The 70533-nt window shown below is 43.6% G+C and overlaps 2 protein-coding genes and 1 long non-coding RNA gene across 3 annotated transcripts; all 3 read right to left on the reverse strand.

The window, feature by feature from the left end:
* Window positions 1–3835: 3835 nt before the first annotated feature.
* Window positions 3836–14155, reverse strand: LOC137335652 (uncharacterized). The gene is made up of 4 exons (XR_010966469.1): window positions 14104–14155; window positions 12298–12411; window positions 5094–5253; window positions 3836–4428 (listed from the first exon to the last, which is right to left on the reverse strand). It is a non-coding gene; the product is annotated as an uncharacterized lncRNA (long non-coding RNA).
* LOC137335962 (scavenger receptor cysteine-rich type 1 protein M130-like) lies at window positions 14156–23769 on the reverse strand (the record flags this gene model as incomplete). Its single annotated transcript, XM_068001468.1, has 4 exons — window positions 23502–23769; window positions 19576–19692; window positions 15079–15186; window positions 14156–14214 (listed from the first exon to the last, which is right to left on the reverse strand). Coding segments are annotated over exons 1-4 (495 nt in total), but the record flags the coding sequence as incomplete, so codon positions are not given.
* An 84-nt stretch (window positions 23770–23853) lies between these two features.
* LOC137335963 (deleted in malignant brain tumors 1 protein-like) lies at window positions 23854–24856 on the reverse strand. Its single transcript, XM_068001469.1, has 2 exons — window positions 24541–24856; window positions 23854–24380 (listed from the first exon to the last, which is right to left on the reverse strand). Exons 1-2 carry the CDS (start codon window positions 24854–24856, stop codon window positions 23854–23856), a joined length of 843 nt encoding a protein of 280 aa, XP_067857570.1.
* Between the last annotated feature and the right edge of the window lie 45677 nt (window positions 24857–70533).

The following is a 70533-nucleotide window of genomic DNA, read 5'->3' on the forward strand; positions in this document are numbered from 1 at the left end:
CTTCACTGTCCCTCTGTCTCTGTCGCTGTCTGTCTGTCTGTCTCTTTCAATTACTTCTTGCTGAGTAACTGGAGAAGCTGCGGTTGTTCTCCTTAGAGCAGAGAAGGTTAAGGGGAGAATTAATAGAAGTGTTTTCAATTATGAATGGTTTTGATCAAGTGAATAAAGCGAAACCGCTTCCAATAGCCGAATGGTCGGTAAGCAGAGGATACAGATTGAAGGTAATTGGCAAAAGAACCAGAGGTGAGATGAGAAGAATTGTTTTGATGCAATGCGTTGTCATGATCTGGATTGAACTGCCTGAAAGCGTGGTGGAAGCAGATTCAGTCATAACTTTCAAAAGGTAAATGGTTAGCTACTTGAAGGGAAAACTTTCAGGGCGATGGGGAAAGAGCAGGGCTGTGGGACTAATTGGTTAGCTCTTTCAAGGAGCCGACACATGCATGATGGGCTGAATGGCCTCCTTCTGTGCTGTATGATGCCATGATTCCAAGACTCCAAAATCTCTGCTCCTCTACAGTTATTACTTTCGCACTATTTAGGAAATACAAGGATTTATATTTCTGGGTTGAAAGTGGATAATCTCATATTTCCTGCCAATCAGACCAAATTCCTTTTATCCCTGTTCTTTGTCTCCTCACCTCACCCTGATTCATTTGCCAATAATCTCAAACCATCGACCAATTGCCAAATATATTGTTCAAGTTCCAGTACACAAATCATTAAAAGCTACTAAACAGGTACAACACGGAATAGAGATGGCGACTTGAATGTTGGCCTTTATTTCGAGGGTGCTGGAATACAGAGGGGACGGAGTGATGCTTCCGCTGTACAGAGTGTTAGTCAGACCCCATCTGGAGTGTTGTGTTCGGTTTTAGACAGCGCTACTCAGGACGGATATATTGTCCTTGAAGTGAGTGCAACGTAGATTGATCAGAATGATACCGGGGCTAAAAGGGTTCAATTGTGAGGATAGGTTACATAAACTTCGCTTGCATCCCTTTGATTACAGAAGACTGATAGGTGACCTGATCTAGGTGTTTGAATTTTAAAGATTTGGGGTTGGAATATTACAATTTAGGGCCTAGGCAGGTGAGGGCACGGCCGCCAATGGTGGGGGGATGGAAATTGGGCATGAGCAAAAGCATGAGCAAAATTGGAGGAGCGCAGAAATCTCAGAGGTTTGTCGGGCTGGAGGGGGTTACAGAGATAGGGAGGGGTGAGGCCGTGGAGGAATTTGAAAGCAAGGATGAGAATTTTAATTTCGAGGCGTTGCTGGACCAGTAGCCAATGTAAGTCAGCGAACACGGGGGTGATAGGAGAAGGGAGTTGGTGAGAGTTAGGTTACAGGCAGCAGAATTTTGAATGAGCTGAAGATTACGGAATGTGGAAGGTGGGAGGGCAGCCAGGAGAGCATTGGAATAGTCAAGTCCATAGGTAATAAAGGCAAGGATATGTGTTTGAACAGCCAATTGGCTGAGGTATGGGCGGAGACGAGTAATGTTATAGAGGTGGAAGTAGGCGGTCTTTATGTAGGGGAGGATATGGGGTCAGAAGCTCAGCTCAGTTCAACTAGAACACCAAGGATATAAAGAGTCTGATCCAGCCTCAGACACTCGCCACACAGAGGGATGGAGTTGATGGCCAGGGAACGGAGTTTGTATCGGGGACAGAAGACAAATACTGCTGGAAAATTGGAGCACGAAATTACAAAAGTGCAAAGAGAGTTTAAGTGAGTGGTTTTAACTGTTGCAGATGGAGTTCAATGGAAGTGTGAAGTAGCACACTATGGATCTGAGAAAGTCAAACCGGAATAATCTGTAAATGGTGAGAGACTAGAAACTGTGGAGGAGCAAAGGAATTTTGGTATCCAGGTTGACAAAAAACGAAAGGCCAGTGCACAGGTGCAGAAAGTAATTTTAAAAGGCTATTGGACAGTTGGCCTTTATCTCGAGGGTGATGGAATACAAAGGGGAGGAAGTGATGCTTCAATTGTTTAGACCCTTGATCACACCCCATCTGGTGAACGGTGTTCAGTTTTGGGAACGAAACCTCAGGAAGAATATATTGGCCTAAGGAGGGGTACAGTGAAAAGTGACCAAAATGATACCGTGGCTGAAAGGGCTAAATTATTTGGACAGGTTGCCAAACATCAGTTGCATTGCCTTGAGTTTAGAAAGTGGACGGGTGATCTGATTGAGGTGTTTAAACTGATAATAGCATTCGATAGAGTGGAAAGGGAGAGTATATTTCTTTTGGTGGGGAATTCCCTAACAATAGGGCAGAACCATAGAATTGGAGCGAGGACATTCAGGAGTGAAATCAGGAAGCACGTTTTCACCAAAATCTAGAACTCTCTCCCCAAAAAGCAGTAGAAGTTGGGTTAACTGACATTTTCAAAAATGATATCGATAGATTTTTAGGGGTAAGGGTCTCAAAGATTATGGATCAAACGGTTCTAAATCTAGTTGAGTTACAGATCCGTCATGATCCAATAAAATTGCCGAACAGGCACGAAGGGCTGAAAGCCCTCCTCCTGTTCCCATGTTCCCTCTGCTGGTGTATAGTGGACAGTGCAACAGTTATCCTGAAAGTGTAATGGACGCCCTCTGCTGGAGATTAACTGCAGTATTTAACTTTTAGAATTAAATTGAAAAACATTGACTCTGAAATTCTGATCAGATTCTCCTGATTTCCCGCCATATTCCGGAATCCCCAGGGATAGGTACAGGGCAGTGAAACAACATTTTCGTGTGTCTGTGAAGCGGTTGTTTTTCAGACAGTAGGGAAGTATACAGTGGTGTTCCCCAGGGGTCAGTACAATGACCACTGTTACTTAAAATATATTAATGACTCGAAACTCGGAAATGTAGTAAACAATGTGCAGGATAGTAAAAGACATCAGGAGGAAATGGACAGACTGGTGAAATGAGCAGACACGTGGCAAATTACATTTAACGCAGAGAAATCTGAAGTGGTACATTTTTCTAGGGACAACGAGGAGAAGCAATATAAATTTTAAAGGGAGTACAGGAACAGGGAGACCTGGGGGTGTATGAGCACCAATCTTTGAAGGTGGCAGCAAAAGGCAATGAAAAAAACACATGGGATCTTTGGCTTTATTAACAGAGGCATAGAGTACAAAATCATGGAAGTTATGCTAAACCTTTATAAAACTTAACCTGGTGAGGCCTCAGCTGGAGTATTCTGTTAAATTCTGGGCACCACACTTTAGGACGGATGTCAAGGCCTCAGAGGGAGATAGAGTTAGGGTTATGGAAGAGTTTACTAGAATGGTCACAGGGATCAGAGACTTCAGTTACTTGGGGAGACTGGAGAAGCTGGGGTTGTTCTCCTTAGAACAGAGAAGGTTAAGTGGAGATTTGATAGTGGTGTTCAAAATCATGAACGGTTTTGACAGAGTAATTAAGGAGAAACTGTTTCCAGTGGCAGAAGGGGCGGTGACCAGAGGACACAGGTTTAAGGTGATTGGCAAAAGAACCAGAGGCGACATGAGGAAATATCTTTTTACGCAGCGAGTTATGCTCTTGAATGCAGTGCCTGAATGGGTGTAGAAACAGATTCAATAGTTACTTTCAGAAGGGAATTCAAAAGTAAAAATATATAAGGCTATCGGTAAACAGCAGAGGAGTAGGGCTAATTGGATTGCTCTGTTAAAGAGCCGGCACCAGTAAGATGGGCCGAATAACCTCTTACTGTGCTGTACCATATCATGATACTATGCTAACGTGTTTAATATATTCATAGAAAAAACGATAAAGACACAAATTCCAACTAAAATATGTAATAAATGCATTTTATTATTGAATGCTATTTACATTGTACATCACCACTTACATTATGAGACTGCAGCAGTCTCTGTACATCGAGTATAAGGTGGGAAAACATCTGTTGTTTCAGTTTTTGTGTTGGTGGACGGACAGTTACAATAAATGGATATAAAACAGACAGACCATTCATTGGACCCCCTGCGGGTTCTAAACCTCCTTTAATGATGAAATATGAAAAAGTGAAGCGATCACAAAATGAAAATCATATAAATCCATCATTAATAAACACAGCTTCTTAATCTCTATTACAGAGTTGGTCCATCCATGTGGATCAGCGTATATACAGTATTAACAGACTGAGAAACGATCCGAAATACATTCTTTCTGTTTCACATTTGTTAATTACACAGAACACAGACAGAATATACCGAAAAGCCAAATCCAGTTATTTCAACACAAAGTGACATGGTGATCGATTAAAATAAAGTGATATTTATATTGTGATGAAATGCACATTCAGAATGTTCACGCTGTTGGAAAAGTTAATGGACATTCTCTCAGATTTAACACAGAATATTTCCCGCCAGTCTCTGACACGTCTCGGGACATCACATCCTGGATTTAACGTTGACTTTACCTGGAAGGAAAAAAAAAACACCTTGAGAGAGAGGGAAAGAGAGCGGTGAAAACAATTCCCACCAACACACCACAGAATCAAATATAGTCTTTCTTCACTAGTAAATACTCAGAATATTCTCTCTGATATGTCACGTCAACGAGCTGCACGAAACACATTCGCCACTATCACACGACAGATAGAATACCGTTAGCACAAAGGGAACTTTCATTTCAATAATAACGATTCAGCTTGTTCTCGTTTATAATTTTAGAATTATAAAGTGTAGAAAACACATTCCCCACAATCAGAAAATATAATTAAATACAGTCTTATTAAAAGGGGCTTTTATTTAAAGAGTAAAGACACGGCATGAAAATCCTGTAAATCCATCATTAATAAACACAGCTTCTTAATCTCTATTACAGAGTTGGTCCATCCATGTGGATCAACTTATAGACAGTATTAACATACTGATGCTTTCCAATACAAGCCGGCGAAAGCACTCTCCATTATAACAGCATGGATATCACCCGGGACTGGACCCTCTCCCAGCACTGGGATATCAGGGAGAGAAACAACTGCAATCCTTGCTTAATGTGTAACAATCAATACCACCCGGGACTGGACTCTCTCCCAGCACTGGGACACAAACAATTGAACAGACAATAAAACGTTGCTCTTACCAATTTGATGTAAAACTTATAATATTTTAAGCCACAATCTCGCTGCCTATCGGTGGCCAAACGTCCGGGACTGTGTTCGAGTCATCGAAACCATCGTCAATGTTTCCGTGAGTGGAAGGGACAGGGAAAGGAGGCTCACTGCAGATCCGAGAGCTGCATACTGTGGGGAGAGAGAGATTATGGATTAATGATGGGATTGAAACCGGGATCAGTGCGGGTCTGAGAGCTGTATACTGTGGGGAGAGATTATAGATTAATGATGGGATTGAAACCGGGTTCAGTGCGGGTCTGAGAGCTGTATACCGTGGGGAGAGAGAGATTATGGATTAATGATGGGATTGAAACCGGGCTCAGTGCGGGTCTGAGAGCTGTATACTGTGGGGAGAGAGAGATTATGGATTAATGATGGGATTGAAACCGGGATCAGTGCGGGTCTGAGAGCTGGATACTGTGGGCAGAGAGAGATTATGGATTAATGATGGGATTGAAACCGGGCACATTGCGGGTCTGAAAGCTGGATACTGTGGGCAGAGAGAGGTTATGGATTAATGATGGGATTGAAACCAGGCTCAGTGCGGGTCTGAGAGCTGTATACTGTGGGGAGAGAGAGATTATGGATTAATGATGGGATTGAAACCAGGCTCAGTGCGGGTCTGAGAGTTGTATACTGTGGGGAGAGAGAGATTATGGATTAATGATGGGATTGAAACTGAGCTCAGTGCGGGTCTGAGAGCTGTATACTGTGGGGAGAGAGAGATTATGGATTAATGATGGGATTGAACCCGGGCTCAGTGCGGGTCTGAGAGCTGGATACTGTGGGCAGAGAGAGATTATGGAGAAATGATGGGATTGAAACCGGGCTAATTGCGGGTCTTAAAGCTGGATACTGTGGGGAGAGAGAGATTATGGATTAATGATGGGATTGAAACCAGGCTCAGTGCGGGTCTGAGAGCTGTATACTGTCTGGGGAGAGAGATTATGGATTAATGATCGGATTGAAACCGGGCTCAGTGCGGGTCTGAGAGCTGTGTACTGTGGGGAGAGAGAGATTATCGATTAATGATGGGATTGAAACCGGGCTCAGTGCCGGTCTGAGAGCTGTATACTGTGTGGGGAGAGAGATTATGGATTAATGATGGGATTGAAACCGGGCTCAGTGCGGATCTGAGACCTGTATACTGTGGGGAGAGAGAGATTATGGATTAATGATGGGATTGAAACCGGGCTCAGTGTGGGCCTGAGAGCTGTATACTGTGGGGAGAGAGAGATTATTGATTAATGGTGGGATTGAAACTGGGCTCAGTGCTGGCCTGAGAGCTGTATACTGTGGGGAGAGAGAGTTATAGATTAATGATGGGACTGAGACCGGGCTCAGTGCGGGTCTGAGAGCTGTATACTGTGGGGAGAGAGAGATTATCGATTAATGATGGGATTGAAACCGGGCTCAGTGTGGGTCTGAGAGCTGTATACTTTGGGGAGAGATAGATTATGGATTAATGATGGGATTGAAACCGGGCTCAGTGCGGGTCTGAGAGCTGGATACTGTGGGGAGAGAGGGATTATGGATTAATGATGGGATTGAAACCGGGCTCAGTGCGGGTCTGAGAGCTGTATACTGTGTGGGGAGAGAGAGCTTATGGATTGATGATGGGATTGAAACAGGGCTCAGTGCGGGTCTGAGAGCTGGATACTGTGCGGAGAGAGAGATTATGGATAAATGATGGGATTGAAAGCGGGCTCAGTGCGGGTCTGCGAGCTGTATACTATGGGGAGAGAGAGATTATGGATTGATGATGGGATTGAAACCGAGCTCAGTGCGGGTCTGAGAGCTGTATACTGTGGCGGGAGAGTGATTATGGATAAATGATGGGATTGAAACCGGGCTCAGTGCGGGTCTGCGAGCTGTATACGGTGGGGAGAGAGAGATTATGGATTGATGATGGGATTGAAACAGGGATCAGTGCGGGCCTGAGAGCTGTATACTGTGGGGAGAGAGAGATTATGGATTAATGATGGGATTGAAACCAGGCTCAGTGCGGGTCTGAGAGCTGTATACTGTGGCGGGAGAGAGATTATGGATTAATGATGGGATTGAAACCGGGCTCAGTGCGGGTCTGAGAGCTGTATACTGTGGGCAGAGTGAGATTATGGATAAATGATGGGATCGAAACCGGGCTCATTGCGGGTCTTAGAGCTGTATACTGTAGGGAGAGAGATCTTATGGATTAATGATGGGATTGAAACCGGGCACAGTGCGGGTCTGAGAGCTGTATACTGTGGGGAGAGAGATCCTATGGATTAATGATGGGATTGAAACCGGGCTCTGTGCGGGTCTGAGAGCTGTGTACTGTGGGCAGAGTGAGATTATGGATTGATGAGGGGATTGAAACCGGGCTCATTGCGGGTCTTAGAGCTGTACACTGTGGGCAGAGAGAGAGATAATGGATTGATGATGGGATTGAAACCGGGATCAGTGCGGGTCTTAGAGCTGTATACTGTGGGGAGAGATGGATTATGGATTAATGATGGGACTGAAACCGGGATCAGTGCGGGTCTGAGAGCGGTATACTGTGGGCAGAGAGAGAGATTATGGATTAATGATGGGATTGAAACCGGGCTCAGTGCGGGTCTGAGAGCTGTATACTGTGGGGAGAGAGAGATTATGGATTAATGATGGAATTGATACCGGGCTCAGTGCGGGTCTGAGTGCTGGATACTGTGGCGGGAGAGAGATTATGGATTAATGATGGGATTGAAACCGGGCTCAGTGCGGGTCTGAGAGCTGTATACTGTGGGGAGAGAGAGATTATGGATCAATGATGGGATTGAAACCGGGCTCATTGCGGGTCTTAGAGCTGAATACTGTGGGCAGAGTGAGATTATGGATTGATGAGGGGATTGAAACCGGGCTCATTGCAGGTCTTAGAGCTGTACACTGTGGGCAGAGAGAGAGATAATGTATTAATGATGGGATTGAAACCGGGATCAGTGCGGGTCTGAGAGCTGTTTACTGTGGGCAGAGAGAGAGATTATGGATTAATGAAGGGATTGATACCAGGCTCAGTGCGGGTCTGAGAGCTGTATACTGTGGCGGGAGAGAGATTATGGATTAATGATGGGATTGAAACCGGGCTCAGTGCGGGTCTGAGAGCTGTATACTGTGGGCAGAGTGAGATTATGGATAAATGATGGGATCGAAACCGGGCTCATTGCGGGTCTTAGAGCTGTATACTGTAGGGAGAGAGATCTTATGGATTAATGATGGGATTGAAACCGGGCACAGTGCGGGTCTGAGAGCTGTATACTGTGGGGAGAGAGAGTTTATGGATTAATGATGGGATTGAAACCGGGCACAGTGCGGGTCTGAGAGCTGTGTACTGTGGGGAGAGAGATCTTATGGATTAATGATGGGATTGAAACCGGTCTCAGTGCGGGTCTGAGAGCTGTATAAGGTGGGGAGAGACAGATTATGGATTAATGATGGGATTGATACCGGGATCAGTGCGGGTCTGAGAGCTGTATACTGTGGGGAGAGACAGATTACGGATTAATGATGGGATTGAAACCGGGATCAATGCGTGTCTGCGAGCTGAATACTTTGGGGAGAGAGAGATTATGGATTAATGATGGGATTGAAACCGGAATCAGTGCGGGTCTGAGAGCTGTCTACTATGGGAAGATAAAGATTATGGATTAATGATGGGATTGAAACCGGGCTCACTGCGGGTCTGAGAGCTGAATACTGTGGGCAGAGTGAGATTATGGATTGATGAGGGGATTGAAACGGGGCTCATTGCGGGTCTGAGAGCTGTAAACTGTGGGCAGAGAGAGAGATAATGGATTGATGATGGAATTGAAACCGGGATTAGTGCGAGTCTTAGAGCTGCATACTGTGGGGAGAGAGCGATTATGGATTAATGATGGGACTGAAACCGGGATCAGTGCGGGTCTGAGAGCGGTATACTGTGGGGAGAGAGAGATTATGGATTAATGATGGGATTGAAACCGGGATCAGTGCGGGTCTGAGAGCTGTATACTGTGGCGGGAGAGAGATTATGGATTAATGATGGGATTGAAACCGGGCTCATTGCGGGTCTTAGAGCTGTATACTGTGGGGAGAGAGATCTAATGGATTAATGATGGGATTGAAACCGGGCTCAGTGCGGGTCTGAGAGCTGTATACTGTGGGGAGAGAGATCCTATGGATTAATGATGGGATTGAAACCGGGCTCTGTGCGGGTCTGAGAGCTGTGTACTGTGGGCAGAGTGAGATTATGGATTGATGAGGGGATTGAAACCGGGCTCATTGCGGGTCTTAGAGCTGTACACTGTGGGCAGAGAGAGAGATAATGGATTGATGATGGGATTGAAACCGGGATCAGTGCGGGTCTTAGAGCTGTATACTGTGGGGAGAGATGGATTATGGATTAATGATGGGACTGAAACCGGGATCAGTGCGGGTCTGAGAGCGGTATACTGTGGGCAGAGAGAGAGATTATGGATTAATGATGGGATTGAAACCGGGCTCAGTGCGGGTCTGAGAGCTGTATACTGTGGGGAGAGAGAGATTATGGATTAATGATGGAATTGATACCGGGCTCAGTGCGGGTCTGAGTGCTGGATACTGTGGCGGGAGAGAGATTATGGATTAATGATGGGATTGAAACCGGGCTCAGTGCGGGTCTGAGAGCTGTATACTGTGGGGAGAGAGAGATTATGGATCAATGATGGGATTGAAACCGGGCTCATTGCGGGTCTTAGAGCTGAATACTGTGGGCAGAGTGAGATTATGGATTGATGAGGGGATTGAAACCGGGCTCATTGCAGGTCTTAGAGCTGTACACTGTGGGCAGAGAGAGAGATAATGTATTAATGATGGGATTGAAACCGGGATCAGTGCGGGTCTGAGAGCTGTTTACTGTGGGCAGAGAGAGAGATTATGGATTAATGAAGGGATTGAAACCGGGCTCAGTGCGGGTCTGAGTGCTTTATACTGTAGCGGGAGAGAGATTATGGATTAATGATGGGATTGCAACCGGGATCAGTGCGGGTCTGAGAGCTGTATACTGTATGGGGAGAGGGATTATGGAATAATGATGGGATTGAAACCGGGCTCAGTGCGGGTCTGAGAGCTGTATACTGTGGGCAGAGATAGATTATGGATTAATGATGGGATTGAAACCGGGCTCAGTGCGTGTCTGAGAGCTGTATACTGTGGGGAGAGAGAGATTATGGATTAATGATGGGATTGAAACCGGAATCAGTGCGGGTCTGAGTGCTGTATACTGTGGGGAGAGAGAGATTCTGGACTAATGATGTGTTTGAAACCGGGCTCAGTGATGGTCTTACAGCTGTATACTGTGGGGAGAGACTGATTATGTATTAATGCTGGGATTGAAACCTGGCTCAGTGCGGGTCTGAGAGCTGTATACTGTGGGGAGAGAGAGAGATTATGGATTAATGATGGGATTGAAACCGGGCTCACTCCGGGTCTGAGAGCTGTATACTGTGGGGAGAGAGAGATTATGGATTAATGATGGGATTGAAACCGGGCTCAGTGCCGGTCTGAGAGCTGTATACTGTGGGGAGAGAGAGATTATGGATTAATGATGCGATTGAAACCGGGATCAGTGCGGGTCTGAGAGCTGTATACTGTGGGGAGAGACAGATTATGGATTAATGATGGGATTGAAACCGGGCTCAGTGCGGGTCTGAGAGCTGTATACTGTGGGGAGGGAGAGATTATGAATTAATGATGGGACTGAAACCGTGCTCAGTGCGGGTCTGAGAGCTGTATACTGTGGGAAGAGAGAGATTATGGATTAATGGTGGGATTGAAACCGGGCTCAGTGCCGGTCCGAGAGCTCTATACTGTGGGGAGAGAGAGATTATGGATTAATGATGGAACTGAGACCGGGCTCAGTGCGGGTCTGAGAGCTGTTTCCTGTGGGGAGAGACAGATTATGGATTAATGATGGGATTGAAACCGGGATCAGTGCGGGTATTAGAGCTGTATACTGTGGGGAGAGACAGATTATGGATTAATGATGGGATTGAAACCGGGTTCAGTGCTGGTCTGCGAGCTGTCTTCTGTGGGGAGAGAGATTATGGATTAATGATGGGATTGAAACCGGGCTCAGTGCGGGTCTGAGAGCTGTATACTGTGGGGAGGGAGAGATTATGGATTAATGATGGGACTGAAACCGGGCTCAGTGCGGGTCTGAGAGCTGTATACTGTGGGAAGAGAGAGATTATGGATTAATGATGGGATTGAATCCGGGCTCAGTGCCGGTCTGAGAGCTTTATACTGTGGGGAGAGAGAGATTATAGATTAATGATGGGATTGAAACCGGGATCAGTGCGGGTCCGAGAGCTGTATACTGTGGGGAGAGAGAGATTATGGATTAATGATGGAACTGAGACCCGGCTCAGTGCGGGTCTGAGAGCTGTTTCCTGTGGGGAGAGACAGATTATGGATTAACGATGGGATTGAAACCGGGATCAGTGCGGGTCTTAGAGCTGTATACTGTGGGGAGAGACAGATTATGGATTAATGATGGGATTGAAACCGGGCTCAGTGCTGGTCTGCGAGCTGTCTTCTGTGGGGAGAGAGATTATGGATTAATGATGGGACTGAGATCGGGCTCAGTGCGGGTCTGAGAGCTGTATACTGTGGGGAGAGAGATTATGGATTAATGATGGGAATGAAACCGGGCTCAGTGCGGGTCTGAGAGCTGTATACTGTGGCGAGAGAGAGATTCTGGATTAATGATGGGATTAAAACCGGGCTCAGTGCGTTTCTGAGAGCTGTATACTGTGGGGAGAGAGAGATTATGGATTAATGATGGGATTGAAACCGGGCTTAGTGCGGGTCTGAGTGCTGTATACTGTGGGGGGAGAGAAATTATGGGATTAATGACGGGATTGAAACCGGTATCAGTGCGAGTCCGAGAGCTGCATCTATGGGGTCAGACGGATTATGGATTAATGATGGGACTCAGTGCGGGTCTCAGAGCTGTATAATGTGGAGAGAGACAGATTGAGTATTAATTTTACGCTTGAAACTGCAATGTATATCTGTATATTATATACTTGTGTCACCGCCGTTTGGAATGGAATTCAAAACAGCGCCGATACATCAATACGTCAGTACATTCCTACACAGAGGGCTGGTGCATTCAGGAATATCAGAGATTGAACTCACGGAGAGTGGAGAGATCACCGCCGAGATCATCAGGTTCACTTTCCAGCGGGAAGTGACCGTCCTGAGTGTCGATGGCGCCAGGTTCAACATCGTCATAATCGTCCGGAACCGAACCTGGGAGGAAATAGTGATTCTCACTGAAACCAAATGCTAGAACTCGGAATTTAGAATGATATTATTATCAGTCAATCTCCCTGGGACTTGCAGGGAGGGACAGTGGAGCGATTGTATTTTTCTTGTGTCGTGGGGTTAAAGGGCGGGTAATTATTGGATCATGTTGTGCAGAGGTAGTTTAGTCTCCGTTTGAAAGTCACACATCCTCTCCTGATATTTGGAATGTACATTATAAAGTCCTGTGTCCAAATTTCTAACAGAAGCTGCCCGTGTCCACCTGTCAGGTTGGAATTGCTTCTCCCGTCCAGTGAATGAACTGCAGAGCCGTTACTGGTGGGACGGTGTAATTACAGTGTGACCGATCACACCGCAAGTTTCCGCTGTCAATGTGAACATCGGAATTTGTCATTGAAGTAAATTGACAGGCCGTACGTGCAGATGTAACTTTTAAAATCTGTGATTTTAATTAAATTCAATGCCGTTATAACCAGAATGCTAATGGATTCTGAGTCATTACCTATTTATAATATCGACTACTATAAATCTAAAAATATATTGATATAATTGAGCCTGTTCATTCATGGTGTCTGGAAGAACACTCGCTCGAGTGCTGAGAAAACACTCTGCTGCAAATTTCACAACTCAACTGAAGATTGTATAATTATTTAAAATCTGCTAAATTGCTGAATTCATTTTTCACAGATCTTGAAGATGCAATTATTCTAGTGAATTACATTCAGCCCAGTTTGGAACCGCATTCCCAAGGCAATCAACGTGACAGACCCATTTTACCCCATTCCACGAATATCAGAGTGACGGATCCACTTCCCCTACACTGCCAGTAATATCAGAGTGACGGATCCACTTCCCCCACACTCCCAGTAATATCAGAGTGACGGATCCACTTCCCCTACACTGCCAGTAATATCAGAGTGACGGATCCACTTCCCCCACACTCCCAGTAATATCAGAGTGACGGATCCACTTCCCCTACACTGCCAGTAATATCAGAGTGACGGATCCATTTCCCCCACACTCCCAGTAATATCAGAGTGACGGATCCACTTCCCCTACACTGCCAGTAATATCAGAGTGACGGATCCACTTCCCCTACACTGCCAGTAATATCAGAGTGACGGATCCACTTCCCCTACACTGCCAGTAATATCAGAGTGACGGATCCTCTTTTCCCACACTCCCAGCCCTATCGTTTCACTCATCACAGACTGACCTGTACTGGAGGTATTTTGTGCTGTGACCTGTGGTCATTGACATATGGACCGAGTTTGGCTCAATTCGGTTTAACATAACGCAGCCTCAATACGCAGAGAGCGGAGACGTTAATGAGACCAAAGCGTCTGGGATTTAAACCAGAGAACGGGAGGGTCTTGTAATATCCCACTGAATCACCCACCCAACCAGCGCACACATTTCACGCTCCATAGAGAAATGTGAGGAAATACATGCAACTGAATTTTTCATTCCATGATACTACTGGGTTCAAAAGGAATACATTTGCTTCAAATCCAAAGTATGTTTGCAATCTTTTGCAACTAAAATCCTTCTCCAGGACCGCGGGTCGTTGGCAGTGTCATTTTACTTTGAATAACTTTGATGTCTTCAGTTCTTGGTTTTCGACAGTAGAGAGCGTGAAGACATCAAAGAGATCGTGGGAAGTGAAAATGTACCCACCCTGATCACTGGAGGAGGCCCCTTCATAATCTTCTGATCCCGGATCATTGACATCCAAACTACCACTGGTGTAATATTCAATATTATTGAGGGAGTCAATGGAACTGGAAACTGTGAAACACAAAACATGGATGGTTATTGGAGAGATTGATTGGAAAATCGGAACAAATAATATCAAACCTTCAACGTCCCTGTGTCAATGTCCTGGAATTTGTTCCAAGGGGAAGACCGATCACCACCTTCTCAGGAGAACGAGAGATCGACAATCAATGGGCCTAGAACACCTTCACCACACGGACTGCAGTGATTCAAACAGATGGCCCACCATCGCTATCTGAGGATAACTAGGGATGGACAATAAATAGGCCCAGAACACCTTCACCACATGGACTGCAGTGATCCAAACAGGTGGCCCACCAACACCTTCTCAGGATAACTCGGGATGGACAATAAATGCCGTCACTACCATTTATACCCACATGCCCTTAATGAATAAGAAACAAACTGGGCAGCCCGATAATACAGATTCTGTTACACAGAACAGAGCAGACACATTAATACAAATTATCGTCCGTTAGTCTCGATAATATCTCACATATCAGAGAAGAAACAATAATACACAGTACAGCCCGTTAGTACAGAGAATCTCAGATCTCAGAGCATAAACAATAAAGCCCGTTAGTAAAGAAGCTCTCAGATATCAGAACAATGGGAATCCTCCCAAAGCCAATACTGGGATCACTATACACAAGGACACAGAGACGGTCTCGCTGTGTTCGGAAATCTTCACATGGGAACAATGAAAGGCCCAGAGGGAATCTTCCCAAACTCATTCCTGGTGTCACTATACACACGGACACAGAGACTCTCTCACTGTGATAACAATACCTCACATGGGAACAGTGAACAGACTGCTGATCGTTTTCAGTCAGAACAGTTACCATTAAAATGGAAATTTAAGGAAAGCGTACAGACCTGATCCACGGAGCTGAGTGGAATCCTCGCCGCTTGGAATATTCTCAATCTCTTCATAAATTGCTTGGTACAAACCAGCAGGCGAACCCCTGCCGCGAGTGACAGCACCTGTTGGAGGGAGGGCGGGGAGATTAACATTTTGTTTCATTCCACGCACATTTCCCACTAATTTGTGTGCGAATAAATCCAAATCACAGAGAAGCTGGTAGTCAAAGAACAAAGGCAGGTAGTGTGGACAGTGAAGGGATTTTCGTGTGTGCATGCATGCGCATGTGGATTTGAGTATATGTATGTCCCTGTGTGAGTGTATGAATGTTTATGTTATGTGTGTGTTTGAGTATCAACAATTGTGCATTTGTATGAATGTGTGTGTATATATGTGTGAGTATGAACAAGTGTACGTATGTATGAATGTGTCTGTATATGGGTATATAAACGGATCTATGTGTATGGACGTGTGAGTGTATATGAACGAATGTGTGTGCATGTGTGTACATGGACGAGTGGTAGCCGTGCCTTAGGCTGGCTAGGCCAAAAGCTCTGGAGTTCCCTCCCTAAACCACTCCGCCTCTCTACTTCTCTCTCTTTCTTTAGGACGCTGCTCAAAGCCTGCCTCTTTGACCAAGCGTTTGGTCCCCAGTCCTAATATCTCCTTATGTCGCCTGGTATCACATTTTGCCTGATTACGCTCCTGTGCATCGCCTTGGGACGATTTACTACCTTAAAGGTGATATTTAATTTCAAGTTCTTTTTGTTGTCCATGTGTGTGTGTGTATAGATATGTGTGTGCGTGCATGTGTGCTTGTATATGTACATCTATATGTCTACGTGTTTGTAAATGTATAGCTGTTTGTACATGTATGTCTGCATGTATGTGTTTGTATATGTATATCTATATGTATGCATATGTCACTTGTAAATATGTTTGTATATGTCTATCTATACTATAAGAATTTGCGTGGTTATACTTGTCTGTATATGTATATCTATATGTATACGTGCTTTTATACAGGTAGCTGTTTGTATAGTTATATCTATCTGTACACATGTTTGTATAGGTATGCGTGCGTGTATACGTGTTTGTATGTGTATTTGTGCGTGTATACGTGTTTGTGTACGTTTATTTGCGTGTATAGTTGTTTGTAAACGTGTGTGTGCATGTGTGCGTGTAAACGTGCTGTGTACGTATGTGTGTGTACACATGCTGTACACTTGTGTGCGTTTACACAAGTTGTGTACGTAAACGTGCTCTATAGGTATTTGTGCATGTTTACGTGTTGCATACGTATGTTTGCGTGTATACGTGTTTGTATATGTATATCTATGCACATATGTATTTGTATATGTATATCTGCATGTACACGTGTTTTTATATGTATATCTACATGTATACGTGTTAGTACATATACATCTATAAGCATGCGTGTTTGTATATATATATATCTGTTTTTATATGTATATCTATCTGTATACGTGTTTGTTTAAGTGTGTGCGTATATGCTTATTTGAATATGTATATCTCTATGTATACGTGTTTGTATATGTATACGTTTTTGCACATATATATATAGCTGCATGTATACGTGTCTGTATATGTATATCTATGTGCATACGAGTTTGAATATGTATATCTGTTTGCATATGTGTATCTGCATGTATACGTGTTTGTATACGTATATCTATATCTATACGTGATTGTCTATGTTTATCTATATGTAATGTGTCTGTATATGTATATCTATGTGGATACGTGTTTGAATATGTATATCTGTTTGAATATGTGTTTCTGTTTGTATATGTATATCTGCATGCATACGTGTTTGTATATGTGTCTGCATGCACACGTGTCTATTTATATATCTACCTGTAGACGTGTTTGCATATGTACATCTACACGTATACGTGTTTATACCTGTATATCTGTATGCATACGTTTGTGTATTATGTATATATTTTTGTATATGTATATCTGCATGCATATCTGTTTGTATATGTGTATCTATATGTACATGTGTTTGTATATGCATATCTGTTTGTATATGTATATCTATCGGTATACATGTTTGTATACGTGTGTATATATGTATGCGTTGCCGTATATGTATATCTATATCAATGCGTGATTCTATGTGTGTCTATATGTATATGTGTTTGTATATGTAGATCTGTCTGTATATGTGCATGTATATGTGTATGTATATTTATGTCTGCATGTATACATGTTTGAATATGTATACGTGTTTGTATATGTGTGCATGTTTGTGCATGTATACGTGTTTGTGCATGTATGTCTGCATGTGTGCGTGTTTGTGCGTGCTTGTGCATGTTTACATGCTTGTGAGTGTTTGTGCATGTATGCATCTTTGTGCATCTATATATGCATTTGTGCGTGTTTGTGTGTGTTTGTGCATGTATGCTGGTTTGTGCTTGTATATCTGCATATGTGCGTGTTTGTGCATGAATACACGTTTCTGCATGCATGTCTGCATGCATGCTTTTGTGCACGTGTTTATATATGTATATCTATCTGAATGCATGCACGGGTACGCAGTCTCTCTCTCTTTCTCTTTTCGTCTATATCTCTCTCTGCGTCTCTCTCCATATATGTATATATATATGTCTATGTGTGTGCGCATGCCGACGTGTTTGCGCATGCCGACGTGTGTGCGCATGCCCCCGTGTTCACGTGTGTGTGGACAGTATCAGTATGGAAGACCGACTAAGGAGGTCATGGTGCAGACAGCATCAGTATGGATGACCGACTGAGGAGATCATGGTTTCTTGGCCTGTTCAGTCAGTATGAGAAGTGACTTGCTGTGTACAGAGAGCAGGAGTGCGGTTGGTGGGTGAGATGTGAGCGGAATAGTTGTGCTGGGATGTAGAATAATCACTGGCGAAAGCAGGAAGTCACCTCTCACAATGACGGACAGAAGCTGGTCAGAGATTTCAAGATTGGACTATCGGACCCAGAAATTGAAGGGGTGGAACGGATACTCAATGGATAAGGGAAGAATAATAGCCAAATAAATAACTGAAAGCACAGCCTAAAACAGTTCAATTAAACTTTCTGTTCCATTGTTGCAACAAGTAAATTCTTTTGGAATCTCATTTACTGGCTGACATCCTGGGACGGTGAATGTGGACACTTAAGGGAAGGTCGTGTCTGACTAACTTGATTGAATTTTTTGAGGTGGTAACAAGAAGGGTTGATGAGGGTAGCACGTTTGATGTAGTCGACATGGATTTTAGCAAGGCTTTTGACAAGGTCCCAAATGGCAGACTGGTCAAAAAAGTAAAAGCCCATGGGATCCAAGGGAAAGTGGCAAATTGGATTCAAAATTGGCTCAGTGGCAGGAAGCAAAGGGTAATGGTCGACGGGTGGTTTTTTGACTGGAAGTCTGTTTTTAGTGGGGTTCCGCAGGGCTCAGTATTAGGACCGTGTTTTTGTGGTAAATATTAATCATTTACATTTAAATGTAGGGGGGCATGATTAAAATCTTTGCAGCTGATACAAAAAATGGCCATGATATTGAGGAGGAATGTTGTAGACTGCAGGAAGATATCAAGGGTCTCGTCAGATGGGCAGAAAAGTGGCAAATGGATTCAATCCGGAGAAGTGTGAGGCAATGCACTTGTGGAGGGCAAACAAGGCAAGGGAATGCACAATAAATGGGAGGAGACTGAGGTGTAGAGGTAGGAAGGTAGCACGACGGGTAGACAAGGTGGTTAAGACGGCTTACGGGATATTTTCCTTTATTAGCCGCGGCATAGAATATAAGAGCAGGGAGGTTATGCTGGAACTGTACAAAACACGAGTTCGGCCACAGCTTGAGTACTGCGTACAGTTCTGGTTACCACATTACAGGAAAGATGCGATTGCAATAGAGAGGGTGCAGAGGAGACTTACAAGAACGTTGCCAGGACTGGAGAATTTTAGCTATGTGGCAAGATTGGATAGGCTGGGTTTTTTTTTTGGAACAGAGGAGGCTGAGGGGTGATTTAATTGAAGTGTATCCAATTATGAGTGGTCGAGATAGAGTGGACAGGAAGAACCTATTTTCCCAGCAGAGAGGTCAAGAACGAGGGGGCATAGATTTAACGCAATTGGTAGAAGGATGAGAGGGGATTTAAAAAGTACTTGGATATGCAATTCAAATGCTGTAACCTACAAGGCTATGGACCAAGTGCTGGGAAGTGAGATTCGGCTGGGTAGCTCTATTTCGACCGGCACAGATACGATGGGCCGAATGGCCTCATTCTGTGCCGTAAATTTTCCATGTTTCTATCTTTCAAATAATTCACCGTTTAAATGTCATATTTTACAAATTCGGGCAGCACATTGAACGGAACAAATCGCCAAAATCGGATTAAGATTTCTTTCTGACAATACCACGTGAGACTTTCTCTATGGAAAAGTGCAATGTACTGGAGTCCCGCCAGGATATTAAACAATATCCGAGATCCAGTGTTCGTTCAGCGGGAGGATTTGAGCCTCACCTCTTCTTGTTGACTTTCTCTGTGTTACCACCATCAGTGCGATCAGCTCACAGATTAGAAGGACTCGGAGGGTTATGCAGACGACAAGAGGGATGGAGGTGCCTTTACCTCCCTGTCCTTAATCACAAGATTACAGAAAGATGTATTACAGCCACAGTCCGCGTTGTATATTAAAATGTTTACAATAAGTGCTTATTAATTGAATGCACTGCTCATGCGCAATGAGTCGCGCTAAACATTCCCCAATAAATATGGTGCACATTGTACCAGAGAAAAGTGTGAGCGGGTCAGAATTATAGAGACCGAGTCCCAGCCCCGCCTCCCATGTACCTGCTGAATACAGGACAATTCAAGTATAGTCAGAGACCGGGGATTAACGGGCTTTAAACCGATCTCTTTCAAATACTCGGGAAGGAAAAAACGTTCCAGTCATTTTGAAGCTACTCACATGAACTTCAGAAATGATCAAAAGTAACAATAAAGTGTTATTATTAATAAGAACGAGAATAATAATAAGTTTAGGAGCATGGAAACATTCGGAACCGGAGTACACCATTCAGCCCCTCGAGCCTACTCAGCTATTCCATAAGATCATAGGTGACCGGTACCTCAACTCCATTTACCCGTATTTGCTCCATACCCCTTGCTACCCTTAACCAACATTGCTGCAGGAGTTCCTCAGGGCACTGTCCGAGGCCCAACCATCTTCAGCTGCTTCATCAATGACCTTCCCTCCATCATAAGGTCAGAAATGGGGATGTTCAGTTCCATTTGCAACCCCTCAAAAAATGAAGCATTCCGAGCCCGCATGCAGCAAGACCTGGACAACATCCAGGCTTGGGCTCATAAGTGGCAAGTAAAATTCGCGCCAGATAAGTGCCAGGCAATGACCATCTCCAACAAGAGAGAGTCTAACCATCTCCCCTTGACATTCAACGGCATTACCATCGCCGAATCCCCCACCATCAAAATCCTGGGGGGTCACCATTGACCAGAAACTTAACTGGACCAGCTATATAAATACTGTGGCAGGTCAGAGGCTGGGTATTCTGCGGCGAGTGACTCACCTCCTGACTCCCCAAAGCCTTTCCACCATCTACAAGGCACAAGTCAGGAGTGTGATGGAATACTCTCCACTTGATTGGATGAGTGCAGCTCCAACAACACTCAAGAAGCTCGACACCATCCAAGATAAAGCAGCCCGCTTGATTGGCACCCCATCCACCATCCTAAACAATCACTCCCTTCACCACCGGCGCACTGTGGCTGCAGTGTGTACCATCCACATGATGCACTGCAGCAACTCGCCGAGGCTTCTTCGACAGCACCTCCCAAACCCGCGACCTCTACCACCTAGGAGGACAAAAGCAGCAGGCACATGGGAACAACACCACCTGCACGTTCCCCTCCAAGTCACACACCATCCCGACTTGGAAATATATCGCCGTTCCTTCATTGTCGCTGGGTCAAAATCCTGGAACTCCCTTCCGAACAGCACTGTGTGAGAACCGTCACCACACGGACTGCAGCGGTTCAAGAAGGCGGCTCACCACCACCTTCTCGAGGGCAATTAGGGATGGGCAATAAATGCTGGCCTCGCCAGCGACGCCCACATCCCGTGAACGAATAAAAAGAAAACAGCAATCTATCTATCTCAGGATTGAAAGCTCCAAGTAACCTTGAAACCATCGCATTTTGAGGGATGGAATTCCAGATATTTACTACAATTTGTGTTAAAAAGTGCTTCTTGATTTCGCTCCTGAATGCCCTCGACCTAATTTTAAGATTATGTCCCCTTGTTCTTGATTCCACCATCAGACAAAATAGTTTCTCCGTATCTACCCTATCAATTCCTTTCAACATTTTAAACACCTCGATCAGATCACACTTCAATCTTCTATGCTGAAGGGAATACAAGTCGAGTCCATGCAACATGCCCTCATAATTTAACCCTCTCAGCTCCGGAATTAATCTGGTGAATCTGCGCCAGACTCCCTCCAAGGTCAATATATTATTTTTGAGTTGTAGTGTCCAAATCTGAACATAGTATCCCAGATGCGTTCTGACGAAGTTTATATACAACTGAAGCTTAACTTGTTCCGCTCTGTATTTAAGACCCATTGAGAATTAGGCCAATTACTTTTTGTACCTGTCTGCTGGCATTTAATGTTTTGTCTACCATTTAGAAAATGCTCCGATTTATCTTTCTTGGACCCAAAGTGATGACCTCATGCTTGCCCACACTAAACTCTATTTTCTATAGTTCTGCACACTCATTTAACCTATGTATGTTCCTTTGCAACTTCCAGCTCCCACAGTTTACTGTCCCGATTAATTGGGTGTCATCTGCAAACTTGGATATACAACTCTCTTTTCCGTCATCCAAATCATTAATACACATGGTGAAAGTTTGAGGCCCCAGAACATATCCCTGGGGAGCACCGCTTGTCACATTCCATCAATCAGATTATGACCCTTTAACCCCACTCCCTGTCTACTTCCTCCCAAACAATTTCCAACCCAAGTCTAAACGCTACCTGCAATTCTGTGCATTCTCATTTTCCCTACGAGTCTCTTGTGTGAAACTTATCTGATGCCTTCTGAGAGTGCACTAGAGGACATCCGTAGTGTCCATAATAGCCAGACGAGGGCCAGGCAATGACCATCTCCAAAAAGAGAGTCCGATCACCACTCCTTGGCATTCAACAGCATTACCATCGCTGAATTACCCACCATCAACGTCCTGGGGATCACCATTGACCAGAACTTAACTGGACCAGCCACGTAAATAATGTGGCTACAAGAGTAGGTCAGAAGCTGGGTATTCTGCGGCAATTGACTCACCTCCTGATTCCACAAAGCCTTTCCGCCATTTAAAAGGCACAAGTTAGGAGTGTGATGGAATAAGCTCCACTTGCCTGGATGAGTGCAGCTCCAACAACAATTAAGAATCTCGACACAAACCAGGACGAAGCAGCCCGTTTGATTGGCACTTCATCCACTATCTTCACTCCCTCCACCACCGGCACACAGTGGATGCAGTGTGTACCATCCACAGGATGCACTGCAGCAACTCGCCAAGGCTTCTTCGATAGCACCTCCCAAACCAACGACCTCTACCCCCTAGAATGACAAGGGCTGCAGGCACATGGGAACAACACCACCTGCAAGCTCCCCTCCAAGTCACACAGCATCCTGACATGGAAATATATTGCTGTTCCTTCATCGTCGCTGGGTCAAAATTCTGGAGCTCCCTACCTAACAGCACTGTGGGAGAACCTTCACCACACGGATTGTAGCGGTCCAAGGAATCTGCTCACCACCAACTTATCAAGGGCCATGAGAGATGGGAAATAAATGCTGGCCTTGCCAGCGATGCCCACATCCCATGAATGAATAAAAAAAACACTCCATTACCCACCTTATTAGTGACCTCCTCTAAAATCAGCTAGATTATTCAGACATGACTTACCCTGAACAAAGCCAAGCTGAATCCCCCTGAACAGCTCATATTTGTTCAAGTCACTCTATGCTTAATACACATTCTAGTAGCTTCTGCACAACTGACGTTAAACTGTAGACTTGTTTTTTCTCTCTCACCCTTCTTAAATAATGGAGTAACATTAGGAAATGTCCAATCTAACGGCACAATTCCTGAATCAAGAATGATATTGGTGACCATAATAGTAATAATACAGTTAAATAAAATATTAATGCGAATGCTAAAACTGATACTGATGATAAATATCTGCAGATGTGGACGGAGAAGCAGTAGGGAACAAAGCGGGCCCTGTGGAATATATTGTACAAACAAGACATGAACTTAAAATATTAGGAATTTTACATTGAAGATAAAAGTTGTTCCTAACTTACGAAATCAATGAGTCATTTTCACAGAACGAGGAAAATCCCGCTGCGACCCTTACCGGAACAAATCACACTGGCATCTTCCTTGTGATCACAGTCATGTTGACCTGGGGGTGAAGAACGACAGTCGGACAGAAAGGATTCACTTCCAGTGCACTTCACCTCATCCAGCCAGATAACACCGTCACCCTGGGCGAATGCGGCCCCACCCGCGGCCTGTAGAGCGGGGCCGCAGCGCAGCTGTCTGCAGACAACATTGGCATCGGCCATATCCCAGGAGTCATCACACACCGTGCCCCAGCCGTTATTGGACAATATCTCTACTCTCCCGGAGCACTTTGTGTTACCTCCAACCAGCCTCACAGGTTGTCCCAGGTCTAGCAAAGAGAATAATGTCTTATTTAATCAATACTAGCCAGGAATACAAGTCAGATATTTGGTATGAAGAGTAGGAAGCACCTGGTAAATGTCCATCTTTAGAACCAGAGTCTCGAACGCAGATCTTTGAACTGTTGGATCTCTCCGGCACTTTAACTTCTGTAGAGAAGAGAAACATGCTGACTCGATTCGACACCAATGTTGGAAATGACGCCCGCACATTGAGAGGTTCATTGTGTTACCTGAACAAACAACACCTGCATCCTCCCAGTGATTACAGTTGTGTTCACCCCACGGGTCAGACTGACACTGCCAAAGGAACGACTCGTGTGAATTACACTCCATCTCATCGAGCCAAATGGGTCCGGATCCCTTTCCGAATAACCGAGTGTCATACTCAACAGATCTGAGGGGGCCGCACTGTAACTGTTTACAGATCACTTCTGCATCCTTTACGTCCAGATTTTCCGAGCACACTGTTCCCCAGGTCCCATTGTAGAACACTTCCACTCTCCCCTCACAGCGATGCTGTCCATTCATCAGCCGCATCTCTTTGTGCTCTGTCAACGAAACATAAAATATCCAAGTGGAACTTGTGTGTTCACAGTGCCCACCACATATTGTACCGGTTGTGTTCACTGGTTATCGGTAATTATATCAGAAATCTCCCGAGTGAAGCTTCACGTATAACACTGCAGAAAATGAACAGATTGAAAGCGCCCTTACCTGAACACACCACCCTCACATCTTCTTTATGAGCACAGTCATGTTGACCCCACGGTGCTGAGGGACAGTCCCAGAGAAACGATTCCTTACACGAACAGCTCAGTTCATCCAACCAAACTGGGCCTGAACCTTGTCCACAAGAAGCAGGAAGTGCTGCCTCCAACGCGTTTCCACAACCCAACTGTCTGCAAACCACGTCAGCGTCGGCCAAGTCCCAGGAATCATCACAAACTGAGCCCCAGATCCCACTGTAATAAACCTCCACTCGCCCAGCACATGGGCTTCCACCGTCAGACAGTCTAATCTGCATGTGTTCTGTTGGACAATAGAGGAGGATTATACATCCAATATATATTAATCTCATCACTCAATCCAACCACTGCTTTTTCAGCTAAAGAAAAAGGTTTCCTGAAGGGTTTTAATGCCCTTTGATAGGCAAATGAAGGAATACCCCGGAACATCTGCCTATGCTTACATACTGCATAACGCAACTTAAACCAGTACAACCCCAAGGCATCTGTCTGCCATTAAATACCGCAAAATGGAACTTACAGCAGTACGACCCGAAACATCTGTCTACATTTGCATACTGCAATTCACACCAGTCCAACCCAAAACAGCTATCTACAATTACAAACTGCACGATGCAACCAAAACCAGTAAAACATCGGAACATCTGCCTGTACTTAGATACTGCATAATGTAATTAACGTCAGTACAATCCGAGAACACCGGTCTACACTTACATACTGTATAATGCAACATACACAAGTACAACCCCAGAACATCTGTGTGCACTTGCATACTTGATAATTGAACTTAAACCATATAATCCGAGAACATCTTTCATCCTTGCATACTGCATAAGAACACTTAAACCAGCACAACACCAGAACATCTGTGTGCACTTACATACGGCATAATGGGCTTACACTAGCACAACCCCACAACATCTGTTTGCACCGACATACTGCATACTTGAACTCACCAGTACAGCTCCAGGACATCTGTCTGCACCTATATACTGTATAATGGAACATATTTGCAACTTCGGCATTGCATTTGACCCCTGGGATCAGCTCCTAATCACATGAGCTCTCTGTCAAAAAGGTCACCTCTGTAACATCGCACAACTCCGCTCCTGCCTCAGCCTATCTGCTGCTGAAACGCTCATCAATGCCTTTGCTGGCTCCAGTACCGAATATTCCAATGCTGTCCCGGACGGGCCTTCCATACTCCACCTTGGATAACCTTCATCTCATCCAAAGCATTGATGCCCATACCTTAACCCGCTCTCTGAAAGAACGATCCAATTAGTTGCATTACCTCGCTCTTTCCCCATAGGCCTGTAATTTTTCCCCTTCAAGTAATTATCCGATTTCCTTTTGAAAGTCACTATTGAATCTGCTCCCACCGCCCTTTCAGGCAGTGAATTCCAGATCATTACAACTCGCTGCTTAAAAAAAAATGTTTCCTCATGTCGTCTCTTTTTTTTGGCCAATCACCTTAAATCTGTGTCCTCAGGTTAATGACCTTTCTGCCACTGGAAACAGTTTATCCCTATTTGAAGTCAATGGGAATCAGGGGGAAAAACTCTCCAGTGGCTGGAGTCATACCTTGCACAAAAGAAGATGGGAGTGGTTGTTGGAGGCCAATCATTTCAGCCCCAGGACATTGCTGCAGGAGTTCCTCAGGGCAGTGTCCTTGGCCCAACCATCTTCAGCCGCTTCATCAATGACCTTCCGTCCATCATAAGTTCAGAAATGGAGATGTTCGCTGATGATTGCACAGTGTTCAGTTCCATTCGCAACCCCTCAGATAATGAACCAGTTCGAGCCCGCATGCAGCAAGACCTGGACAACATCCAGGCTTGGGCTCAAAAGTGGCAAGTAAAATTTGTGACAGACAAGTGCCAGGCAATGACCATCTCCAACAAGAGACAGTCTAACCACATCCTCTTGACATTCAACGGCATTACCATTGCCAAATCCCCCACCATCAACATCCTGGGGGTCACCATTGACCAGAAACTTAACTGGACCAGCCATATAAATACTGTGGCTACGAGAGCAGGCCAGAGGCTGTGTTTTCTGCAGCGAGTGACTCACCTCCTGACTCCCCAAAACCTTTCCACCATCTAGAAGGCACAAGTCAGGAGTGTGATGGAATACTCTCCACTTGCCTGGATGAGTACAGCTCCAACAACACTCAAGAAGCTCGACACCATCCAGGACAAAGCAGCCGGCTTGATTGGCATCCCATCCACCATCATAAACATTCACTCCCTTCACCAACGGTGTATGGTGGCTGCAGTGTGTACCATCCACAGGATGCACTGCAGCAACTCGCCAAGGCTTCTTCGACAGCACCTCCCAAACCCGCGACCTCGACCACCTAGAAGGACAAGAGCTGCAGGTATATGGGAACAACACCACCTCACGTTCCCCTCCAAGTCACACACCATCCCGACTTGGAAATATATCGCCGTTCCTTCATCGTCGCTGGGTCAAAATCCTGTAACGCCCTTCCTAACAGCACTGTGGGAGAACCTTCACCACACGGACTGCAGCGGTTCAAGAAGGCGGCTCACCACCACCTTCTCAAGGGCACTTATGGATGGCCAATAAATTCCGGCCTCGCCAGCGACGCCCACATCCCATGAACGAAAAAAAAACTCTATCAAAACCGTTGATGATTTTGAACACCGCTATCAAATCTACTCTTAACTATCTCTGTCCTCAGGTGCGGAACCACAGCTTGTCCAGTCTATCCACGTAATTGAACTCCCTCATCCCTGATACCATTCCAGTAAATCTCTCCTCAGCATTCTCTCTAATGCCTTGACATTCTTTCTAAAAAAGTGTGGTAATCAGTGTTTGATAAAGGTTCAGCATAAATTCCTTACTTTTGTACTCTAGACCTCTATTTAACAAGCCACGAATCCCATACACTTTTTAAACGGTCTTCTCAACTTGTTCTGCCACCTTCAAAGATTTGTGTGCATACACACCCAGGTCTCTCTGTCCCTACAACTCTCTTTAAATTTGTATCATTTACTTTATAGTGCTCGTTCTTCCTACCAAAATGGATCACATCACACTTCAGTGCATTAAATTACATCTGCCATGTACCTGTCCATTTCACTAGTCTGTCTATGTCCTCCCGAAGTCTGTTCCTAACCTTTGCATTGTTTACTACATTTCCGAGTTTCGTGTCATCTGCATACTTTGAGATTATATCCTCTATACCCAAGTCCATGTCATTAATATATATCAAAAAGAGCAGTGGTCCTAATACTGACCCCTGGGGAACCCCACTCTACACTTCCCTCCAGTCTGAAAAACAACTGTTCACCACTACTCTCTGCTTTCCATCCCTCAGCCATTTTGCATTCACGCTGCTACTGTCCCTTTAATTCCATGGGCTTGAACCGCTCCATGGCATCGGTCCACCCTCTGTCGACAACCTCATCCAACCCTGAAACATTTAGAGACAGAGAAACATCGAAAATTTGACGGCAGAGAAAGAGGCCATACGGCCTGCCGTGTCTGTGCACTGCTCGAAAGAAAGCTACTTTCCAGCACTTGGTCCGTAAGCCTTGTAGGTTACGGCACTCCAAATGCATATCCAAGTACTTTTTAAATGTGATGAGGGCTTCTGACTCCATCACCCTTTCAGGTAGTGAGTTCCAGACCCCCACCACCCACTGGGTAAAAGAGGTTTTTCTCAGCTCCCCTCTGATCCTTACACCAATTCCTTCAAATCGAAGCCCCTTGGTTATTGACCTCTCTGATAAGGGAAATAGGTCCTTCCTGTCCACTCTACCTAGGCCCCTCATAATTTTATACATGTCAAAATCATAGCTAAAATTCTCCAGTCCTGGCAACATCCTAGTAAATCTCGTCTGTACCTTCTCTAGTGCAGTCACATCCTCCCTGTAAGGTGGTGACCAGAACTGTACGCTGTACTCAAGCTGTGGCATCACTCGTGCTTTATGCGGTTCCAGCATAACTTCGTGCTCTTATGTTCCATGCATTTGCTAATAAAGGAAAGTATCCCGTATGCCTTCGTAACCACCTTATCTATCTGTTCTGCTACGTTCAGGGATCTGTGGACAGGCACTCCAACTTACCTCTCTTACTCTACACCTCTCAGTATCCTCCTATTTATTGTGTACTCCCTTGCCTTGTTTGCTGTCCTCAAATGCATTACCTCACACTTCTCCAGATTTGCAAATGTTCTGCCCACCTGACCAGTCCATTGCTATATTCCTGCAGTCTACAGCTTTCCTCTTCACGATCAACCACACGGCCAATTTTTGTATCGTCTGCAAACTTCTTAATCATGCCCCTTACATTTAAGTCTAAATCATTAATATATATCACAAAAAGCAAGGGACCTGATACTGAGCCATGCGGACCCCACTGGAAACAGACATCCAATCACAAAAACACCTTTCGACCATTACCCTTTGCTTCCTGCCACCGAGCCAATTTTGGATCCAATGTGCCACTTCCCCTTCGGTTCCATTAGTTTTTAATTTTAGCACCAGACTGCCATATGGGACCTTGTCTAGAGCCTTGCTAAATTCTATGTAGACAACATCAAATACACTTGCCTCATCGACCCTCTTTGTAACCTCCTCAGCATCCCTTCAACTCTGGTCTCTTTTGCATCTCCCATGTCCTTACTCCCACCATTGGTGGCTGTGGTTTGAGCTGTCTAGGCCCATAAAATCTAGAATCCCCTCCTTAAACCCCTCCGCCTGACCACCTCTTTCTCCTCCTACATTACCACTTTCCTCAGCAGATTAGACCTTCCCCTTTCTGGTTCTGTAAACGTGAACCATTCACTCACCAGAACAGAGCACGCCGACATCCTCGCTGTCAGTCAGACTCTGATTCAATGTGAATGAGCTGCAGTCTCGGAGCTGCGACTCGTTTCCCTTACACTGGACATCATTCACCCACACGGGCCCTTCACCCTCTCCGTACTTTGAAGAGTTATAAGCGGATATCGCATAGCCGCAGCCCAGCTGTCTGCAGATCACGTTGGTATCATTTAAATCCCAGAGATTATCCCGCACTCGTCCCCAGCTGCCGTTGTAGTAAATCTCCACTCGCCCGTCACAGCGGCTTCCCCCATTGGTCAGTCTCGGCGGCCAACCTTCATCTGAAGAAGAATAAATTAATAACAGCGGATAACCTGAAACTCCCAGTTAGACAGGCGGGTTGTGCGCACCTTCTTTCTGCCGTCGCCTGATCTCGGGGAAGAGATTCTGGAGAAATACCGAGCCGAAACCAGCCGCTACTCCGGAGATTGGGAGATAAATCAGAGGGCGACAGGTCCAGGCCGGCGGTGGTTGAAGTGCTGCGATCGATGGCAGGAGCTCGGTCAGAAAATGACTCCTGGCCACTCGCACTTTGCCTCATCCATTATATAAAGGCTGGGTTCAGAGAGTGCTCACATGGTCATAACAGCTATTAACTGCCCCTCAGGATCCCTTTTAAAGGAAGCGGGTCCCGAGTTACTGACAGGATTTCATCCTTTCACATTAAGCCCAGTATAAAGGTCCTTTGTAAAGTGGATCACGGTATCAGGGGACAGAGCTGCCACAATCAGGCCATCACCATATGAGGAGAGTGACGGGTGATTACCGGGACCTATGGTTGAAGATAGTGATATTATATTACAGGAAGTAGACGCACAATCCAGACACAGGTAAACGGGCGATTGTTAGTTTCAGCACTGCCTGGATCACTACTCTGTAAAATTCATGGCCCTTTGTGATTTGGAACACAACAGGTGCACCGTGTAAATCCGTCACTTGGTTACTGGTGTATTTCTGACTGAGATCCCCAATGACCAGAAAGACACGAATTTCACCGGGTCAGTTTCACAAGTTCCTCCCAGCCACAATTTTACAATTTCAACGGTAATTTCGACAAAGCTGAAAAACAACTTCACTCTCTCATCGGGGGACATTAATCTATTCAAACAATAGGAACCAGGCAACTAATTATTGATTTTAGCAACGTATTCAAGTCAACTATCGGAAAAGGCGGGCTCTGATAAACATAAGGAGAGGACGAGAGGTTCCATTCACTCAACATTACATTGTTCTCTATATAACACATACTGAAACGAGCAAACCAGGTCTCAACTCATCTGGAAACATTTATCTGCTGCCGAATTAACGCCGAGAGTTTCCAGGAAAAAGCACATCCCATCTTTGCAATGAATTTTATGTTGATTGATATATTTAAGCCGGTAACATTTGGAACGGTTTAAATACTGCCACAGCATTTGCGTTCTATGTCAATAGTTCCCGTGAGCTCTTTGTTGGACTTTATATCGAATTACTTATAATTTAACACCACAGAAACAGGCCATTCGGCCCACCGGATCTATGCTGATATTTATGCTTCGCACGAGCTTCCCCTCACCTTACTTCATATCAACCGATGAACATATCCTTCTATTCCTTTCTCCCTCATGTACTTATCTAGCTTCCCCTTAAATGAATCTTTGCCTTTCGCCTCAACCACTCCTTGTGGTAGCGAATTCCACATTCTAACCAAACTCTGGGTAACGACGTTTCTCCCGAATTCCATATTGGATTTATTAGTGATTATCTTTTATTTATGACCCCGAGTTTTATACTCCCCCGCAAGTGGAAACAACTTCTTTACGTCTACCCGATCGAACCGCTTCATAATTTTAAAGACCTCTATCAGGTCACCTCTCAATCTTCTCTCGGTAAAAGAGCCCCAGCCTGTCCAGTCTTTCCTGATCGTTGGACCCACTCAGTTCTGATACCATCCTTGTGAATCTTTTTTGCATTTTCTTCAGTGCTTCCAGAGCCTTTTTGTAATATGGAGACCAAAACTGTGCGCAGGACCATGAGTGTGGTCTAAGCCAGGTCACAATTAAGTTTCACAAAACTTCTGATTTTGAATTCTATTCCTCTAGAAATGAAATCCAGCGCTTTGTTTGCACTTTTTATGGTTTTGTTGGCCTGCGTTTCTACTTGTAATGATTTGTGAATCTGTACCCACAGGTCCCTTTGCGCCTCCACCCCATTTAGACTGTTATTTTCCAAGGAGTACGGTGGCCTACTTATTCCTTCTCCCCACAAGCACCACCTCACACTTATCTATATTGAAATTAATTTGACATTTAAACACTCATTCTGCAAGTTTGTTAATGCCTTGTATTTTGTTGTATTCTTCCTCAGTATGAACTATACCCCTCAATTTGGTGTCATCCGCAGTGGATTCTAAATAATGCGGTGGATTCACACGGGGAGAATAAACAGTAAGACGAGCCATTTATTTATGAAACATGTGCTGGAGTGAAACCCTTTGGTCTGATGTAGTTTAGTAATGAACCAATCTACTGACCAACCATCGGGGACACGTCCATTGCTGAATGAAAACATGAGATCTTCATCAGTAAAACTGGTGGATCAGTGAATGGTAGAAATAGATTCACTGATGTGAGACTCTACTCGAGGGTAGAACAGTTCGTGTATTTCAGTTCAATGGACTGTGAGGACTCACCCGAGCAGATGACACTGGCGTCATTTCCATGTGAACAGTTAAACTGTTCCCAGGATGAAACCGGACAATCCCACAATCGGGTCTCGTTCCCTCTGCATTTGTAGTTCCCCTTCCATACTGGGCCGGTTCCCTCCCCAAAGTGAGCTCCTCCCGGGGTTGCGATTACTGCTCCGCACTGAAGATGCTCACAGACCACACTGGCGTCTTCTAAACCAAAGTAAATATCACACACCGACCCCCACTGGTCTCCGTGCAGCACTTCCACCCGGCCGGAACATCGACTGCTCCCAGATGCCAGTCTGAGCTCTCTGTAACCTAAATAGTAGTAATAATAACAATTATCATATTAATAAGTGCTAATAATCATGCAAAGATCATAGTTACCATGAAAATATTGATGGTGGATTCACATTTCACCTGGTTTCAGGTCAACAAAAACATTACGATTGCGACTTCCATGACTGCTACTACCATTGCTACTACCACTACTACTGCTAGTACTAGTGTTATACTAATACTGCTACTATTACTACTGCTACTACCATTACTATTAATAATACCATTATTACATCTGCTAGCACTAGTATTAGTACGACTGAAGTTCCTGCTATTGCTACTGCTACTACTGGTGCTGCTGCGACTACCTCTGCAACTCCTCCTACCGTTACTACGGCACCTACTACTGCTACTATTACTATTTCAATGACCCTAGATTAATGTAAATGTGCTGCTTGATTTCACTCCTCAATGCCCTCGCTCTAACTTTAAGATTGTGCCCCTTGTTCTGGATTCCCACATCAGGGGAAATTATTTCCCTCCATCTACTCATCAAATCATTTGATCATTTTAAATACCTCAATTACATAACTACTCAACATTCTCAACTTAAAGGAATTCAGACCAAAATTATGGAACCTGTCCACATCATTTAACACTTTTAGCCCCAATATCATGTTGGTGAATCTGCGCTGCACACTCTCCAAGGAAAATCTCTCCTTCCTGATGTGTAGTGCCCATGACTGATCGCAGTTCTCCAGATGGGTTCTGACCAAGACTCTGTAAAAATGAAGCACAACTTTCTATTCCAGCCTCCATGATATAAAGATCGACATTTCATTGGCCTTTTTGATTACTGTTTGTAACTGTGCACTAACTTTTAGTGATGTCTGCGCCTGGGCACCTAATCCCATTTGCTCCTCCACAGTTCTTAATCTCTCAGCATGAAGGAAATATTCTGATCTGCCCTTCGTGGATCCTAAGTACATGCCCTCCCACCGGCCCACATTGAACTCCACCTGCCACAGACTCGCACCACTTGATCAGTTTGTGCCCCGTTGTGCCTTTCTTATTCAATCGACAAAACTTACTGTGCCTCCTAACTCTGTCATCTGTAAACTAGGTCATTCAACTCTCTGTTCCTTCATCCAAGTCAGTACTAAATATGGTAAAAAGCTGAGGCCCCAGTACAGTCCTGTGCTGAACACCACTTGCCACATCCTGCCAATCAAAGTTATTCTCTTTATCCGTACTCACTGTGTCCTCCCTCCCAACCAATTACCAACCCATGGTACAGGGTCACCTTCAATCCCGTACACTTTTACTTTTCTAATTCGCTTTTCCAGAAGCTCAGTTATTTTTGCTGAAATGGTTAATTCTAATTATATTTATGTTACTGAACAATTACTATGGGGTTGGGGAGTTCAGCATTTAGTGAATCGTCTGTTTTATAATCAGCAATTATTTCGATGTATCAGCATCTTCCCTGCCCTCTTCATGTTAAGGTTCCATACTCAGTTCACAGTGTTAGGTTCTGTGGTTCTGCTCTGCTCCATCCTATGTTCCTGTTAATCTCTGAGAGCACCAATTTACCATGTTTTGAAATTACTTTAGATTCCTCTTTCCAGAATTTTTGGAGGTGAAACTGATCTTGGGCAGACGGGCAAATCAGGCGATGCGAATCGGCGGCCCATTTATACCGCAATCCCAGTGATGTGAATTGGGCAAAACGGGCGATACGAATCGGAAAAAATGGGCGCTGAAAATCTGTGGCTCATTTTACACCCTGCTCGATTCTCAAACCAGGTGATGGGAATCGGTGGCCCAATTTACACTGCAAAACGGGCGGTGAGAATCGGGGATACAACTTTACACCCTATTCCATTTTCTTTTCGGTTGACATCAATGGTAAAGAAAATCGGGCGGAGTGCAAAACAGGCCCACGATTCACTATCGCCCGTGTTGGGCTACTGCCTGAGACCAATTGCACCCATTCTTTCTCTCTATTTCACTTCTTAATAATTGGTTGTTATATTTAGCATCAGGAATGTTCAGGGTTATATTTCTTCTGATCCCAGGTATGTGTTTACTCTGTATGATCATTTACCTAAAGATGTTGCAATTGCCCTTTAACCAAGTGTTGTTGACCAACTCCGCTCCCTTAGAACAATTTTGATAAAACTTTCCCTGGGTCCCTTCAAGTGAATTATTTAAAACACGATCTCTGGTTGATGAACTTGGGTAGTTCAAAATTGCAGGTAATATTGAACTTGATGATATTGTGGCGCTCTCCCCAAGGCGGACCTGAATCCCTCTGCGTGCCCGCTGGCGGAGTCTCTGAGAATTACCGAGTCAAGCTGTGCGTCCACTCTCCTGGTTTCCCTGAAGCATTGAGCCGACGTTTACCAAATCCTACTCCCCACCACTGGGGTATTGCTAGATTGTATTCGGTTTGCTGAAACCCAGTTAAAATAATATTCTTATTTTCACATACACTTCCCTATCCTAATTTCACTGATTTGGGCGGAGTATTGACTTTGTGCGATGGTTTAAAATGGGCGATATGAAATCGGCAGCTCGTTTTACATCTCTCATGATTTTCATTTCTATTGAAGGCAATTGACAAACAACTGGAGAGATGTAAACCGGGGGCATATTCGCTATCGCCCATTTTATACTATTGTACGAATGTCCTTGTTACTCCCAATGTCTGCCTCGCTCTTGCATCGGGACTTGCATTGGATCCTGGTCCAGCGGACTCATTTCAAGTTAAACCACGGTAGTTGACTCTTTCCACCTCTGAAGGGACCCACTTCCGCTACATTCGGTAATTTCACCCCCTATCGATGTCTACACGTTAAATGGCCCAAAGACTAAGGATCTGTAATAATGGAATTAATTTATCACAACTGATTCAGTTTGTTTCTGTCCGACAAACCATGTTCTCCAGTTAATGAAACATGTGCTCAAAATTAAACCGAGGAAGTCACTATGGAGCGAATTTTAACTTTGGGACATGGTGCAAAATAGGCGACATGGAACTCGCCGACAAATATTCGCCTCACGGATTTTCCCTCTTATTGAAGGCAATGGAAAAGAGAAAATCGGCCGAGGAATACGATGGACGGTCCGTTCAATTCTGCTCATGTATTGAGAGGAGAGGTTGTGTACAACTCATTACAACTATTCATGCTGCCCCTTTACTTGGATAAGACTCCGGGTTTAAACTCGATACAATAAGCAAATGCTACAAGTTTCGCAGTGCTCGATTAATCTATTATGACAAGATGATTAAATAAAGTTGAAAATCAATCAATTGAAGGGCTCAGTGCTCCTCCACAGGTTAATATATTGAATGTTACACAGGAGAAAAAAAATCAAACATTGGAGTTTATTACTCCTCTATTACTGGAATCAGTGAAGGAGATTAAATGCAATAAAATAATCAAACATTGATGGGTTTTTACAATTCCATTTACTGAAACTAAAATGGGCATTAAATATTTTTAAATAATCAAACACGGCTGGGTTTTCTGCAGCTCCTTTTACTGGAAGCGAGATGTGCAATAAATATAATGAAATAAGCAAACACTGGTGAAATTCTACAGATCATTTTAAGTGAGATGGCTATTAAATGTTGCTCTTTTACTGGAAGTGAGATGGGTATTACATGTAATAAAACAATAAAACACAGCTTTCTATCCAATGCTCTTTTTACTGGAAGTGAGGCGGGAGCTGAATATAATAAAATAATTAAACAGTGCGGCGTTTCGACTGTTCCTTTTACTGAAGTGAGATGTGTATTAAATATGATCGAGTAATCAAACATGCTGGGTTTCTACTGCTCCTTTCACTGGAAGTGAGATGAGCATTAAATATAATAAAATAATCAAATATTGCTGGCTTTCGACATCTTTTACTGGAAGTTGAATGGGTACAAAATATTAAAATAAAGCTGGGATTCTCCTGCTCCTTTTACTGGAAGTGAGATGGGTATTAAACATAATAAAATAATCAAACAATGCAGCGTTTCTACAGTTCCTTTTTTGGAAGTGAGATGGTTATTAAACAAACAAACATTACTGGGTTTCTCCTGCTCCTTTTACTGGAAGTGAGATGGGTATTAAATAATCAAACATTGCAGGGATTCACCTGCTTCTCTTACTGGAAGTGAGATGGGTATTAAATAATCAAACATAACTGGTATTCTGCTACCCCTTTTACTGGAAGTGAGATGGGTATTAAATAATCAAACATTACTGGGTTTCACCTGCTCCTTTTACTGGAAGTGAGATGGGTATTAAATAATCAAACATTGCTGCGTTTCTGCTTTACCTTTTATTGGAAATCAGATGGTATTAAATATAACAAATATTAAAATCACTCTAGGTTTCTGCGGCGCCTATTATTTAGAATCATAGAAAGTTACATTCAGGAAGGAGGACATTCTGCCCATCGCGTCCGCGCCGGCTTGATGCAAGCGTAATCCAGTTAGTCACACTCCCGCCCTTTCCCCGTAGCCATGCATTTTTTTTCCTTTCAATTACTTATCCCGTTCCCTTTTGAAAGCCGTGATTGAATCTGCCTCCACCACTCCCTCGTGCATTGCATTCCAGCTCCTAACTCCTCGCTGTGTAAAACGTTTTTCCTCATATCACCTTTGGTTCTTTTGCATATCACCTTAAACCTATGTCCTCTGTTCCTGGACACTTCTGCCAATGGGAACCGTTTCTCTCTCTCTGCTCTTTCTTGATCCTTCATGATTCTGAATACCTCTATCAAATCTCCTTGCAATCATCTCTGTTCCAATGAGAATAACCCCAGCTTCTCCAGTCTATCCACATAACTGAAGTCCCTCATTCCTGGAATCATTCCAATAAATCTCTAACTCTCTTCTGCACCCTTTCGAAGGCCTTCACATCTTTCCTGAAGTGCGGTTCCCAGAACTGGACACAATACTCCAGTTGTGGCCGAACCAGTGTTTTATAAAGGTTCATCATGACTTCCACACTTTTGTACTCTTTGCCTCGACATATAAAGCCAAGGGTTCCGTATGCTTTTTAAACCACTTTCTCAACCTGCCCTTCCACCTTCAACGATTTGTGCACATATGCCCTCAGATCTATCTGTTCCTGTACCCCTTTCAGAGTTGTGCCCTATAATTTATATTGCCTCTCCTAGTTCTTCCTACCGAAATGTATCACTTTGCATGCGTTAAATTTCATCTGCCACGTGTCCGCCCATGACACCAGCCTGTCTATATCCTCTTGAAGTCTATCACTATCCTCCACACTGTTTACGACCCTTCCAAGTTCTGTGTCATCTGCAAATTTTGAAATTGTGCCCTGTACACCCAAGTCCAAGTCATTAACATATATCAAGGGAAGCAGTCATCCCAGCACTGACCCCTGGGGAACACCGCTCTATACCTCCCTCCAGTCCGAAAAACAACCATTCACCACTACTCTGTTTCCTGTCCCTTCGCCAATTATGTATTCATGTTGCTACTGCCCCCTTTATTCCATGGGCCGCAATTTTAATGATAAGCCGACAGTACAGCACTTTATCAAACGCTTTTTCAAAGTCCAGATACACCACATCAACTGCATTGCCTTCATCGACCCTCTCTGATACCTCATCAAAAACCTCTATCAGTTTAGTTATCTAAGAATTGCCTTGCACAAATCCGTGCTGGCTTACACTAATCAATCCACCCTCATCCAAGTGACTGTTAATTCTGTCCTGGATTATCGTTTCTAAAAGTTCCCCCACCACTGAGGTTAAACTGAATGGCCTATGGTTCTGGGTTTATCCTTACACCCTTTTTTGAACAAGGGTGTAACATTTCAGTAAGGCCTTCGATAAAGTCCCCCACAGGAGACTGGTGAAGAAGGTACGAGCCCATGGAATCCAGGGTGCCTTGGCACTTTGGAGACAAAACTGGCTTAGTGGCAGAAGGCAGAGGGTGATGGTCGAAGGTTGTTTTTGTGACTGGAAGCCTGTGGCCAGTGGGGTACCACAGGGATCGGTGCTGGGTCCCTTGCTGTTTGTGGTCTACATTAACGACTTGGATATGAATGTAAAAGGTATGATCAGTAAGTTCGCTGATGATACAAAGATTGGTAGGGTGTTAAATAGCGAGGAGGATAGCCTCAGTCTGCAGGACGATACAGATGGGTTGGTCAGATGGGCGGAACAGTGGCAAATGGAATTTAACCCGGAAAAGTGCGAGGTGATGCACTTTGGAGGGACTAACAAGGCAAGGGAATACACAATGAATGGGAGGACCCGAGGCAAGACAGAGGGTCAGAGGGATCTTGGTGTGCAAGTTCACAGATCCCTGAAGGCGGCGGAACAGGTAGATAAGGTGGTAAAGAAGGCATATGGGATACTTGCCTTTATTAGCCGAGGCATAGAATATAAGAGCAAGGAGGTTATGATGGAGCTGTATAAAACACTGGTTAGGCCACAGCTGGAGTACTGTGTGCAGTTCTGGTCGCCACACTACAGGAAGGATGTGATCGCTTTGGAGAGGGTGCAGAGGAGATTCACCAGGATGTTACCAGGGCTGGAGCGCTTCAGCTATGAAGAGAGACTGGGAAGATTGGGTTTGTTTTCCTTGGAGCAGAGGAGGTTGAGGGGGGACATTATTGAGGTGTACAAAATTATGAGGGGCACAGATAGGATGGATACTAAGGAGCTTTTTCCCTTCGTTGAGGGTTCTATAACAAGGGGACATAGATTCAACGTAAAAGGCGGGAGGTTTAGAGGGGATTTGAGAAAGAACTTTTTCATCCAGAGGGTGGTTGGAGTCTGGAACTCACTGCCTGAAAGGGTTGTGGAGGCAGGAACCCTCACAACATTCAAGAAGCATTTGGATGAGCACTTGAAATGCCATAGCATACAAGGCTACGGACCAAATGCTGGAATATGGGATTAGAGTAGACAGGGCTGATGGCCGGCGCGGACACGATGGGCCGAAGGGCCTCTATCCGTGCTGTATGACTATGACTCTATGATTTGCACTTCTCCAGTCCTCTGGTACAACCCCCGTATGTACAGATGTTTGGAAGATTATGGCCAGTACCTCCACAACTTCCACCCTTACTTCCCTCAGCAACCTCGGATGCATCCCATCCAGACCTGGTGACTTATCTACTTTAATTACAGCCAGCCTGCAAAGTACCTCTTCGTTATCAATTTTAGCCCATCCAGTATCTCAATTATATCTTTCTTTACTGAGACTGTGGCAGCATCTTCTTCCTTGGTAAAGACAGATGCAAAGTACTTATTTAATACCTCAGCCTTCCCCTCTGCCTCCACGAGTAGATCTCCTTTGTGGTCCCTAATCGGCTTCACCCCTCCTCTTACCACCCGTTTACTGTTTTCATGCGTGTAGAAAACTTTTGGATTCCCTTTTATGTTGGCCACCAGTCTATTCTCATACTCTCTCTTTGCCCCTCTTATTTCTATATTCTGCCTGGTTCTCACTTGTTTTATCAACCTGACATCTGTCATACGCCCCTTTTTTCGGTTTCATCTTATTCACTATCTCTTTTGTCATCCAGGGAGCTCTGACTTTAGTTGCCCTACCTTTCTGCCTGATGGGAATGTACCTAGACTGTACCAGAACCATTTCCTCCTTAAAGACTGCCCACAGTTCAATTACAGTTTTGCTTGCTAATCTTTGATTCCAATTTACCCGGGCCAGATCTGTTCTCATCACATTGAAATTGGCCCTCCTCCAATTGAGTATTTTTATTCGGATAGTTGAAGTCCCCAGTTATCACTACTCTATCGCTTTTGCACCTCTCTAATTTCCCTGAAAATTTGCTCCTCTGTATCCTTCCCACTAGCCAATAGAATACACCCAGTAGTGTAATGGCCTCTTGTTTATTTCTTAACTCAAACCAAGTGGATTCTGTCATTGACCGTTCCAGGACATTCTCTCTCTCCAGCACTACAATATTCTCCTTAATCAATACTGCCACCTTTCATTCCCTTCCTTGTATCCAGGAATATTTAGTATTCAATCCTGCCCTTTTTAGAGCCAGGTCTCTATTATAGCCACGACATCGTATTGCCATGTGGCTATTTGTGCCTGCAGCTCACCAACCTTGTTTGCCACGCTTCGTGCGTTTACACACATGAACTGCAAACCAGTCTTCGGCTTTTATTTTACTCTCCCTTGGTCTGATACCACCTAATACTGTACTATTACTTGCTTTAGTGCTATTTTTCTCCCCCAGTCCTTTGTGCACCTTGTTTCTCCTTTCCATTGCTAAATCCTGGTGCCTATCCCCCTGCCAAATTAGTTTAAACCCTTCCCACAGCACGAGCGAACCTCCCCGCGAGGACATTGGTCCCAACTCCGTTGAGGTGCAACCCGTCCGGTCTGTACAGGTCCCACCGTCCCCAGAACTGGTCCCAATGCCCCAGGAATCTGAAGACTTCCCTCCTGCACCATCTCTCCAGCCACTCATTCATCTGCTCTATCCTCCTATTTCTACACTCATTAGCGTGGCACCGGGAGTAATCCGGAGATTACTACCTTTGAGGTCCTGATTCTTAATCTCTTTCCTAACTCCTTAAAATATGCCTGCACGACCTCATCCCTCTTTCTCCCGATGTCCTTGGTACAAATACGAACCACGACCTCTGGCTGTTCACCCTCTCCCCCCAGAATGTTCTGCAGCCAGTGACAGCCTTGACCCTGGCACCAGGGAGGTAACGTACCATCCTGGAATCACGTGTGTCGCCGCAGAAACGCCTGTCTGCTCCCCAAACTATGGGATCCCCTATCACTATTGCTCTCCTGTCATTTCTCCTCCCCCCATCCACCCCAGTACAGCTGAGCCATTCATGATGCTGTAGACCTGGCTCTGGCTGTACTCCGCAGAGGAACCCTCTCCCACACCAGTATTCAGAACAGAATACTCGTTGGAGAGTGAGATGCACTCAGGGGACTCCTGCACTACCTGCCTGGTCCTACTCATCTGTCTTGCGCTCACCCAGTCCCTCTCTGCCTACAATCTCTTAAGCTGCGGGGTGACCACCTCCTGAAACGTGCTATCCACGTAGTTCCCAACCTCGTGGGTACAGTGTAATGACGCCAGTTGGTGCTCAAGTTCCGGAATCCGGAGCTCGAGCTCCAGGGTGACACTTCCTGCACCTGTGGTTGTCCAGGACACGGGAAGCATCCTGGAGTTGCCACATTGCACAGGATGTGCATTCCACGGGTGTGAACTGCCCTGTCATGTCTTGATTTATTAGATTGTTTACTAACCTTATCAACAATAAATTAAAATTTAAAAGCACTCAACACTTGAAGTGAGATGGGTATTAAATATATGAAAATAATCAAAGATTCTTGCTTCCTACAGCTCCTTTTACTGGAAGTTGGTTGGATATAAACGATCATAAAATAATGCTGGGATTCTACTGCTTCATTTGCTGGAAGTGAGATGGGCAATAAAATAAACAAACATTGGTGGGTTCCTACTGCTCCATTTGGTGGAAGTGAGATGGGCAATACATATAATAATTAAACACTGCCGGTTTCTACTGCTCCATTTGGTGGAAGTGAGATGGGCAATACATATAATAATTAAACACTGCCGGTTTCTACTGTTCCATTTGGTGGAAGTGAGATGGGCAATACATATAATAATTAAACACTGCCGGTTTCTACTGTTCCATTTGGTGGAAGTGTGATGGATGTTAAAGATCAAAAAATAAGCCCAGCAAACGGGAGGGGCACCGAAAGCCCAGCAAACGGGAGGGGCACCGAAAGCCCAGCAAACGGGAGGGGCACCGAAAGCCCAGCAACGGGAGGGGCACCGAAAGCCCAGCAAACGGGAGGGGCACCGAAAGCCCAGTAAACGGGAGGGGCACCGACAGCCCAGTAAACAGGAGGTACAATGAAACCGCTCTGAAGCAGCGGAAGTGAATGTCTCACCGTTGTCTGCTCTGCGAAAATGCCCAATTCTCATTTCACGGATCAAGCCATTTTTCGTTGTACGTGGCAGGAAATGGAACATTCTGTGTCTCGGGCCCATTGCACTAATCTATCTGAAATGTCCTGTCAAAGTTATAGAATTGAAAAATAACAACTAACTTCTGATTGGTTGTGTCAGCCAATGTGAGCAGTGAATTACGACGGCCATTCATGCAAAATTCTGTATTTTCACCTGAAATGTGAAGAAATTTAAGACTAAATACTGCTTAAAACTCTCCCTTTTATCAAACTGTGAATGTTTCCAATCCATCACTATCTATCCAGATGCGCCCACACTGTTTGTAACCCGTTTGGTTGCACAATGTTGGATGTTGACAGTGGGAGACAAGAACTTCAGTCTCTATTTCTTATTCTTTATTTAATTAACAGATATGAGACCTGGTACATCTGACAGCTGCTTATTAATTATAGACAGATCACTGAGTTGTACATGCAAGTAATGTGTCTGTGTACCCACACTTGTGATCCATCGGGGTGGTCAGAACTGACTGCTCATCAGGCAGTTTGCAGTCTTTAGTGTAACTTACTCGAACGTGCAGTCATATTTATACATCTGGATGGTTAGTTTCTAAGCAATGCCACTTGCTTTGCACCAATAACTCTAAGACTATTATCATGTGATTGTTGTGTGTCTTATCCAACAGCACTAGTAAATGGCAACGTTGCGCCACATACACTTCATCCTGGCTGGAATGTAGGTTACTCCAGCTGGAATGTGAATGGCTCCATCTCTTATCACTGGGGATAAGATAATCTTGCACGGCTGTTACCGTGCACCCTTTTCTCAGTATATTAGCAATTTAAACCCAGACATGCTGTCTTCAAACTAAGTCACATTTCTTCACAAAGATCATTTAAATGAATTCTGCCATTCTTTTTTAAATTGCCTTAGACTGACACATCTAAAATGCTTAGCTTTGGCCGAATCTAAACTATATTAGACTCCATCACACAGAATAAATTCACAATACACAGATACGAGTACTAACTTCTGTATTGTTAAGTTATTGTTACCCACTTCCCACTAGATGTTCGGAGCCTTCTGGCGAATCACGCCCATGTCCCCCTGTGATTTCTAAACTTCCTCCTTCACTGTAGCCCTTTGCACTAATTATCCGTGATGGTCTTTGACTTTGCCAAGCTGTTAACATATTATATTGTACATTATCCGACACAAAGTTATCGGAGTTTGTACCTGAACAGATTACTCCAACATCTCGCTGGTGTCCGCAGTTAGGCGGACCAATAACAGGCCCTGACCCTTCTCCAAAGTGAGCATCAAGCGGCGCTGCTATCCCAGAGCCACAGCCCAGCTCTTCACAAACAGCTTCGGCATTCGGTAAGTCCCAGGACTGATCACCACAAACTGTCCTCCAGGTTCCACTCCAGTTAATCTCCAATCTCCCCGCACAGGGACTGCCTCCATTCACCAGTCTGGGCTTGGACCTTCCTGGGAATTGTACAGGGAGTATTTTAAGGCTTTATATTAAAATGTGTTGAGAGTTTGAGGGGAAGTGTTCATGTTATCAGTTTCTATCTTATCGCCGTGTATCTTGTGAACGATTTATTTTAAAAAGAGAGTCCCATCTATTTTGAAATTGTCATCTGGACCTTGTAAAATTTAGTCCAAGGGCCACAGCATAATCGGCATTGAGACAGTCAAAGGTTTAGGGAATCAATACTAAAATGTTTCTGTCACAAACGAGAGGATCAGTATCATTATTGTGGGCAGGTTAGGCGTTTAACTCACTCACACTGACGGATCTTTCAGAATATCGATAAGTGAGAAGAGTCAAACTGAATCGTGAGATATGAAGTAATCAGATTCGGAAAAAAATCAAGACAGAGATGGATAAAGACCTGAAGAAAAATGGACAGAGATGTATGAGATATCCAGATCCATCATGGTGGTCTTTCCGGTCCTGTGCATCCCTGTGTACTTAATTGTAGGGAGAGAGTTATTCCAAAATAGTCTTTCGAGAACATTAATAGTCCATTCACAGACAATTCATAAGCCTCTATCGGCATTTTTCAGGGACGGTTATTTTGCGCTCAGCAAGATCCTACAACTAGCAAATGGTGTAAATTGTCAATTAATCTGTCTTGATGGTGGCCATCCCAAAACTAGGGGCCACGATTCCAGGAGAATTCCCCATTCATGTTCAAGTAGATCCGTGGGAGTGTGTTTATCTTTGGAACTGTTTTACTGCTTTTTTTAACTCTTGTCTGAGATTTTGTCTTTATTGGCTTTTTCAATATTCATGGAAGTATCAAAAAAATAGGAAATGCAGGACGCTGAGGGACCTTACTGTTCAGTTTCCATCACTGCTGCCCGCAGTAACTGCGGACCCATTGCACAGTCTCCCCCCGAAGCTAAGAAGCCTCCTTCCCAGTCTCAGCTTCAGAGTCTGTCTAAAATCTCAGATCTCACATCAGGCGATGAGCGCAGGGGCACAGCCGGGCTCACGGCGCATGCCCGGTAGCGGCTAATGGGTTGAGAATGTCGAGTTGGATTGAGATTGGGACATTTCCAGCGGTTCGGATCATTCACCGCGGATCTGGGTCAAATCTCAATGGGAACTTGCTCTGTCTGCTTTGTAAATGTGCCGAGTATCAGGTATTTACTGCTCCCGGTGGGGGGTGTTTATTAAATATAATAATTGTGATATTATAACACACACAATGATCTAATATTAATAATACAACATTAATAATAATCTGAGAATACTGGAATTATCATTTCACTTTCCGGGTACGGACAGTCCCGGATTATTTTACTCTCGCTTTTCCCGGAAACTGTCAGACCCGGCCAGAGATGAGAGACAGAAGGAAGATTTTTACCTGAGCAGATGACGCCGGCATCATAGGAGTGTGACGTGGAGCGGTGATACCATGGATATGAATCACAGTCCCGCAGAGCGGCCTCGGTCCCGCCGCACTGAACATCCCACGTCACAATGGGTCCGGACCCTTCCCCAAAGTGAGCCCAGCCCGGTGCTGATAGCGCGGCCCCGCAGCCCAGCTCCCGACACACGACAGCGGCGTCCCGCAGGTCCCAGAGAGAGTCCAACACAGTCCCCCACTGTCCTCTGTAGTGAATCTCCACTCTCCCAGCGCACGGACTGTCGCCATTCACCAGTCTCAGCTTCACAGTCTCTGTAAAATATCAGAAATAACATCAAGCGGTTACAATGTATTAAACTCCCACTCTCCCAGTGCGCGGACTGTCCCCATTCACCAGTCCGCCAGTCTGTAAGCACCAAGCGGTTACAACGTATTAAACCCCAGTCACCGGGAGATTCCCAGCCTCAGAGCGGCTCCCAAGGGGCAGAAAGGCGATGGGCTCAGAATGGATTTCAGTCTGAAGAGGTCAGCAGATGGCCGTGGCTTCAATGTTCAGCTGTCCTTTATGCTCAGAACTGATTGGCCAAGCGTAAGGAGAGCCCAGCTCCAGTAAGGATTGGAAGACGTTTTGCTCCCGGAGCCAATGGAGAAAGAGGCGGGGCTGGGTGGTCATGTGATCCCCATGGGCTCGGTTCCATCGAGTTCCATCGAAATTACAGCGCAGACACAGGCCATTTGGCCCAACGGGTCTCTGCCGGTGTTTAAGCTCCACACGAGCTTCCACCCTCCCGACTTCATCTCACCCTATCAGCATATCCTTCTATTCCTTTCTCTCTCATCTGCTTATCAAGCTTCCCCTTAAATGCATCTATTCTATTCACCTCAACAGAGAATCTGAAATAAAGGGCGATTACCTGACTGGTGAGCCTGACTGTTCCCAGGTCTGCCTGAAATGAAACATTGAGAATTAGAGTTCGCTCGGGCAAGAAATGAATGAAAATATCGGAAACAAAAGTTAAAATACAACAAACTGTGAGTAAATATTCTCATCACTTTGTGTAAGAAATGATTTCATCTGTTCTTCATTCCTTATAAAACCGCAAACACAGTCTGTTTAACACTGTCACATTTGTAACGTGCCTACAATTTATCCAGAAAATTAGTACACACACGCACAAACACACACAGACATAAAGATACCCACACAGACATACACAAAGACACACAGGCACACACACATAACCACACACACACTCACATGCATATATATATCCAGCACTGACAACTGGATATGTTTTTCTGACCCATTTTCAAACTGAACAAGACCCATTAACCCGACTCCTTTGTTTCCTGTCTGACAGCCAATGGTCTATCCATTCTGCTCCGTCTCCTCCTGTATCATACACTTATTTTACATTCCTTCTTGAAATCCACATCACTTCCATTGTCTATATAACCTGTACAATCAGTGACATCTCCTAAAGCCTCCATTAAATTTGTTGACAAATATCTGCCTTTAGTAATCTTGTCAAGGCAGATTTGATTATTTCAGGTATATCTCACTGGTCACCGAGCTCAACTCGAATTATCGTGGACGGAGGGGATAGGGTCAGAAATATTGTGTGTTATTTAACACTGTACAATGATTGCTCTGGTCGACGTGTAACACATGGAGAATAATTCCGCTGATCATTATGTGTACCGAGGACTTACATTGATCTCAGGATGTGCACAATGCGGGACCTGGCCCATTTATGACCCATGTGCAGGTGTCCTGAGGAGGCGGTGGTGATGGGCCCACTCCTTGTGGAGACGGTGCCCTGACCATTTATTACCCATGTGTTGGTGTCCTGAGGAGGCGGTGGTGATGGGGCCCACTCTTTGTGGTGACCGTGCTCTGACCATTTATTACCCGTGTGTAGGTGTCCAGAGAAGGTGATGGTGATGGGCCCGCTCCTTGTGGTCACGGTGCTCTGACCATTTATTACCCTTGTGTAGTTGCCGTGAGAAGGCGGTGGTGATGAGCCCACTCCTTGTGGTAAGGGTGCTCTGATAATTTATTACCCGTGTGTCGGTGTCCTGAGAAGGCGGTGGTGATGGGGCCCGCTCCTTGTGGTGACGGTGCTCTGATCATTTATTACCCGTGTGTAGGTGTCCTGAAAAGTCGGTGGTGATGGGGCCCGCTCCTTGTGGTGATATAGGATCACAGGAATATAGGAACAGGAATAGACGATTTAGCCCCACGATCCTGTTCCCCCGTTCAATGAGGTCATGGCTGATCTGTGGCCTAACTCCATATACCCGCCTAAGCCTCACATCAATAATACCTTTGATTAACAAAAATCTATCAATCTCAGATTTGAAATTAACAATTAAGCTAGCTTCAACTGTCATTTGCGGAAGAGAGTTCCAAACTTCTATCACCTTTTGCGTCCGGAAGTACTTTCCAAATTCACTCCTGAAAGTCCTGGCTCTATTTTTTTAGGCTATGTCCACCAGCCCTACAATCACCAAGCAGCAGAAATAGTTTATGTCGATCTACCCTATCAGTTCCCCTTAATATCTTGGAAACTTCAATCAAATCACCCCTTAATCTTCTGAATTGCAGGGAAATCTAGTTTGTGTAATCTCGCCTCGCAATTTAACCATTAGAGTCCAGGCATCATTCAAGTAAATCTATGCTGCACTCCCTCCAAGGGCAATATATCTTTCCTAAGGTGCAGTGCACAAAACTGAACATGGTAATTAATGTGTGGCCTAATCAGTGCTTTGTATAGCGCCTTTAATGTAGTAAAACGCCCCAACGTGGAGGACACAATATCATTGGAGAGATTGGGAGCAGGTCAACACAATGTCTATAATATATAATCGAGAGAATAGAAAGACACCCGGAATTCTGGAGGACACAATATCATCGGGTAGATTGGGAGCAGGTCGACATACTATCCAGCAAATATCGCCAAAAGAATAGAAAGTCATGAATGATATTGTGCCTCACAGATCTCCCAGTGACATGTTATTCTCTTGGTGATATATTATAGTCTCAAGACAAGGGGTCGGCCATTTAGGACTGAGATGAGAAAAAAATCTTCACTGAGAGGGTTGTGAACCTTTAGCATTCTCTTCCCCAGAGGGCTGTGGATGCTCAGTCTTTGAGTATATTCAAGGCTGAGATCGATGGATATTTGGACACGAAGGGAATCAAGGGATATGGTGATAGGGCGGGAAAGTGGACTTGAGGTACAAGATCAGCCATGATTTTAATGAATGGCGGAGCAGGCTCGAGGTGCCGTAAGGCCTACTCCTGCTCCTATTTCTTATGTTCTTCTTACAGTGTGACACCGATTCCTGTCCTCTGCTGTGCTTGCCGAGAATTCTTGAATGATAGCCAGTTTCCCAAACATAATCTCACTGTTGTCTTTCTGTACCCGGTTCTGTAATGTAAACTGTGCACGACCTGCTTCCACCCCAGTAGTGCCTCACAGTCCTTAACAACACTCACCTGATAATAGTCAGTGTCCCACAAATTCCCCTTGTCTTGGTATCCATTGATAGGTTAGTGGGATAATCTTTCACTATTTTCACTCCTGCCTCAGCTGATCCACTGCTGAAATCCTCATCCATGCCTTTGTTACCTCCAGACTGGACTATTCCAATGGTCTCCTGGCCGGCTTCCCATCTTCCACCCTCCATAAACTTGAGCTGATCCAAATCTCTGCTGCCCCTATCCTAACTCGCACCAAGCCCCCTTCTCACATCACCCCTGTGCTCGATGACCTACATTGATTCCTGGTCCGGGAATGCCTCGATTGTAAAATTCTCATCCTTGTTTTCAAATCCCTCAATGGCCCCGCCCCTCCCTATCTCTAGCCTCCTCCAACCCTACAACCCTCCGAGATCTCTGAACTCCTCCAATTCTTGCATCTTGAGCATCCCCGATTTTAATCGCTCCACCGTTGGTGGCCGTGCCTTCAGTTACCTAGAACTTAAGCTCTGGAATTCCCTCCCTAAATCTTCCACCTCTCTAACTCTCTCTCCTCCTTTAAGACGCTCCTTAAAACCTACTTCATCACCTGTCCTATTTTCTCCATATGTAGCTCAGTGTCAAAGTTTGTTTCATTACAGTCCTTTGAAGAACCTTGGGACGTTTTACTACGTTAACCGCGCTATATAAATGCAAGTTGTTATTATTTACTCGCTTAAGAACGTTCACAACCTGAATACTTCTTATATTGCAGTGGTTCATAAAGAATTCCTACCACCACCTTCACAGGACAGCTAGGGATCGGCAGCAAATGACCTCAGAACACCGTCACCACATGGACTGGAGGGCTCAAGAAGAACGCACGTTACCACCTTCTCAAGACAGACAGACAATAAATGACCTCAGAACACCACCACCACATGGACTGGAGGGTTCAAGAAAATCGCCCGTCACCACCTTCTGAGGACACATGGACAGTGATACCCATATCCCAAGAATCAATAAAAGCAATCTACAACAACAACAACTTGCATTTATATAGCGCCTTTAACATAGTAAAACGTCCCAAGGTCCTTCACAGGGGCGTAATCAAACAAAATTTCACACCATGCCAAATAAGGAGATATCAGGATAGATGACCAAAAGGTTGGTCAAAAAGGTAGCTTTTAATGAGCGCCTTAAAGGAGGAGAGAGAGGTGAAGAGGTTTAGAAAGGGAATTCCAGTGCTTAAGGTCGAGGGAGCTGGAGGCACGGCCGCCAATGGTGGAGGAATTAAAATCGGGGATGCGCAAGAGGTAAGATTTGGAGGACAACCGAGACTGCCAAGACCGTCCATTGGTCGATGGGCTGAATGGCCTCCTCCTGCGCTGTCCCTCCTGTGATCCTATGATCAAAGTTACGTCGGATAAATGTTCAGTCTTTTCCTTTTCTCAGACGGTACTATTTCCCATTCATCTGCATAACTCTCAACCTGCTGATTCCTCCAATATCTCCTGTATCCTTCCTCACAGTTTCCAATCCGCTCTCATTTGTTTTTTTTTAAATGTTGAATCTAATTCCCTGTGAACCCATGTCCAAATCATTGATCTATACCGAGAGTATATCGACTATCCCAACGGTCTCATGATCGGCCTGACATTCTCCAATCTCTGTAAACTTCAGCTGATCCAAAACTCTGCTGCTGGTATCCTATCTCGCACCAAGTCCCGCTCACCCTTCACCCCTGCCCTCACTGACCTACATTGGCTACAACGCCGCAAATTTCAATGGTCGCACAAAACTCCACTAATGCCCTCCTGATGTTTAAAGCAATGAGCTTGGTGCGAAATTGTTAAGTTAATTGCAAACGTTATATTTCAGTCAGTTTGCTCTTGAATCACAACAACAGTAAAATACAATTCTTAATATAATTATAAAGAAACTGGAAAGACATGAACTAAAAGAGCAGAAGTTGGGGATATTTTGGTTCGGGAATTTAACTTCCTGAATGAGATACAAAGCCGCGCTCTTTTTCAGTTCATTGAATTGAACTATAGGGGTGATTTATGGATTATAAAATATAGTCAATACAGAGTGTTTATAAAATCATTCCTCCCATGACAGATTATTAAGTATGTCAATAATCAAAACAATAATTAAATACTAAAATATTTCAGGTTCAATTTGACAACTTTCAAAATTAGAAGAGTCCCTGCTGGATTTCCGAAGCAAATGAAGTTAAAACATTAATTGTAGCTGGTTCCAGTAATTGAACTTGACCGTTAACATGTCGCGATCCACCAATTATTAGTCGTATTATTATTACTGAAACACTTAACTTTACTTGAAATGTAAGATTATCGCCGAGAGATATCCGCTATTAGAAACTGTTAAGCCGTTGGGTTGAGATGCCTCAGTCTGGGTAGAACAGGTTAAAAACTCTATGAAATCATTGGACGGGGGGGGGGGGGGGCGGGCGGCGGGGGAGGTCACACCAAACAATCCAGAATCTGCGGTGAACAGCGCAAACAGTAATTTCCAACACAATAATTCTATAAACATTAACTAATCCCTGAATAAACGATACCACGCTTAGAAAATAACCAAACATGCAGCGAATATTTACAAGACCGGGGAAAAATTGCTCCGGTCGCGACCTGTCGAAGATAAATACACAAATGAGTTTAATATTTGTTACACAAAGGAACCAGAGTATAGAACACGTGGAAGGAGATTGAGAAACAGGTCCCGATATCTCATTAAACACATGATACTGTATAAAAATATGGGGCATGTGGAAGGAGCTTGAGAAACATTAATTGCTTCATCATACTGTCCATATAAACAGATGAAATATAAATTTAATTTGAAAATGTCATACATTTTAATATTATCATTAAGTAAAGCAACATAGTCGCACAGCAAAGCTCCGGCAGAGTGAGGAAGTTCCAGTAATTTAGAGAGTGTACTTAGTATTAATAATTATTAAAGGAAACAATATTGGTTCCACCTCCATTTAATATTTAATTAAACAATATATATATTCCTTCACCAACACTCTAATGTTGAACAAAATGTTTAAAATATGTTTATTTCAATTCGTTGTACCATACGGGGGTCAGACATCGCTTCAACTAAGAAATATCGGGGACAGAAATGTCTGTGTGGGATCAGTCGGCAGTTGGTGCAGCTTTGACTGGTGTTCTACACTCAGTGAGTTAACTGACACCCCAGACTCCGATACTCTCTATTCTAACAGTGATGTGGAGATGCCGGTGATGGACTGGGGTGGACAAATGTAAGGAATCTTACAACACCAGGTTATAGTCCAACAATTTTATTTTAAAATCAAATTTATTTTATTTATTTTAAAATCAAATTTATTTATTTATTTTAAAATAAAATTGTTGGACTATAACCTGGTGTTGTAAGATTCCTTACATTTATTCTAACAGTGACCGCGCTCTACTTCGAACAGGCTCAGTTTAAATAGTCCGATTAGAATTTCAACTCCAGTCTGCTCTGTCTGTACAAGAGTCGCAGGAGATAAAATTAAACAAACTGCCGCCGGATTTGGTTTAATTTCGGTTTTAAATCTAAGTTTGACACAAATGCCCTCCGGTAATTTAAACTAGTTGTTAATCAGATCTAAAATATTCTCAACATGTTCACTGTCACCGACAGAAATGGAGGATTGTTGTCGACTTGAAGCAGATGCAACATAAAATCAGACAACCAAAAATGTGCATTGAACAAGAATTGTACAATTTAAAGTAGGCTTTTTAATCTACACACCACACAATCACATTCAAAGACAAATTTGAATAAAATATGCACGCTTTTTATAAATTAGTTTTCATGAGCATGAGACTTGTGGAAATGATTCAGCGAGTAAAGTACATTTTAAGTTTTTTCTTTGATTTTTGCTTTGCAATCAACGCTCTTTAAATCACCAACAGAAACAGTATTTTAGTATTCAATCAGTTTCATAAAATAAAATGAGATTTACCCTAATACTTAAACTAAACACACAATGTATCTGACAAAGGTACGAGAACATTTCCCCGTCTATAAACCAACATTTCTTATTGATACAGATTAATAAATATAATCAAACATTCACTGGAAACAGCGAGAAACTGAACTAAGTCATCGACCGGCAAACTTAAAAAAAGTATCGAGCATGTGGGAGGTGACTGAGAAACAATTCCTGAAGTCTCATTAAACTGTACAGGGCACTGTGTAAAAAGTAAGGGGCATGTGGAGGGAGATCAAGAAACATTAATTACAAGACACTGTCTATCCGAATTCACAAATAGAAAGAATGATTTGATATAAAAAGGTTCTAATTTTGAAGATAATCGCAAACTAAAGAAAATTACTCACACAGCAAATGGCCCGGAGATTTAGAAACTTCGTTATTATTTTCTGGAGCGTGCACTTTATAATAATTACACTAATAATTAATATTAATTGTAACAGTCTTGGTTTTATCTCCATTTAATATTTCATTACACAATATTTATAGACCTTGTCCAACTCTCTAATGTTGAACAAACTGTTTAAAACAATTTTAGTTCAATTCTCTGTATCACACGCGGGTCAGACAGCGCTTCTGCTGAGAAATATCAGGGACAGAAATGTCTGTGTGGGATCAGTCGGCAGTAGGTGCAGCTTTGACTGGTGTTCTACACTCAGTGAGTTAACTGACACCCCAGACTCCGATACTCTCTATTCTAACAGTGACCGCGCTCTACTTCTGACAGGCTCAGTTTAAATAGTCCGATTAGAATTTCAACTCCAGTCTGCTCTGTCTGTACAAGCACCGCAGGGGACAAAATTATAAAACTGCCGCCTTATTTTCATTTAATTTCGGTTTGAAATCTAAGTTTGACGCAAATCCCTACAGTAATTTAATCTAGGTGTTAATCAGATCTAAAATATGCTCAACACGTTAACTGACACCGAAAGAAATGAAGAGATGTTCTCGATTTGAAGCAGATAGAAATAACATCAGATAAATAACCAAAAGTATGCATTGAACAAAAATTCTACAATTTCAATTATACTTTTCAATTTTCATATTACACGATCGCTTTCAATGACAAATGTTGAATAAAATGTGCAGCTTGTCTTCAAATTAGTTTTTATGAGCAAACTATTTGTGAAAATGATTCAGGGAGTAAAATAAATGTCATGTTTTTCTCTGTTTTATGCTTTGCAATCAACGCCCTTTAAATCACCGACAAAAACAGTATTTTAGTTTCCAATCAGTTTGATACAATGAAATTAGATTTACGCTCATACTTAAATTAAACGCATAACCTAACTAATAACAGTGCGAGAACGTTTCCCTGTCTGTAAATCAGCATTTCTTATTGATATTGTTTAATAAATTTACAGATCAAGGAACATTACTTACAAGAAGAAACTGCACATCCAAATGCATCAAATAGAAAGCTTAATTTGATATAAAAGGTTTATAATTTTGAAGATACTCGTTAACTAAACAAGAATACTCACACAGCATATACTTGGAGATTTAGGACCTATAAATAACATTATTGTTCGGAGAATGTACTTTATAATAATTATACCTATAATTAATACTAATTGAATCAGTATTGGTTCCATTTCTAGTTAATATTTAATTATACAGTATTTACAATCCTTGTCCATAACTCTAATGTTGAACAAACTGTTTAAAATATGTTTTATTCAATTCTCTCTATCACACAGCGCTTCTACTGAGAAATATCGGGGTCAGAACTGTCTGTGTGGGATCAGTCGGCAGTAGGTGCAGCTTTGACTGGTGTTCTACACTCAGTGAGTTAACTTACAGCCTAGATTCCGATACTCTCTATTCTAACAGTGATTGCGCTCTCCTTCTAACAGGCTCAGTTTAAATAGTCCGATTAGAATTTCAACTCCAGTCTGCTCTGTCTGTACAAGAGCCGCAGGGGACAAAATAAAACAAACTGCCGCCGTATTTGTGTTCGATTTCGGTTTTAAATCTATGTTTGATCCACATCTGCTCAGAGAATTAAAGTAAGTGTTAATCAGATCTTAAATATTCTGAACATAGTTACTGATACCGACAGAAGTGGAGAATTGTTCCCTATTTGAAGTTGATGGAATTCAAACTCAGACAATCAAAATATGTATTAAATGAAAATTCAACAAATTATTTAAACCATCTCAATGTTCACTTGATACGATCACATTGAATCACACATTTGAAAAAAATATACCCGTTTTCTTCAAATTGGATTTGATCAGCACGCGATTTTTCAAAATGATTCAGCGAGTGAAATACATTTCATGTTTTTCTCTGTTCTATGATGTGCAGTAAATGCTCTTTAAATTATCTACAAAAGCTGGATTTAATATCCAATCAGTTTTATAAAATTAAAAAAAGAAATTTACGGAAATTACATTTGTCAAACGCATAACCTATCTGATAACAGAGCGAGAACCTTTCCCTATCTGTAAGGCAGCCTTTGTTATTGATAGAGATTAATAAATATAATCAAACACAGACTGGAAAGAGTGAGAAACCGAACGGAGTCACCGAGCGACAAACTCAGCAAAAAATATCGTGCAGGTAGAAGGAGACTGAGGAACAAGTCCCGATATCTCATTACACTCTACAGGACACTGTGTAAAAAGTATGGAACATGTGGAAGGAGATTATAAAACATTAATTACGACATGACACTTTACATAGCACTGTATGAAATGGAAAGCTTAATTTAATATAAAAGTTAGAATTTTGAAGATATCACTAACTAAACAAAAATTCTGATACTGCAAATCCACCGGAGATTTAGGATCTTCAGTAACATCATTTGTGGAGACTGTACTTAATAATAATACTAACTATTAATACTAGTTGAAACAATATTGGATCTATCTCTAGTTAATATTTAATTATACAATATTTATAGTCCTTGTCCGACACTGTAATGCGGAACAAACTAGTCAAAATATTTTAGTTCAATTCTCTGTATCACACGGGGGTCAGACAGCGCTTCTACTGAGAAATACCCAGGACAGAAATGTCTGTGTGGATCAGTCGGCAGTCGGTGCAGCTTTGACTGGTGTTCTACACTCAGTGAGTTAACTTACACCCCAGACTCCGATACTCTCTATTCTAACAATGACCGCGCTCTACTTCTAACAGGCTCAGTTTAAATAGTCCGATTAGAATTTCAACTCCAGTCTGCTCTGTCTGTACAAGAGCTGCAGATGAAAGGCCTTTGAGAAACAAGCCCCGATTTCTCAGTAAACTCCACGTGACACTATTACAATTCAAGAAAACAACATTTCCTTTCCACATCACCTCAATGTGTTCGGTAGTAAAGATCAATAATTATATTAATGAGGCAGATAGTTTAATAATAACCACCGTATCAATAGATAACCGAATACTTTCAATGATCAATAACTCACAGTTCAGAACCTATAGTAGAAATAGGGTCAGGAAGGGCCGCAGCATCGTCCCGGGAGCCGCTTACACCGATGGGACCCGAACATTAACCGAACTGTTCGCAGATACCGAGCGGTCCCTCCAGCACCTCCCGACTGATCTGGGAGTTAATTCGTTCACAACAGTTTGTACAGAAACCAATGTTTCCTTCCAACTAAACAACAGATTTTAATCAGGTGTGAAGCGTGAATTGCAGTCCGGTAAAATCCTCCAATGAGAAGTAAGCTGCCCATTTCTAGATACAATGAGCCCAGGTTCCACCCACCGCCTTCTCCTGAGAGACCAATGGCCTGTGTGAGTCTGAAAAGGAAACCAGTCACGGACCGAGCATTGTGATGATGCAAAATATCGGAATAACCGGGGGAGGGGTGGTGGAAACTGATGGAAAACCGAGGAAGGAGTTTTCTTGGACTCAAATCCATTTCACCGATCATCATTTCACCGATCATCATTTCACCGATCATCATTTCATTGATCATCATTTCACCGATCATCATTTCATTGATCATCATTTCACCGATCATCATTTCAGCGATCATCACTTCATTGATCATCATTTCATTGATCATCATTTCACCGATCATCATTTCATTGATCGTCATTCACTGATCATCTTTTCATTGATCATCATTCACTGATCATCTTTTCAACTATCATCATTTCACCGATCATCATTTCACCGATCATCATTTCATCGATCATCATTTCACTGATCATCATTGAACCGATCGTCATTTCACCAATCGTCATTTCATCGATCATCATTTCACTGGTTATCATTTCACTGATTATCATTTCACTGATTATCATTTCACTGATTATCATTTACTGATCATCATTTCACTGATCATCATTTCACCGGTCATCATTTCACTGACCTTCTAAATTGACTTTCCCAGTAAAACGAGGAGAATGTCAGTTCCATGAAGGCCCCGAGCCGGGAGATTCCCGAGTCCAGCCGGTCACCATCCCACTGATAGTCGGCACCAGCCGGGCTACAGCTGGACCGATAACCCCATTGGGACAGGGCCCGAGCAGCAACGGGTCAATTCACACATTACAGCAGCAGTTGATTTAAATTATAACATATTGAGATCATTCTATGTACCAAGTTAATAAGAAATCATTCCCCAATCCAAACAATTATCCTGATTGTTATCCACCCCGTGAAGATCCCTCCCTCCATCACACCAACTGAAGCTGGAGCTTGTCTGTGACCGGAATCAGAATGGTGCTGTCACTCAGTGGCCGCCGCGGGAACTGCATCTATACATATCTCACACTGCGCAGCCTCAGTCTCTGGCCCGGGAACTGCAGCTGCACACATCTCACACTGAGCAGAGTTTCAGTCTCTGTCCCCGGGAACTGCAGCTGTACATATCTCAGACTGAGCAGTTTCTGTCTCTGCCCCGGGAACGGAGTCTTGGATTCAGACAGAACTCTCACCTGTAATGTGATGGACAGACACGATAGAGTTTGGAACAACACTGGAATCAGAACAAATCTCCCCTAAAATGTGATGGACAGAAACTAAAGCGTTAGAGGACGCCCTGGGATCAGACAGAAATCTCACCTGAAATGTAACAAACAGGCACTGCAACATAAGGACATAGGACATAGGAACAGAGTGTGCCATTCCGCCCCTCGAGTCTGTTCCGTCATTCAATGAGATCATGGCTGATCTGTTTCCAAACTACATTCACCTGCGTTTACTTTAGAAAACACTGCTTTAGCCTCACCTGGAGTATTGTGTTCAGTTGTGGGCACCATAGTTTAGGATGTCAAGGCCTTAGAAATGGTGCAGAAGAAATTTACCTGGTACCAGGGATGAGGAACTTCAGTTATGAGGAGAGACTGGAGAAGCTGGGGTCGTTCTCCTTATAACAGAGAATGTGAAGAGAGATTTGATAGAGGTGTTCAAAATCATGAACGGTTTTGATAGAGTAAATAAGGAAAAGCTGTTTCCAGTGGCAGAAGGGTCGGTAATCATAGGACACAGATTTAAGGTGATCGGAAAAGAACCAGAGGCAACATGAGGAAACATGTTTTCACGCAGTAATTTGTAATCATCTAGAATGCACTGCCTGAAAGGGCGGTGGAAGCAGATTCAGTAGTAAATTTGAAAAAGGAATTGAATAAACACTTGAAGGGAAAAAATAACAGGGCTATGAGGAAAGAGCAGGTGAGTGGGACTAATTGGATAGCTCTTTAAAAGAGCTGGCACAAGCATTACGGGCCGAATAGCTTCCTTCTGTGCGGTACTATGACTCCATATCCCTTAATACACCTTGTTAGCGAAAATCTATCGATCTCTGATTTAAAGTTAGTAATTGAGAGATCTTTTCCTGCTTTTTTGGGAGATTTCCACATTTCTACCAACCTTTGCGTGAAGAAGTCATAGAGTCATAGAGTTATAGAGTTATACAGCACGGATAGAGGCCCTTCGGCCCATCGTGTCCGCGCCGGCCATCAGCCCTGTCTACTCTAATCCCATATTCCAATAGAGTCATAGAGTTATACAGCTCGGATAGTCATAGAGTTATACAGCACGGATAGTGTTTCATAACTTCTCTCCAGAATGGCCTGGCTCTGATTATAAAGTTAAGTCCCCTTCTTCTACATTCCTCATCAGTGGAAAAAAAATATCTCTATCTACCCTTTCAATTACTTTCAAAATCTTAAAAGCCACAATCAAATCACCCCTTAACCTTTTGTATTCCAGGGAATACAAGCCGAGTTTATGTAATCTTTCCTCATAATCTAAACCTTGGAGCCCTGTTATCATTCTGGTGAAATTGAACTGCACTCCATCCAAGGTCAGTATACCCTTTCTAAAGTTCTAGTCCTTTAGGACATAAGAACGTAAAAAATAGGAGCAGGCGTAGGCCATACTGCCTTTCGAGCCTGCTCCACCATTCAATAAGATCATGGCTGATCTTCGACCTTAAATATGCTTTCCTGCCCGATCCCCATATCCATTGATTCCCCTAGAGTCCAAAAATCTACCTAGCTCAGCCTTGAACATATTCAGCGACTCAGCATCCTTAACCCTCTGGGGCAGAGAATTCCAAAGATTCACAACCCTCTGTGTGAAGAGATTTCTCCGCATGTCAGTCTTAAATGGCCGACCCCTTATCGTGCGACAATACCCCCTGGTTCTAGACTTTCTTGCCATGGGAAACAACCTCTCAGCATCTACCCTCTTAAGCTCTCTCAGAATCTTGTATGTTTCAATGAGATCACCTCTCATTGTTCTAAACTCCAGATAGTACAGGCCCATTCTACTCAATCTCTCCTCACAGGACAACGCTTTCATCCCAAGAATCAATCCAGTGAACCTTCATTGCACCTCCTCTAAGGCAAGTATATCCTTCCTTAGATAAGGAGACTAGAACGGTACACAGTACTCCAGGTGAGGTCTTCCCAAAGCCTTGTACAATTGTAGATAAACTTATTTACTCTTGTACTCCAACACCTTTGCAATAAAGGCCAACATGCCATTTGCCTTCCTTATTGCTTGCTGTACCATCATGCTAACTTTTTGTGTTTCGTGTCCGAGGACATCCAAATCTCTTTGAACACCAACATTTAATAGTTTCTCACCATTTTTACATATTCTGTTTTTCCTTTCTTCCTACCAAAGTGAATAAACTCACATTTCCCCACATTATTCTCCGTCATTCACCTTCTTGCCCATTCACCTGACCTATCCACATCCCTTTACAGACTGGTTGTGTCCTTCTCACAGCTTACTTTCCCGCTAGTTCCTCTTTATCTATCCTGCTAGTTATATCCTCAAAGAAATCTAATACATTTGTTAAACACGATTTCCCTTTCATAAAACCAAGCTGACTTTGCCTAATCATACTATAATTTTCTAAGTGCCTTGTTACCACTTCCTTAATAATGGATTCCAGCATTTTCCCAACGACTGATGTCAGGCTAACTGGCCTGCAGTTCCCTGTTTTCACTCTCCATCCTTTCTTGAACAGCGGTGTTACTTTTGCTACCTTCCAATCCATTGGGACCTTTCTGGAATCTGGAGAATTTTAGAAGATCAAAACCAATGCATCCGCACATCTGCAGCCACCTCTTCTAGAATCCTAGGATGTCACCCATCCGGTCCAGGGGATATGAAGATGGATATAAAGGCTAACATTCAATGAGCCTTTGTGATTACTTTTGCACCAGCCAACTACTTTTTAATGATCTGTGTACAGGGGCCAATAAATCTCTTTGGACCTCCACTGTTCCTACATTTTCACCATTAAGAAAATGGTTCAAAATGGATCACCTCACACTTACCTACGTTGAATTCCATTAGCCACTGTTTTGCCTAGATTTTGATGGTCCCTGAGGTCAGGCAGAAATCTCACTGAAGTGTAACGGGCAGACACTATAGAGTTTCGGGGAGCCCTGGGATCAGACAGAAATCTCCCCTGAAATGTAACGGGAAGACACTATAGAATTAGAGAGGGCCCTGGGATCAGACAGAAATCTCCCCTGAAATGTAATGGACATTGTAAGTGAAAAGAGATTATTCTTCTCCAGCTAGAAGTGCAGTTTGGGAATGAGAGGGGACCTGTCTGCTGGCAACAGATCAAAAAGAAAACTGTTCACACTTTTAATGTAATCGCTTAATATCACCCTTTAATCCTTGATATAAAGATCAAATTAAATGTGGATAACTCATTAGTTAGTCTCAGAGAAAGTTCTTTATTTATGTGTGAACACTGTAATTATATTTACAGTTTAAACCTAATGTGTTGCCCTTTGACATCTCTTTCTACATCCTGATTATAATCAGTGTTTTAATTGAGAGAGCTTGTGGTTTACAGCGTTTACTGTCAGTCACAGACTGCAAAGTCTTTAACCAAATGTTAAACACGCCGTTAAACACACAGACAGAAACTGACTTGAACCATTCACATCTAATCTACACTGGCCTTTAGATCATGTTTGAACATAACCGCGATATTCATCTGAAATATCCGCATAAAGATTTTCTTTCTATCCTCGATGACCAAAACTCCCCAAAAGGGGCCAGTTTCAAAGTACTCAAATAAACATTTGTAACAATTGTGCGGCTATTTATGATATTAAGAGTTTGGACTGGGATTTGTGTGTCTGATTATTATACAATTCGGTGGATTCTCCAGAATCCGAAATCCATGCTTTATGAGTGAACCAAAGCGAGGAGTGTGGAGAATTTCACAGTGAAGTCCCACAGAGATATTCAAAAGAATTGGTTTCCATTTTTGAGAACAACCGCTCTAACAGGGGACCTTTAGCAAACTGATGGGATTGAGATGACCTCTAGTCTCAATATTATCTGAAGCTCAGGCTGTTTGTATTTGGTGCTCAGCTCACCGTGTGTCCGTTCTCCGAGCATTTAATTCTTGTTGTTAGATTGTGAGTGACCGTTCAGTACAGCGATAAAGTCTCCTTTACTCTCTAGTTTTTTTCTGCATCTGTTCAATGATGTTCCAACGACAATTTCAACCACATCCCTTCGCTCAATACTTAGACCAGTTTCCGTTTTTTTAACTTTACTGTCAATCGAGTTTCGGGCTACAAATCGTGTCACCCTTTAGAGAGCGGGCATCCAATGAATGATCTTTCTAGCTTCCTTTCGAGGCTTATCTGATCCGTGTGCTGTTGAACACCTGCTCTGATATTCCATCTTCCATTCACTGCGGCAGAATGCCGTTGGATTTCGACATGTAGCTAAATATTGCAGATATAATGTATTTAGCAATAAGAGAGAAGGAGCAAGGGAAGGTGGGGTGGAGGTGTTCATCAGAAATAACATAATGGCCGTAGCAGGAGAGGATTTAAATAACAAAGAGTTAAAACACAATCCATTGGATTGAGGTGAAGGCTGGGAATGGATCAGTCACACTATTGGTGATATACTCCAGCCCACCAAATAGTGGCAAGGAAGTGGAGAGGGAAGTATGTCGGCACAGATATGGAATGAGTAAATAAGACAGAATCGGAATCATTACCCCCAGATAAACTGTCAAGAAGTGGGAATAAAAGGAGAGAAGGGGAATGAGCTTTTTAGAATGTGTACAAGACTCCTTTCTGACCCAATGTGTAAGAATCCCAACAAGGGTAGAAGCACTGGGAGACGTAGTAATGAGGAATGAGCTGGGTCGGTTAAGAGGAGTAAGTGTGGGAGAAGATCTGCGGGTTAGTGATCACAGCATAAGTAGGTTTAAGATAATGATTGAGAGACATAAAGGTGTAGGGATGGAGTCAATTATGAGGGAACGAGGATGGATCTAAGGAGGTAAACTGGAGAAACATATTGACAGATGAAGAGATAGAACAACAGTGGGCATCATTAAAAGTAGAGAGCAATAGAGTTCAGGGGAAATACATTCCACGAGGTTGAGTAGAATGGGCCTATACCATCTGGAGTTTAGAAGAATGAGAGGTGATCTAATTGAAACATATAAGATTATGAGGGGGCTAGACAGGATTGATGCTGAGAGATTGTTTCCACTGGCTAGAGAGTCCAGAACTAGAGAGCATAGTCACGGGATAAGGGGTCTGCCATTCAAGACATATGTGGACGAATTTCTTCACGCAGAGGGTTGTAATCTTTGGGATTCTCGGTCCCAAAGGGCTGTGGATGCTGAGTCGTTTATTATATTCAAGGCTGAGATAGATAGATTTTTAGATTCTAGGGGACAAGGGATACGGGGAGCGGATGGGAAAGTTGAGTTGAGGTAGAAGATCAGCCATGATCTTATTGAATGGCGGAGTAGGCTCGAGGGGCTGTAGGGCATGCTCCTGCTCCTAAGCCTTATGTTCTTATGTTTTTATAATGAAACAAGAACAATCGAGCAAGAAATGAGATATCATGGATAAATAAAGAGGTGAGCATGAAATTGAATCTACAGAAAAAGGCATACGCCCAGTACATTGAAGGAGAGAATGACAAAAGTGAATATGGTGAGATGAGGGAAGAGGTAAAAACAATAAAAGCTTGAGCACAGAGGTTGGGAAAGACAGAGAGTGAATCTCTAAGAGACTGAAATGCGAACAGGGTGAGGACTTTCAACTGGGAATTAGGTGAGTGTGGGTATTTGCTGAGTGTAGGAATTCGGTGCTCAGGGGGAAGGAGGTGCTAAATGATTTAAACCAAAGCACTGTAGACTAACACTGAGCGAAGCATAAAGGGAGCCGCACGAGGAATCTAAACAAAGCAAGGAGGAGCGCCGAGAGTAAATCAGTATTTATTTAATTGGGTGGTGTTTTTTCGTGATTAGTGTTTCAGTGACAGATAAACAGTAAAGTGCCTTAAAGCTAAACGAAGTTTAAACGACTATAACTAACATGGCGGGATATCTGGGGCCCGTAGCATGCACATCCTGTGCCATGTGGGAACTCCAGAATATTTTGTGTGTCCTGGAGAACCACGTGTGCATGAAGTGCCGCCAACTGCTCGAGCTCGAGCTCTTTGGTTTCTGAGCTGGAGGAGCGGCTGGCGTCACTGCAGTAAATACGGGGAGCAGAGAGTTCTGTGGATAGCACGTTTCAGGAGGTGGTCACCCCGCAGCTACAGAGAGTTCAGACGAAGAGGGAGTAGGTGATCACCAGACAAACTAGGAGGAACAGGCAGGCAATGCAGGTTTCCCCCGGGAGTGTGGCACTCACAACCAGTATTGAGTGTTGAATAGCAATGAGGGAGTTGACACCTCAGGGAGTGCAGTCAAGAACAAATCCACGGCACCTTGGGGGACTCGGCTGCAGAGGGGGACAAAAGAAATTCTGTTGTTAAAGGGGATTCGATAGTCGGGGATAGACAGGCGTGTCTGCAACTTCGGACGTAAGTCACCAACGGCGTGTTGCCTCACTGGTGCCAGGGTAAAGGACATCACTGAGAGGGTGCAGAACATCTTGAGGGGAAGCCAGACTTCGTGATCCATGTGGGAACCAATGACATAGGAAGGAAAAGAGTCTAGATCCTCAGTCAGAGTTTCAGGAGATCGGGCGGAAGTTAAAAAGCAGGACCTCAAAGGTAGTAATCTCTGGATTACACTCAGTGACATGTGCTCGTGAATATAGGAATAGTACAATAAGACAGGTTAATGCATAGCAGGAGGGTTGGCTTTTGATTCCTGGGGCATTGGGGCCAGTTAGGGGCCAAGAGTGATCTGTACAAGATGGACAGGTTGCACCTCAACAGAGCTGGGACCAATGTCCTCAAGGGGAGGTTAACCAGTGCTGTGGGAGAGGGTTAAAATTAATTTCGCTGGTGAATGGATACGAGGATGAAACATTGGAGAGGAGATTCAAGGTGCACAGAGGACTGGGAGGGACAAATAGCAGTATATTAACGAATAGTTCAGAAGGAGGAGGGATCAAATCGGTGGCAAACGCGAGGCAGTCTGTGATTGGAATGTATGTGCGTAAATGCAAAGTAGTGTGGTAAATAAGGTCGGTGAGCCGCAAGCTCGAGTCGCCACGTGGAGCTATGATACAGTGGCAATAACGGAGACATGGTTTAAAGAATGGGAGTATTGGTAACTTAATATTCCGGCTACAAGGTATTCAGGAAGACAGGGAAGGAAAGAAAGGAGGGAGCATGGCAGTATTGAGCAAAGGAACTATTACCGCACTGAAAAGGGATGATGTAGTTGAGGGTCCAAAGACAGAATCTGGTTAGAATTAAGGAAAAATAGAGGAGCTATGATAATGGGGAACTTCAATTATCCCAATATGGACTGGGACAGTGACAGAGTAAAGGGCAAAGAGGGAGAAGAACTCCTGAAATGTGTTCAAGAAAACTTTCTGGAACAGTGTTTTTTCTGGCCCAACCAGGAGGGAAACAGTGCTGGATCTAGTTCAGAGGAATGAAGTGGGGCAGGTGGAGCATGTTTCAGTGAGACAGCATTTGGGGAAAAGTGATCATAATATCATTAGGTTTAGAATAGTTCCGGAAAAGGGCAAGGAACAATCAAATGTGAAAATGCTTAACTGGAGGAGGGCAAATTTCAGTGAGTTAAAAAGGGATCTTGCCCAGGTGGATTGGAATCAAAAATTGGCAACAAAACAAGAATTGAACAATGGGAGGCCTTCATCGAGGAGCTAGTTCGGGTGCAGAGTAGACAGGTCCCTACGGGGAAGAAAGGAAGGGCATCCAAAGCTAGAGCTCCCTGGATAACAAAACGTATAGAGATTAAAAAGAAACGGAAAAAGGAGGTTTATGATGAACTTCAGGCTCATACTGCAGTAGAGAAGCATGCTGAATAAAGAAAGTATAGGGGAGATCTAAAAAGGGAATAAGGAGCATAGAGAAATTATGATAATAGATTAGTGGCTAACATGAAAGGAAACCCAAAAGTCTTTATGAATAGAAAAGGGTAGTCAAAGGAAGGGTGGGACCGGTTCGAGATAAAAAAAAGGAGATCTTTTTGTGGTGGCAGAGGGCATGGCTGAGGCAATAAATGAATACTTTGCATCTGTCTTCTCTAGGGAAGAGGATGCTGCCAGTATACCAATAAAGGAGGAGGTAGTAGTGATAATGGATAGGATAAAAATAGATAAAGAGGAAGTACTTAAAAGATTGGCAATACTCAAAGTACAAAAGTCACCCGGTCCAGATGGGATGCATCCGAAATGAATGAGGAATTAAGGGTGGAAATTGGGGATGCTTTGACCACAATCTTCCAATCCTGCTCAGATATAGGGATGATGCCAGAGGACTGTAGGATTGCAAATGTTACACCCCTGTTCAAAAAAGGGGAGAGGGATAAACCAGCAATTACACGCCAGTCAGCCTAACGTCGATGGTGGGGAAACATTCAGAGACAATAATCCGGGACAAAATAAATTGGCATTTGGCAAAGTATGGGCTAATAAATGAAAGTCAGCACTGATTTGTTAAAGGAAAATCATGTTTTATTAACTTGATTGAGTTCTTTGATGAAGTAACAGAGAGGTTTGGTGAGGGTAGTAAGATTAATGTTGAGTATATGGACTTTCAAAAGGCATTTAATAAAGTTCCACATCACAGACTGGTAAGCAACAATAAAGCCCACGGGATTAAAGGGACATTGCTAGCGTGGATACAAAGTTGGCCAGTGGACCCAAAGCAGAGAGTAGTGGTGTACAGTTGTCTGTCAGACTGGAGGGAAGTATACAGTGGTGTTCCCCCAGAGGTCTGTATTAGGGCTACTGAACTTTTTGATATATATTGATGACCTGGAGTAGGGCATAGAGGGTATAATTTATAAGTTTGCTGATGAAACTAAACTCAGAAATGTAGTAAACAATTTGAAAGATGGTTACAGACTTCAGGAGAACATCGACAGGCTGGTGAAACGGCAGGTGGCAGCTGAAATTTAACGCAATGAAGTGTGAAGTGATTTATTTTGGTCAGAAGAATGAGGGGAGGCAATATAAACTAAAAATTACAATTGTAAAGGGGGTGCAGGAACAAAGAGACCTGGGGTGCACAGACACAAATCTTTGACGGTGGCACGGCAGGTTGAGAAGGCAGCTAAAAAAACATATGGGATCCAGGGCTTTTTTAATAGAGACATACAAAACAAAAGCAGGGAAGTTATGCTGAACCATTACAAAACAATTGTTAGGCCTCAGCTGGAGTATTGTGTTCAATTCTAGGCACCACACTTTAGGAAGAATGTCAAGGTCTTAGAGAGGGTGCAGATGAGATTTACTAGAATGGTACCGGGGATGAGGGACTTCAGTTATGTGGAGAGACTGGAGAAGCTGGCATTGTTCTCCTTACAACAGAGAAGGTTAAGGGAAGATTTGATAGCGGTGTTCAAAATCACGAACGGTTTTGACAGAGTAAATAAGGAGAAACTGTTCCTGCTGGCAGGCGGGTCGGTAACCAAAGGATACAGATTTATGGTGGCTTATTGAACAGCATTGTATTGGAGCTGACCCTGCTCTGACTATTTTCACTGACTGAAGTGATGCGACATTTTCCCACGGTACAGGGACCCTCATTGTTTATTGAATAGTTTTATATTGGAACTGACCCCACTTTGACTATTATCACTGACTGTAGTGATACTGCATTTACCCACTGTACAGGGACCACCATTGTTTATTGAACAGTTTGTATTGGAGCTGACCCTTCTCTCATTAAGTGAGGTGGTACATTTTGGCAGGAGGAATAAGGATGCCACATACACACTGGAAAATTAGATTCTAATTGAGGTAGAGGAGCAAATGGATCTAGGGGAACAGATTCACAAATCATTACAAGTAGAAACGCAGGATAACAAGGCCATAAAAATGGCAACATAGCACTGGGGGTCATTTCCAGAGGAATCGAATTGAAAAGCAGAGAAGTTATGTTGAACTTATATGGAACCTTGATCAGACCACACTTGCAGAGTTCTCGCCTCCATATCACAAACAAGATCTAGAGGCACCGGAGACGGTGCAATAAAGATTCATAAGGGCGATACCAGTACTGAGAGTTGATATCTGTCAGGAAAGACTGAACAGGCTGGGACTTCTTTCTCTTTCAATGCGAAGGCAGAGGGGTGAAACATTAGAGGTTTCTAAAATAATGTCGGGGTTTCATAGGGTAGACGTGAGCAGATGTTTCCATTGGTGCAGGAATAAAAAACTAGTAGGCATAAATATAAGATGATCACCAATTAACCCAATAAGGAAATCAGGAGAAACTTATTTACTCAGAAAGTGGTGAGAATGTGGAACTCGCTGGCACATGGAGTGGTTGAAGCGAATAGCACAGTTGCAGTTAAGGGGAAGCTAGATTAGTATATGAGGAAGAGAGGAATAGAAAGATATGTTTATAGGATGGGATGAAGTAGCCTGGGAGATGTCTCGTGTGGAGCATAAACACTGGCATAGATGAATTGGGCTGAAAGGCCAGTACCGGTGCTGTAAATTCTATGTAATTCAATGCAATTCTATGTAATTATCACTGACTGTAACGATACTGCATTTACCCACTGTATAGGGACCAACAACAACAGCAATAACTTGCCTTTAACGTCGCTTTTAACGTAGTAATTCATCCCAAGGCGCTTCACAGGAGCGATTTTCAAACAATTTTTGACACTGAACCACATAGGGAGGTATCAGGACAGGTGAACAAAAACTTGGTCAAAGAGGTAGGTTTTAAGGAGCGTCTTAAATGAGGAGAAAGAGGTAGAGAGACAGAAAGGTTTCAGGAGGTGATTCCAGAGATTAGGGCCTAGGCAGCTGAAGGCCAATGGTGGAGCGATTAAAATTGGGGAAGCACAAGAGGCATTAATTGGAGGAGTACCGAGATCTCGGAGGGTTGTAGGGTTGGAGGAGGTGACAGAGATAGGGAGGGGTGAGGACATGTAAAGATTGAAAACAAGTATGAGAATTTTAAAATCGAGGCTTTCCCTGACCGGGAGCCAATGTAGGTCAGCGAGCAGAGGGGTGATCGGAGAACGGACTTGGTGCAAGTAAGCCTACAGGCAGCAGAGTTTTGGATGAGCACACGTTTATGGAGTGTGGATGAAGGAAGGCCATCCATGAGAGCATTGGAATAGTCAAGTCTAGCGGTAACAAAGGCATGAATGAGAGTATCAGCAGCAGATGACTTGAGGCAGGGGCGGTGACAGGCGAGGTTACAGAGATGGAACTAGGCGGTCTTGGGGATGGAGTGGATATATGGTCGGAGATGTGGACCCCATTTTTTATTGAAGAGTTTTGTTTTGGAGGTCATCCTGCTCTGACTATGTTCACTGACTGAAGTGATGCTGCATTAATCTACTGTACAGGGACCCCCATTGAAAATTGAACAGTTTATTTTATTGGAACTGACCCCGCTCTGACAATTATCACTGACTGTATTGATGCTGCATGTATCCACTGTACAGGGACCTCCAATTGTTTATCGCCCAATTTTGCTGTATTTACCCACTGTCCAGGGACAAACCGTGTATGAACTGTACCATTCAGAACAGTTTAACAGTCACAATCTATAAATGAGCTTGTAACTTTTTATGGCAACTTGCCAAAGACTAGTGGAAATGTGTTGTGATCCCTCAGTGAGACTCTCACAGAGAAGCAGAGCCGACGGACACGGTTACTGGGAATCAGAAGTTGCACATTATCACCATCGAAGAAATGTAAGAAGGAAATACACGGTGTATTCAAAAAGGGAAGTAATTTATAGAAGGTGATCACTTGGAATCGAGGATGACTTCCCATAACCCCAGTGTGTGAAAAGCCGCTCACAGTCTGCAGTGTCTCAGACCAGTCGCTGTGTGTTTTGCTGTTCTGTTGAACTGACAGGAAACACCTGGCGTTGTGGGGATTTCTGTGCTCGAGATTTATTGTCTGCTCACATGAAATATTGACATAATGCTGCTGGAACTTTCACCTTGTGATTTGAACATAGGCGGCACATCATCCAGCAGGTCAATGTATCAGAGGGAAGTATATCTGAGTAATATCATTAATTCACTGAAAACACATGACAGCTTAGAAAACAGACTTAGCCCTTATCGCAAAGACTGAATCCCAGTACAAGAAGACGGTAATCTGTGTAAACTTTCCCAAATGTACAACAACAAATATCCATAGGTCCGGATCAGTGGAATATTTCTGTCTTTAAATCAATCAGGAAATTCAGGTAGAGCGGGAGCAGCGATTCTCCCGGTGGTCTTAAAGTGAAGGAAAAGAATCCAGGAGAAGTTTAGGCTGATTTCTGGATCAGTGTCCAGTCCCGGGTGATATTGATTATTACACATATTAACCAAGGACTGCAGTTGTTTCTATCCCTGATATCCCAGTGCTGGGGGAGTGTCCAGTCCCGGGTGATATTGATTATTACACATATTAACTATGGACTGCAGTTGTTCCTATCCCTGATATCCCAGTGCTGGGGGACTGTCCAGTCCCGGGTGATATTGATAAGGCTGTGGATGCTGCGGGATAATTGGAGCTTTCAAGGCTGAGATTGATAGATATCTGTTCGGCAAAGGGATGAAGAGATATGGAGCAAAGATGTGTAAATTGCGTTGAGATACAGAAAGGCCATGATCTCGTTGAATGGCGGGGCAGGCTCGAGAGACTGAACGGCCTCCTCCTGTTCCTAATATTCCTCTGTTCCCATTCATTCTCCATCCCTCTTGCTGGTCACTTCAGAGTCATGGACTTCATATACCCAAAGCAGAAATGTAGAAGCTTTTTTTCCTCATGGGCGACATAGCTACAGACCATCGTGCCTCCTTGGCCACAGGTAAGTTTAAACCCCTGTTCCTGTTAAGCTGCGTTAATTCTCAAGCCGTGAATCCTAACAACCCTGGTGTTTTGATTTCGGGTTTATCCACCA

This window comes from Heptranchias perlo, chromosome 20, assembly GCF_035084215.1.
Source record: "Heptranchias perlo isolate sHepPer1 chromosome 20, sHepPer1.hap1, whole genome shotgun sequence".
Lineage (NCBI taxonomy): Eukaryota > Metazoa > Chordata > Chondrichthyes > Hexanchiformes > Hexanchidae > Heptranchias > Heptranchias perlo.

Coding starts and splice junctions, on each gene's coding strand:
- LOC137335963 (XM_068001469.1), bottom strand. CDS start 24,856: ATGCAGATTAGACTGTCTGACGGTGGAAGCCCATGTGCTGGGCGAGTG. Junction 24,381..24,540: donor GGTGGTGTGTTCAGGTAAGG/GCGCTTTCAATC, acceptor TTTCGTTGACAG/AGCACAAAGAGATGCGGCTG.